This window comes from Cupressus sempervirens, chromosome 10 (genome assembly GCF_028749045.1).
Source record: "Cupressus sempervirens isolate cs-2001-9-10 chromosome 10, ASM2874904v1, whole genome shotgun sequence".
NCBI classification, from domain to species: domain Eukaryota; kingdom Viridiplantae; phylum Streptophyta; class Pinopsida; order Cupressales; family Cupressaceae; genus Cupressus; species Cupressus sempervirens.
In genome coordinates, this window is record NC_143127.1 from 971,017,700 (window position 1) to 971,089,788 (window position 72,089).

Sequence of the window (72,089 nt, forward strand, 5' to 3'; positions counted from 1 at the left end):
TGTTAGGGTTGAAGTATCACTACTTGGTTCCTAAATAATAGATCTCTAACATAAATGCTTGTTAATAAAAAAGTTTGGAGGCATTGTTGGGTGTTAATAATTTATTTACATCTTAGTGTTTCTTTTCTTATAGGAATATATGCATTGGAAAAGGAGAAGTAAACAAAGTAGAAGAAAATGTATTTTAAATACATCTTCATAGTATCTAGTTATGGTGTGAAATGATACAGGATTTGAAACTATATTTCATAGAAGGTGAAATAGAGTAGAAATGTTATTTTCTAAGGAACTAACACTCCTATTATGTGTTCCAACTTCTGATAGGATATCTCCAACTTGTTCTTGCACAATTGCTATCTAGGGCTATACTAGTCCTAGCCTTTTCAAGACCCTAAGCACCTTGTAAGTCTTGGAAGACCTAGCTTAAGACTTCCCTAACTCAACTCTATGAGTGAGTTTCTTTCTTCTTCACCTTGAGGGATAACTATCATTAAGGGAACTTCAAACCTTCACTCTTCCTTGGATCGCTCCAAGGACAACTTCATCAAATTACCTTTACTAGTGTTTTAGGGGGTGTATTGACTGCTAAAACATTCACTTGACTTTCAAATAACTCCATTTTAATAGGGCATCTAGCATTTTCCTATCAAGTTCAAGATTTGCTATTGAATTGGCTTAATAGGCCTAATTAGCCAATTAGCCCTGGTCAATGGGTTTTTCCCAATTCTTTCTCAAAACTCCCAAATAACCACAAAAAAAAACTTGATACTCATATACTCTTTTTTGAGATCTTGAATATTTTTGTGGTCTTAGGGCTGAATTTGTGTTTATCCCTAATTTTTGCTAGGAAATCTACCTAAATGGATTGGACAATACCTAGTCTCACTACTAGGTGTCCATAGGTCTATTAAGCATCCAAAACCATGCTTGGTTCGGTGCTCTCTCTCTCTTTCCCTTGCATATGCACATCAATTTTGCATTGCCATGCACCTAGCCGAGCTCACTAATCTCACCTAGCACATGATGTTGAAAATAGTTAACCTACCTTCTAAAGCTACTCCTTTCACACAAAGAACTTCCAATGTCTTCCCCAACATATTACTATAATCTGTGATGATTTGCATGGTGGAGAACTATGGGAAACCACAAAAGCAAAATTTGTCTACTTCTGCCCCAACAACTAGACTATTTACAAAACAATTTCAAAACATACTCTAATGAACTCAAATCAACTTAAGTATTGAATAGAAAATGCTAAAGACTATATAATCTACACAAATCCAACACTAACTCACCCAAATAAATCTTTAATAACACATTTCCACTTAATGCAAGATGACTATCACTACAAAGAAACATTTTGAGCTCTATTCCACTTCCAAAATTTCACTAAATCACATTCTCCTTCGGCAAAAAAAGATACTAGAATTAAATATTCCCTACCCTTGATTTTAGGACATTATGGAAAATACCCATAATGATTCCTGGAAAAGAATCCAATCTTGCAATATGTTGTCATGCAATTTTCAAAAATTGTAAAATGTCGTCAAGCAACATTATGGCAACTTTTATATCTTTTTGCTAAATCCATGATAAGGGTCTCGAATTGACCTTGATTGATATAGAAACATCATAGGAACTATTTAAGGCATATTTCTACCCTTTCCCAAGCCTTAAAGGCTTTAAGATGTACTTTTCCCACATTAGGCCCAATCTCGCATTAACAACTATTAAAGTAATAAACACCCAAGTTGGATTGATCTTAGTCTAATCTACCTAGGAAAGCACAAGAAAAACCTTATAAGGTCAAAACCAGCACTACTGACTTGACTAAGGTTGGTACAAGCCAAAAAATTTAAGAAGCTTATGGGATTAGCCTAGATTCTCCTACGCCAACTTCCTTCTACACTTGAGTAACTTGAATTGAGATAACTAGATAGAAAACAAGTTATGGAGAGGTCATAAAGATTTGAATCTTCACAAGTGGATGAAGAACAACTAGCTCAACATTTTTATGGTATAAAAGGTATAGACCACCAGTTCATTTGATAATTGGATATCTTCTTTTCTTTGAGTAATAACATTTTCAAAGAGATATCCAGTATGAATGATGCAAAATCCCACAAAATGCAATGGGTTAATGGATCTTCATTCTTCAATGGAATATTTAGGGCTAGAGAAGAGGATTCTTGGGATAGATATAATCAGAAATAGAAAAAAAAAAAGGAAATTGTATTATCTCAAAAAGATTAAATTTTAAAAGTGACATAGAAGTTCAATATGCCAAATGTCAAATCTGTTTCTATTCCATTGGTTGATCACTTTCATTTATCTTCTAAGATTTTTTTGTCAACTCCAACATAACCAAATAATATGGATGGTGTTATGTATTCTTTAGTGGTTGACAGTTTGATGTATGTACAATGGTTAGAACATGTCCAGATATTATTGATGCATTAAGAGTTTTGAGTAGCTTTATGAGTATTCTTTGAAAAACTCACTAGCAAGAAGTTCAATGGATTCTTTGGTATTTGAGAGTTACTATTCTCATGTTTTATGTTTTACAATTAAGGCTACTCATCTTTATGGTTATGTTGATTCTAATATGGTTGCAGATTAATACAAGACTAGATCCACTACATGCTATACACTTACCTTTGTCAGGATAATGATCATCATGGATTCTCGTAAGCAATATGTTGTTTTACTGAGAAAGAAGACATTTTCTCATTTAGGGAGCTAATGAGCTGATATGATTAATTTGATTATTTGGAGAGTTGGCGTATAAGTATTCCAACTTCACTCTATTTTGTGATAGTAGGAGTCTCATTCATTTGGCTAAAAAATTAGCTTTCCACAGTTGCACAAAGTATGTTTAAAAAACATTATCATAAAGAGGGAAAATTATAGTTACATAAGATTGGTACTAATATCAATTTGGTAGATGTGTTAACAAAGGCAATATCCTTAGATCTTCTCTTTAAATTGTCGCAACATAGCCATAAGATTCTAAGTAGCAAATATCTTTGTTCATCTCTTCTCATAGTATAGATTGGACTTCAAGTGGGAGATCAAATTGTTCCATTGAAGCCCAATTATTAAGATTCTTATATGTAGTGTAACAGTTTCTCAAATGGAATCTGCCACTTTATCTTCCATTTTATTGTTGTGTAAAACAAGATAGATTTAGAAGTAAAGTGTGATGTATAGTTTATGGTTGTTGCTAGAAGTTGTATAGAAATCAATTTTGTAAATAATAGAGAATCCCCTATTTAAAGAGTGGATGGATTGAATTCACAACAATAATTAAATACACAATAATGAATATAAGCACATAGAGAAATTATGGGTTCATTTTATTGCTTAATTATACCAAACATTACATTGTGCCTCTTTTATAGATGTCTTCGAGAGTTTATGGAAACATCTAAATTAATAGACATAAGATAAATACCTTTATCTAGAATTATCTAATAGGACAATGTAAATGACTCCTAGAACTTTAGACACATAAAATAATAATTTTTACCTAATTGTTAATTTTTGTACCCTATTTACTAATCTATATGATACTTATAGAGTCATCTAGTTCAATTAATATTATACTTTTATATTTCATTTGATGGGAAAATCACACTTTTCAACACTCCCCCTAATTTTAACCTCAAATGATGTTACATGTGAGTTCCATTGATCCTTTATTATCATCTTCTTTTTCCTATTTCTCATGTCCAAATCCAAGCATGTAGACTTCAAAATATTTTACCTATTTGTCACCTTTTTCTAATTTGTTTCCTCCTTGAATATTCAAAATTTTCCATATTGCTATCAGTCATGCTTACACTTAAGTAAACCTTTGATCATACCTCAAATCTCCTACCAATCCAATATGAGGCTCCATCTATAGTCTATTTTTATACATCTTTCCATTGATTCTATATTTCAACAAAAAAAATTACAATGGCTCTTCAAGAAAAAAATATTGCATGTACATATATCTCAATATCTATCCTTTGTATGCCCTTTCCTATTACATTGTGAACATTGCACAATCTAGAGTTCTCTATACATCATTCACATGATCTTATGTCAACTTACATATCTCTTAGTGAACAGATTGTCCTCCAAAGAAAATAATATAAATGAACTCCAAAGTTTAGATAGGAAGACTAAATGTGCACTAATAGTTGGGTCATTTTGCTATTGAAAAGCGTAAATGCCTTCTAAATTTATTTGGGTATAGCTCCTTATGCATGATTTACAATGAATCCATAGCAATACAAATATGGATTCTTTTAGCTAGAAAGCACAAAAGGTTTACAAACATCTATCCATAAACGTGAAATAGATGCGAAAAAACTAAGTGACTAAAAGAAAATGAACAAAAAATAACACAAAGTTCATTTACCAAAAATTTACATAATAGAAATAATGCAGAGAAAAGATAAACTATTCATCCCAAATACACAAAAATCATAGCACCAAGTCCAAAGGATAATCATGATCATAATTGAATGCAATAGATACACGTTCAGAGAAAATCAATACCACACCAAGTTGAATAATGATTAGAAAACATACATTGAAATTCAAAGTTTTAATTTACTATTGTTATCCCCTCTCTAAACACAAAAAAATGACAAAGATTTTGTTGTTTCTATACAATAATCACCATCTGGAAATAAAAATTCCCTCCCCTTGCATTACAATAGAATAGAAAAGAGTAGAAAAACTCCTCCTAGAAGCCCAAAGTCTGTAGAAAGAAAAGACAGTTTTTCTTGGCAAAAGCTAGAAAAGTTGGAACCCCTTCTATGTCTCTCTAATTAAAATAAATAATATTCTTGCTGGTTTTTCTATTAGGTAACCAATTCTTGAAAATATTACCCATTTAAATTATCTTATATCTCTTCCTTTCCTCTAATGACTTTATCTCTTACCTAATCTCCACACACTTTATAATTCTTTGAAGTGTAAACAACTTGGAAATATAACTCTCAAAAATCTCAAACAATCTAATTAAATTGGGACAGGTGGCACTTTACCAGAGATGAAGTGTAGACAACATTTGTCACTATCATTGATATTTTTGTTAGTGTTGCACTAAGAAACCCATAACTTTTGATCTGTAATGATTATGGAAAAACTGTTTGGAGAAGATTTAGAAAACTAGGATTTCTTAAATATATCCAATGGTTGGATTAAAAGTTATGACCCATGAAATAGGATCTATTTTTCAGGCATCATTTTTTGGGTGTCATCGATGATTTTGATAGTAGTACATTAAAACATGTGTAACTTTCCATCCATCATGAATATTTTCAAACCATTTGGAGAAGGTTTAAATAATTAATTTTCTTCAAACATATCTAAAAATGAGATTTATCCAATAGCTGGATTATGAGTTATGCCTCCTGAAATATGATTGTTTATCTATCATCATTTTGTGACTGACATTGATAGTTTTGATAGTGTCTCACTCAATCACACATAAATTTTGAGCCATAATGAATCTCAACAATCTGTTTGAAGAGGATATGTAGAATTAGGTTTTACAACACATACCCAAAATTCAAATCAATCCAATGGTTGGATTGTGAGATACAGCCCCAGAAGGTTTTACAACACATACCCAAAATTCAAATCAATCCAGTGGTTGGATTGTGAGATACAACCCCCAGAATATGACTATTTTACTATGCTCTACATTTTGTGACTATTCTAGGTAATTGTGATAGACCCACAAACATATATTTATATCTTGCAAACCAGACTAAATTTTGAAGATTGCTCTAGTGAGCATTTAGATAGCTAGGTTGCATCCAACATATTTCAATTTTAGAAAGATCCAACGGTGGATTTGGGATTTATGTCCCCTACACCAAGACCAATTTTATCACTCCAAAAATTTCATGATTGTTAAATATTCTGATTCTTTTCATTTGCACAATCATTCTATTAATATCCTCCATATAATTCTAGTATCTCATTATATAAACCATTCAAAAACTAGTCCTTCATGATTTCCATTGTTGAGGTATGGGTATCACATCATACAATTTGTATATATTGACTATGCTTCCATGTGGATAGAAACCATTTTTTGTTTACATCACTTACTGGCATTTACAATGGAAGAGTTTAAATACTTGAATTGAGAGATCTTTTTCTTGATTGGTGTGTAACTTATGGTTGCTTAATTTTGGCAAGAATATAATCTTCCATTACCCATGCATGTTTCACAATTCTCTGAGATGGTCTTGAAAACATTTATACAAACCAATCTAAATTAAGCCACAAAATGTGTGGAAAATTATGAACCCTTCTTCTGCACCTGATTGCATTAATGGTATGAAGGATAATCTATGACCTTGGCCTTAAAAATGAACCTTCGAATTTGTAAACTAACAAATTGCATTTTTGAACTGGAAATGAATCACTAAACCTAAGCCAATTGATTATACATTTGAACTTCTTAGAATGAACTATTGAACCTATGAGAGTATATCGAACCACTTTGAACCATTTAAACTACTTTGAACCTTAGTTCAAAGAGGTTCCAGATTTCGCACTGAAAATTTTAATCAATAGGTCTATGTTGGGTACCAATAGGGGCTCTAACTGTGGGACTTTTTTGACTAAAAAATAGAGATCTCTAGTGATCTTTGGAAAAAGACAAGTGCCTTATCCATTGGGCAGTAGAGTAACCAAGAAGAGGAAAACTAGGAGCTAGTTGTAGAAAGGGCAAAGGTGAGCAAGGAAAAACCAACCAACCTAAGCTACTAGCAAGCATGAAGCTTGCACATTATTCAAACTAACACTACACACACCAAAAAAATATTTACAATATTTACAAAGGTAGGAAGAGAACCTACCATGAGAACCAAAAGAAAGAAGAACTCATGTGAATCCATTTACTGGCTAGGAAAAGTAAGAGCCCTTTCATAGTAGTAGGTTGTGCTTTACTGGAGCAAACTATTGTCTAATGGCAATTTCTTCAATTTTGAAGCTCAAACTTGCAGTATACAAAATTTTAGCAACCCAACACTCTGTCCCAAAAAACCAAAGCTCGTCATAGCATTCTTCATCTTCAAATGCTTTTTCTATGTCATCTTTCAAATTAAGAAAGATCTCCAATCGAGGAGAACAAAATTAAGGAAATTTTTCATTGGTCTCCCAACTACTGTCTACAATGACTCGTTTATTCTCATAATCATGAGAATCATGCTTCACTATCAAACAGAGAGAATTCATATAACATGGGATCAAATTTATCAAAACCAATTTTTCCAACTTTATCAAAAATTGGGGCATCATCAAATATGTAAATAATTTGATCTTTCTTTTCTCCCAATGAATATTTAGATTTCATAACATTATTTTCAATATAATCACATCCAAAAGAATGAAATGAATTACCAAACAAACTCTTGTAGCCTATTTTCTTTGTACTCATACCTTGACTATCCAAAGAGGGATCTCCTTTCCCAAGAGAAGATAAAAATCTGCATACGATGTCTTCTTCTTCCTTATACATGACAGTACCACCCAACATTTTAACTGATTTGCCAATAGGCCGAGAACTGATTCCAACCTTTTCTCCTTCCATCAAAGTTTCAGCATTTTCTTAGAATATATTTTCATCATTTAATGGTGGATCATAAGACCGAAATAAAGGGTTCTCTTTGATAGTAGTATCTTCACAAAACCCCACTGGTAAGTATAGTGGATTGGGTTTACTCTAGATGACCTTATCTCCCAGCTTTTCATAATTTTCTTCAATCTTCTTTGCTACTAGTGTGTCTAGTTGGAACTAGATTACCTCCACTAGAAGTGCAAGATGATCATCTTCTTGAAAACTACCCAACTCAAAGGTGAGTAGATCTATCTCTGTTTCAACATTCTTACTATTTTGAATGAAAGTCTCATGCTGAAGCTTATCATTTTCATATTCAACTAGTGATTCTTTCTTTTCAAAGACAATAGGAGAATCTTCTTCTTTCTCTTCTTCTATGCATGGTGGAAAAGATTTTAGCTCTTTACTTTCAACCGGATCTAGATCAATAACTAGACCATACTTAGAGGGATCCTCTTGATGATGGAAACTTTCTCCTTCACTAAGAAGGACATCATTTGACACTTCCAATGGGTTATCCACTAGCTAGAAGTTGGTTTTAATTTGACTTTCTTTCTCTTCTTTTCTATCATTGCTACAAGGATTCTCACTTTCGCTTGAGCATTATTGTTCTCCCATATCTAGTTTTCTTGTGAATCAACTATGGCTATTTGGGTTTCTTTCTCACCCAAAACCAAAAAATTGTAAGAGATGAAATGTGAATTTATAACTAGGGGTTCACAATCATCCACCTCTAAATGTGTCTTCAATTGAGACACTTTCTCCTCAAGCTCTTGCAAGTCTTTTAACTTATGAAATCTCATATAGAGGTTTCTTCATAGCAACCAAGACGTGGCATCATCTTCCAAACTTATATTATTCCTGAAAGATTAAGAAATGCTTTCTTTATAGTTGTCCACAAATTCATGTAACACTTTATCATCTATTTGATAAAGTTCCATGAGAGAAGGGTTTGGCCTTGATCTTCTCATGACTTTTATAGTTGGCATGATCTTTGCAATAGAGTTGCCAGTCTCCTATGCATGGAGATAATCATAATCTAAGGAAACAATTAGTAGGCACTAAATCTTTGATTCCATTCCCCAGTAGAGTCGCCAAAAATTTGTTAGTGAATAGATTGTCCTCCAAAGAGAAATATATAAAATAACTCCAAAGCCCAGATAGGAAGACTAAATATGCACTAATAGTTGGGCCATTTTGCTATTGAAAAGCGTAAATGCCCTTTGAATTTATTCGGGTATAGCTCCCCATGCATGATTTACAATGAATTCATAGCAATACAAATATGGATTCTTTTAACCAAAAAACACAAAAGGTTTACAAACATCTATTTGTAAACATAGAACAAATGCAGAGAAACTAAGTGACTAAAAGAAAATGAACAATGTATGACACAAAGTTCATTTACTCAAAATTTACATAACATAAATAACATAGAGAAAAGACAAACTATTCATCCCAAATACACAAAAAGAATAGAATCAAGTCCAAAGGATAATCATGATCACAATTGAATGCAACAGATACACATTCAGAGAAAATCAATACCACTACACATTCAGAGAAAATCAATACCACTCCAAGTTGAATAATGATTAGAAAACATACATTTACATTCAAAGTTTTAATATACTTCTATTATCCCCTCTTTGAACACAACAAAATGACAAAGATTTTTTTGTTTTTGTACAATAATCATTATCTAGAAATAAAAATTCCCTTCCCTTGCATTACAACATAACAGGAAATAATAGAAAAACTCCTTCTCTTGGAAGCCCAAAGGTTGCAAAAAGAAAAAATAGTCTTTCTTGGAAAAAGCTGGAAAAACTGGAACCCCTTCTATGTCTCTCTAATTACAATAAATAATATTATTTCTTTTTTATGTTATGTAATCAATTCTTGAAAATATTACCTATTTAAATGATCTTATATCTTTTCCTTTCCTCCGATGACTTTATCTCTTACTTAATCTCCACATACTTTATAATTTTTTAAACAAACAAATTGGAAATATAACTCTCCAAAGTCCCAAACAATCTAATTAAATTGGGACAGGTGGTACTTTGCTGGAGATGAAGTGATGATAACGTTTGTTACTATTATTGACATTTTTGACAGTGCTACACTCGAAAATCCATAACGTTTGATCTGTAATGAATCTAGAAAAACCATTTGGAGATGATTTAGAAAACTAGGATTTCTAAAGTATTTCTAGAAATAAAGTCAATCCAAGGGTTGGATTAAAATTTATGACCCCAAAAGTAGGATCTATTTTTCTGGCATCATTTTTTGGGTGTCATGGATGATTTTGATAGTACTGCATTAAAACATGTGTAACTTTCTATCCATCAAGAATATTTTCAAACTATTTGCAAAAGGTTTAGATAATTAATTTTCTTCAAACATATATGAAAATGGGATTGACCCAATGGTTGGATTATGAGTTATGCATCTTGCAATATGAATGTTTTTCTATAATCATTTTGTGACTATCATTGACAGTTTTGATAATGTCTCACTCAATCACACATAACTTTCAAAATGTAATGAATCTAGACAAGAGGATTTGTAGAATTAGGTTTTACAACACATATCCAAAATTGAAATTAATCCAATAGTTGGATTGTGAGATACAACCCCTGCAACATGACTATTTTATTGTACTTTGCATTTTGTGACTGTTCTAGTAAATTTTGATAGATCCACACACATTTATTTATATCTTGCAAACCACATTGAATTTTGAAGATCCCTTCGGTGAGAATTTATATAGCTAGGTTACATCAAACATATTTCAATTTTAGAAAGATCCAATGGTGGAGTTGGAATTTATGGCCCCCACATTAAGACCAATTTTATCACTCCAAAAATGTCATGATCGTTAAATATTCTTATTCTTTTCATTGGCACAGTCATTCTATAATCTCCTCTATATAATTCTAGTATCTCATTATCTAAACCATTCAAAAACTAGTCCTTCACGATTTACATTGTTGAGGTATGGGTATCACATCATACAATTTCCATATATTGTCTATCCTTCCATGTGCATAGAAATTGTTTGTTCTTTACACATAACTTTCTGGTATTTACAATGGAAGAGTTTAAATACTTGAACTGAGAGATCCTTTTCTTGATTGGTGTGTAACTTATGGTTGCTTAATTTTGGCAAGAATATAATCTTCCATTACCCATGCATGTTCACAATTCTTTGAGATGCTCTTGAAAATATTTACACAAACCAATCTAAACCGAGCCACAAAAAGCATGGAAAATTATGAACCTTTCTTCTACACCTGATTACATTAATGGTATGAAGGAGAATCTATGACCTTGGCCTTAAACATGAACATTGCATTGTTGAACCTTCAAATTTGTAAACTGACAAACCACATTTCTCAATTGGAAATGAATCACTAAACCTAAGCCGATGGATTATACATCTAAACTTCTTAGAATGAACTATTGAACTTGGAAGAGCACTTCAAACCACTTCAAACTGCTTTGAACTACTTTGAACCTTAGTTCAAAGAGGTTCAAGATTCCACACTGAAAATTTTATTCGCTGGGTCTATATTGGGTACCAACAATGTCATATACCCAAGTCCTTCAACCTTTGGTCTTCTTATTTTGTCAATTCAATTCATTATTCCCTATTCATTTATATCTAATCCTTTTCCATTGAAACACACTATTCTCCTAATTTAGATCCAACATTACCATTAAATTGATTTTATTATTATTATTATCACTACACCTTATAACTTTATTTTCACATTCTTTCTTACAAACCACTTCAGCATAACCACATTGAGAAAATGATAAAATCAAATCCTCTTTACTACAAGAACCATCAGGATTTTCTGATTTCAAACATTCATTTTCTTCTTTTAGTTTTATGATTTCTTTCATTTTCAGACTATTTTCTTCTTCTAATTTCTTGAATTTTTCTTCTAAACCATCAACCAATTTTATTTTTTGTTCCAATTCATCATTCCTTATATTAATATCATCAAACAATTTAAGATTTTCTTTTAGCTCTTTTATTTTCTTTCTAAGTTTGCTAGATTCCTTCACTTGTCAATTATGTAGTTCTTCCATAAATTTTAACGTTCTTTTTTTCTCTTCAATTTTCTTTATATATAGATATAATTTTTTATTACCATTCCATTTCTTAGATTTGTCAATTCTTTCTGTAAAAGATATTTTTACATAATAAATCTATATTTTCTTTCTTCACTTTAATTAATTCTTCTTGTAAATTATACATCTTCTCTTTCTTAACTCTTTTAGATTTCCCCAATTAAATAAATAACTCAAGACACATTATTCCCAATACAAATTTTAGTGACCACTTCTTTTTTGTGCTAACAATTAAGAACTTAAAATAATTTTCATAAACACAAAATGTTGACACACATTCAAAATACCACAATTTCATTGCAATAAAAAGAAACTTTTGAAAAATTCCCTAGTTCATAGACAGCTATAATCTTAATCCAATCTCCTTATCTCAATCATAACCTTAAAAATTTAAGCAATTTTTTGTAGATTCAAACTTACCACTAACCAAAAAATTCTAAGTATCTCCTTAGATGTACACAATCAACTCCTTTGGCTCACTTTAATCTGAACTAGCAACCTTTTTATTCACAATCTTTGTATGATCTGATACAATTTCTAGGTAGAAACAAATTCATCTCTTTAAAATCTACACCATGGTCTTGATGACATTGATCAAACACGTCTCTATATCAGCTATGATGTACACCATCTTTCAGTCCCAAAGATCTTGAGTAGAAACTTCACTGTGCAACAATTTCTTCACATGAGTAAGCCTTCTTTGTGGAGACATTCCTCTTACGCTTTAGCACAAACATTCTCCTTCAAAGACTCCCATGAGATATCAATTTCTCAAGAAAAAGGATGGGATATCTTTAACTGCTCTTATTGGGGAGACAATAACTTCTCCACTTCTGATAGCTACAAAACGTCAAGCTCTAATACCAATCTGATAGGGTGGATTGATTGGATCCATGACAATAGTCAAACACAAAGTATAAAATACATGTACACAAAGAATATTCATTTCATTGCTTGATAATATAAATCATTACATTGTCTCTCTTTTACAAAGGTCTTTGAGAACATCTAAATTAAGAGACATAAGACAAATTCCTTTCTTTACAATTGCCTGATAGGACAACATAAATGACTTCTAGAACTTTACACTCATAAAATATTAACTTTTACAAATTCATTAGTTAATCCAACACAAACTTCTAGAATCCTATAATTCAATTAAAATCATGATTTTACATTTCATTTGAAGAAGAAATTACACTTTCCAACAAATTTTCTAAATAACCATTCTCTGTTTTATCTTGTACATAAATCTTTGTTTTTTCTACATTTTCTTTTAACTCAACAATTAGTCCCCCAGAAGCCATGCAAACTACACATACAAATAAAGACAGCCCTAAAGACGCCCTTGTCAACACTGCTTGAGTGCTTCGTAGTGCTTGACTGAATAATTAAAAACAACGCGCAATGTTGATGTACAGAGGAGCTGATGTACTTCAAAATGGTAGTTGTTGTGTTGCTATCAAAATTTCCTACTGATTGTCTGATGTATACCCTGCCTGCTATTTAATATTTGGTTGGTAGTGGTTTACCTTCTAAAAGAACGTCTTTCGTCGGGCCTGGGGTTATTATCATTACATCTTTTGATAGGCTTTATGTAAGGATTGTCCATAGCAATGACTCTGACAATGTGTGAAATGCTACCCTGAATAGATAGCTGACATTTGAGTAGAGTGTTGGGAACCATTGAAGATAACTTAGCGACTGTAGGTATATATAAATTCAATACTACTGCACGCCAAATTGTTAGCAGTGTCAATTTCTGGCTAAAATCCGAATATCTCATTATCTTGTTATCTGAGAAAAACACTGTACTTGATGTGGATAAAGGATACCGATCTTCTCCATCACTGTTCACGGTAAAAGCATTTCTCATGTTAGGCGTACCAACTTTTAGACTCGCTTAAGTTCGACTATCAAGGGATCATTTTCACAACAGTGTCTTGTTTCATTGAAGTAACAAATTGAAAAAAAATCTTAAAGAATGTATAAATAAGAAGACTAAACATAAATACAGGAACATCGGATGTCAAGATTATTTTGCATTCCATAAAGTTATGGACACGCACAATAAATAAATTACCATACTGAAAATTAGAAACCATTCTACAAGGATATGTACACACATAATAAATAAACTACCACCGTCATTAAAACTGCAAATAATCTCAGTCATTTTTTATAGAAATTATTCAATAAATAGAAGTATTTGTGATATATAATAGATTTGTAGGAGTTACATTTTAATAAGAGATATTTATGATTTTTTATTTTTTATAATGAGTTTAAAAATAAGAATTATATAAATTTAAAAGATAATTATGACATGTTGTCATAAAATTCTTATAATAGATGTAAACAATATTCTTTAGTTAGTATGATGGTTCCTTTTTAAAGATTTGAATGACATTATTCCATATTTTTAGTTTAAGGCTATGTTGTACTTCTTTGATAGTGTACATGCATTTGGTTCACTATTTATGAGAATATTGGAATGGAGTGGAGTTAGATCATTTTGTCATAATATATGACTTTATTTTTGTTATTTCTTTCATTTAATTATTTTTATTATTGTGTAATATCATATCTAATCTATTTTTTACCATTATCTTCTTCATTTCAAATTTACCGTAGAGTATCCTCTTGAAGATATTTCTAACTACACAAAGTGTCTAACATTAAATAATGGGCAAATTTGTATATAAATAGAAAAAAACTTGGATACGAATTATATGGGACCAAATCCTTTCAACATAGAAAATGTTCATATCAATTGAAGTAACTGATTTTTACAAAATTGATTTTGATAAATAATATACCTTTTGAAGAGATCAAGAATTTGAAATGAAAAAATAAACTTTACATCACAATACAATTATTTATTAAATCATCTCACAAGATTGTGTAAGTTATAAACCCTTATTTTATTGGTTAAGCTGAATTGTCTTAAATATGTTCACAAGAAAACAAGTTTCTATATATAATATCACTTTATATGGAATTTTCCAACTAAAAATATTTCAACCTAAAAAGTCTACATCTATACGAATAGAAAAATAATTCTAAACATATTATAAAATTTTCTATTCAAAAATATTGTAAATTTTTCTTTATATTACAAAATTATCCATGTATTTCTTTTTAAAGAAATTATGTCTATTATAAAGCAATATAATAATTTTATAAATAAATAAAATTATTTCAAATATTTCATTTAATTTTTTTTTATCTCTATAATAAAACAAACTTGTATTTTATTGATAAAATTGAATGATTTGAATCTATCCACCTTTTATATAAACAATATAATAATTATATAAATAAATCAAATTGATCCATCAGAAGAAGTCTAGATTCTTATTATATATTAACTATATATATATATATATATATATAACCCGTTCAATTAACTAACCCCAACGACCACAAAATTAATTATCCTGTTTTTTGTCGAGTTGTGCATGTCCATTTCATTTGATTAAGGATTTGGAAGAGGTTGTTTATACATCTTTACTATATTAAAAATATTATATTTGATGTCAAAAATCTTTGCGACGTTAACAATGTCTCCTCTTCCTTGTTTACCAGCACCAGAGACGAAGAAACGAGCAAGAAATAAGGGAAACATGGCATTTCATTTATCTCGAAGACACAAAAAAAACCCAAATCCAAAATGAAGGTTACACAGAATACCCATAACGTAGTGGAGGTCAACGGCTTCATCCTCACTTTATTTCGACTTGAATAATTCAAGCCCTTTTTACCACTCATTCCATGCTTGGTATAATTCAAAACAAAAACCATCAAACATATTTGTAGGAGAAACGCTCCTCTAGCACCGAGGAAGATCACGAGGAGGCGGCTCCAAACTTGCAAGGTAACCAGGACCGTTGTTCACCACAAACACCGTAGTCAATCCCCACGATAAATGATCATCAAAGTGACAGTGGAGAAACCAAACACCTGCACAAACACAAAATTATGAGCTCTTGTGTACATATGTTCTCCAAATTCCACTGCCAAGCCACACAAATTTGTATACAAATAATGAGAATTAGGGTTCAAATTTAGTATTTTGTTCCTGGATTGTCAGCTCTAAATCTAATGGCAGCCCACCCATTGACAGGAACCCCGAAAGTATTTCGCAAAGCGGGGTTGACCAGATTGAAATTGAGCGGATCTGTTTGAGCATTGTAGTTGTCAAAGCCCTCTCCCATCACAAAAAAGTCATACCCATGAAGATGCATCGGATGGTTATCTGCCAGGAATATATTCGTTCCCTGGAACACCACTCAACTGTATCATTATAATTGAACACACACTTTTGCTCCAAAACTGGGCGCCCAGAGACTTCTTGGGATGTTGTTCCCGGTATAGTTGAACGCAACAGGGGGATTGGAAGGGAAATATGTAGTGAAGACGCCATTAATGCCAAAGTAATAATCTTGCCAGATGGCGACGCTGGGCACCACAAAAGAGACATTGTTCATGGTGGTCGATAATCTGGTGTTATTATTGAGAAACATGTGTCTCAACCTTGCAATCTTTTCTTGTAAAATTCCAGAATTAGTTTGTGGGAGTTTTCCACTTGTTTATGCATTGGAAAGTGGTTAGCGAGTTGTTAAATGAGTATTGTCCTTAGTAGAATATAGGTAGGCTATTTTTAGAGCCTTGATGACTCATTTTGTGACTTTTATGGGGGTTTAGACTAAGAGACAAAATTGTGGACGGGATTACTATTTTTAACCTGGTTGTTTTTCCATATTGAAAATGTAAATGTCAAAAATGAGTAACATGTGGCATGGTAGTTTTGCCTATGGTTTTGTAAAACCATAAGTGGTTTCTAGGTTGTAAAATCACTATAAAAGAAGGGCTTGGGGAGGTGTTTGTGTAATTGAGTTTAGTTTGCAAGACTGGTGCTAGAAGGAGTCTCTCCAAGTTCGAGTTGTGGTGATGCGCTCCTGTAAGAACTTGCATTGTAAGTGTGTTGTAATCATCCTGGTTTGATAATATATTGTGCGAATTTTGGAGCGTGGAGTTTTTCTCCCAGAAGGGTTTCCCCACGGTAATCATTGTGTTGTGTGTTCTTTGTTATTTTGATTATGTTATTATGCATTTCTTGAGATCTTTGCAATAGTTACTTTGATTTGCATAATCGTCCTCTCAAAGATTAGCGTAGGAAGCAATTCCGCACACCTTTGCTTCCTTACAAGTGGTATTAGAGCCTGGCCAGTTTTGGTTCTATTTGTTGGGTACAGGGTTTTTTGAACTAATCAAGATTTGGGTGGGAACTTGTGTAGAACATTTCATTTCTATGTTGCAGGATTGAAAAGATGGCAACCATGTCTAGGAGAATTGATGTTGAAAAGTTTTTTGGTACAAACTTTGAGATGTGGAAGCTGAAGATGGAAGATTTGTTGACTGATCGGGATCTATGGGATGCGATTGATGAGAACAAGATGAGGCCCACATATCCGACATTAGTTGCACAATATGATGTGAATGATAGAAAAGTTAAAGGTCTCATCAAATTGTGTCTTGCAGACTCGATTCTGATTAATGTCCATGAAGAACCTACTGCGAAGAAGCTTTGAAAAAAGCTTAGTGAGATCTATCAAGTGAAATCACTTGTGAATAAAGTTTTCTTGAGGAAGAAGTTGTATTCCTTGAGAATGGAAGAAGGTGGACAAATTTTTGAGCATCTGGAAAGGTTTAATATGTTGGTGACTCAGTTGACCTCAATAGAGGTGTTAATGGATGAAGAAGAAAGGTGTCAAATCTTGTTATGTTCATTGCCAGGCTCATGGGATAGTCTTGTGATGGCTATAGGGAGCACTTCAGTTGTCTTGAAGATGGAGGGCATTGTTGGTTCTCTACTTTCTGAGGAGATGAGAAGAAAGGTCTCTCTGAATGCTAAAGAGGCTTTCTAAGTCCAAAAATAAGGGGAGATCGAAATCCCCTAGTAAGTCCAAGGCAATCTGCTGGAATTGCGGCAAACCTGGACACTTCCGAAAGGACTGCAAAGAGGAGAAGAAAAAGAAGAAGAAGAAGCAAGATTCTGATTTTGAGTCCGAGAAGGAAGATGGAGATGCTTTCATTGCAGCCTTGGCCACTCATGCAGGTGAAAATGCATGGTTAATAGATTCAGGTGCATCTTTCCACATGACTCCTAATAGGAACTGGTTTAGTAAGTATGAAAATTTTGATGGTGGTAAGGTGTATTTGGGTGATAATTCAGTACTTGATATTGTTGGTCTTGGAAGTATTCGTGTGATATTTTTTGATGGTAGAATTAGAAGATTTGATGGTGTCTTGCATATCCCTGGACTAGCAAGGAATTTTTTTATCTCTTAGTAAGCTAATAGATGCGGGTGTGCATGTACAGTTTTCTGAAGCAGGTGTAAAAATGGTGAGAGCCGCTATGGTAATAGCAAGAGGAAGTAGATTGGGTACATTGTACCAACTTGATGCATGCACAGTCAAGTGCGATAGTACTTCTAATAAGATTGTGAAAAAGACTACTCAGTTGGAGAAGGAGAGAGTTTCTCTTTCAACAAATGGTCATGGTTTTTGGGTACCTGAGGGTGCTCTGTCTACCAAATCAAAGTTTCCTACAGAGAAGACTATGTTATGGCACCAGAGACTTGGCCACACAGGTGACAAGGGCCTACAGACCTTGAAAAATAAGAACCTTGTTGATGGGTTGAATGACTGCAATCTTGAGTTTGATTTTTGTGAGCATTGTATCTATGGTAAACAAAACCGCATTCAATTTTACTCGAGTTCTCATAAGTCTTCATGTATTTTGGATCTAATTCATTCGGATGTATTTGGTCCAGTTGATGTTCTTTCTATTGGTAGATCAGTTTATTATGTTTCTTTCATTGATGATTTTAGTAGAACATGGGTTTATTTCCTTAGGAGTAAAGCTGAAGTTTTCAGTCGTTTCAAAGAATTTAAAGCAATGGTTGAATTGTAGATTGGAAAGAAAATAAAGTGCTTGAGAACTGATAATGGTGGTGAATTTTGCTCCAATATTTTTGACACATTTTGTAAAGATTGTGCTATTAAAAGAGAGAAGACAACTCTATATTCTCCATAGCAGAATGGAGTTTCTTAAAGAATAAACAAGACCTTGATGGAGAAGGCTAGGAGTATGCTAAGTGGTGCTGGACTAGAACAAAAGTTCTGAGATGAAGCTGTAGCCACTGCTTGCTACCTGATAAACAGTTCTCCTACATCAACTCTTGTTGATAAGATGCCAATGGAAGCATGGTCGGGCCACAAGCCTTCACTTAGACATCTGAGAGTGTTTGGTTGTGAGGCATATGCTAATGTGCCAAAGGAGAAACGAACAAAATTGGACAACAAAGCTGTCAAATGTATCTTCATCGAATATAGTTATGGTGTAAAAGGATACAAGCTTTGGGATCCTGTTGCACAAAAGGTATTTTATTCCAGAAGTGTTATTTTTAGAGAAACTAAGCCTTCTTCTGTTACAGTGTAGCTAGAGCAAATTAAAGAAAAGAAAGAAGTGATTCAACTTCCTGTACACCTGAGAAAGTTGAATCAAGGCCCTTAGAAAGATGAGATGTTGAAAAGAGCTCTATGAGTTTTGAATCATCAGAGGAAGAGGGAGAACCTAATCATGAACCTGAACCAGATCTTGTTCGAAGATCTACTAGACAAAGGAAACCACTTGAAAGGTATGGGTATTCTCTTGATGATTGGAGGTGCATATTTGCATTGAATGCTAACATTGATGAATCAAGATCTGTAGAAGAGGCTCTTGGTATGAATGATTTAGAGTCTTGAAAAATAGCCATGGATGAAGAAATGGTAGCTCTTAAGAGGAATCGAACATGGGACCTTGTACCATTGCCTGAAGGACGGAAGCCTGATGGTTGTAAATGGGTGTTCAAAAAGAAGATGGGTTTAGATGGAAGCATTGAGAAGTATAAAGCACGTTTGGTTGCAAAAGGTTACTCTCAATTTGAGGGAGTAGATTATGGTGATATTTTTTCTCCAGTAGCCAAAGTGACATCCATTAGATTTTTGCTTTCTATTGCATCAACTTATGATCTAGAGATTGAGAAAATGGATGTGAAAACTGCTTTCCTTCATGGAGATTTGGAGGAAGAAATTTACATGTCACAGCCAGAGCACTATGTGGTGAAAGGTAAAAGTCATTTGGTTTGTAAATTGAAGAAATCCTTGTATGGTTTAAAATAGAGTCCTAGGATGTGGTACTAGAAGTTTGATACATATGTGTTGAGTTTGGGATTTGTGCGATCTAAATATGATCATTGTATATATTTCAAATCTGATGGTGATGGTTTTCTGTTTATTGCCTTGTATGTTGATGACATGTTGTTTATTGGCAAAGAAAAAGGTTTGATTGCAGAGTTAAAATCTCAACTCTCAATAAAGTTTGAAATGAAACATCTTGGTGCAGTTAGGCACATTCTGGGAATGGAGATTATAAGAGATAGACAAAATAGAAAGCTTTGGCTAGGTCAAAGTAAGTATGTTGGTACTATTTTGAAAAGATTCAATATGCAAGATTCAAGACCATTGAGTGTTCCGGTTACTATGGGAACAAAGCTTTCTAGCTCACAGTGTCCTACATGCCAATTGGAGATGGAAGAGATGAGTTGAGTACCATATCAGAGTGCTGTTAGAAGTTTGATGTATGCTATGGTTTGTACAAGACCAGACATTGCCCAAGCAGTGGGAGTACTTTCCTATTATATCTCTAATCTAGGAAGAGCACATTGGGATGCAGTAAAAAGAGTTTTCAAATACTTGTGGGGTACCTTAGAGTACTCAATATGTTTTCATGGAACAAGAAGTGAGCATTCCTTAGATATTTGAGGCTATATGGATTCAGACTGGGCTGGTGATGTTGATAGAAGAAGATCCACTAGTGCATATGTGTTTACATTATTTGGTGGTGCAATTAGTTGGATGAGTAAGCGACAGGCTGTGGTCGCTTTGTCCACAACTGAGGCAGAGTATATGGCAGCTACTCATGTCTGCAAAGAAGCCATCTAGCTAAAGAGATTGTGTTCAGATATAGAGTTCAAATAGGGTGCAGTGAAAATTTATAGTGACAGCCAGAGTGCAATCTGCCTAGCGAAGAACCCAACTTTCAATGTGAGGACCAAGCACATTGATGTACAATATCATTTTGTGAGAGATATGATCGAGGACGGCAAGGTGAAGCTGGAAAAGGTAGAGACTTTGGTGAATGTTGCTGATGCATTAACTAAGCCCGTGTGCACAGAAAAATTTAGATGGTGTTCAGAGTCTATGGGCCTTTCGGCCCCTAGCAATTAAGTCCATGATATTTCAGATCCCCTAACTCTTGCAAGGTGTTCAACAAGTGGGAGAATGTTGAGAAACATGTGTCTCAACCTTGCAATCTTTTCTTGGAAAATTCCAAAATTAGTTTGTGGGAGTTTTCCACTTGTTTATGCATTGGAAAGTGGTTAGTGAGTTGTCAAATGAGTATTGTCCTTAGTCTAGAATATAGGTAGGCTATTTTTAGAGCCTTGATGACTCATTTTGTGACTTTTATGGGGGTCTAGACTAAGAGACAAAATTGTGGACGGGATTACAATTTTTAACCTGGTTGTTTTTCCATATTGGAAATGTAAATGTAAAAAATGGGTAACATGTGGCATGGTAGTTTTGCCCATGGTTTTGTAAAACCATAAGTGGTTTCCAGGTTGTAAAATCACTATAAAAGGAGGGCTTGGGGAGATGTTTGTGTAATTGAGTTTAGTTTGCAAGACTGGTGCTAGAAGGAGTCTCTCCAAGTTCGAGTTGTGGTGATGCGCTCTTGTAAGAACTTGCATTGCAAGTGTGTTGTAATCATCTTGGTTTGATTATACATTATGCAAGTTTTGGAGGGTGGGGTTTTTCTCTCGGAAGGGTTTCCCCATGGTAATCAGTGTGTTGTGTGTTCTTTGTTATTTTGATTTTGTTATTATGCATTTCTTGAGATCTTTGCAATAGTTACTTTGATTTGCATAATCATACTCTCAAAGATTAGCATAGGAAGCGATTCCATGCACCTTTGCTTCCTTACAGTTATTAGGGCCATCGCAAGTCATACCGGCTAGGTAGGGAACTAAACCTAACCCTATGGTCATGTAGATTCTCATGTTCATAGTCTATGGAATGTCCACCAGGTGAGCCGATGAAGCCAGGCTTCATAGTGCTCGACTGAATCTGGTGACAATTGTAGTGTCATTGTAGGCTGGAAGTTGGGGGAATATTGGGTTGTCGGATTGTGAAGAGGCTATGTAGTTTACAATGGCGGTTGTGGTGGTGTTATTGAAGTTTCCCAGTGTTTGTGATGTGTATGCTCTGGCGGCCATGTACTATTTTCCCAGTGCTTGATTGGCTATCAGGAGAATGTTTGTAGTTTGGCCTGGATTTATGATCATTACATCCGTCATGTAGGGTTTTGAGTAGGAAGCGTCCATAGAGACCATTGTGAATGTGTATGATGCTATCTTCAAAAATAGGTGGTCATTGAGTGCAGCATTGACGATGCATAACAGATAAGTTTGACCCTATTGCACAAGTAGATTGAATGTTCCTGCATATAATAGAATACTAGTTATTGTCCATTCTTTGACCTAAATTAGGTCACAATTATTCTTAACTTGTGTTTTATGATGAAAAATGTTTTATACCTGGCATCGAACAAGGATAGAGATCACCTGGCTAACCATTGATGGTAAATGCATTAGATAAATTGAGCACACCACCTGTGAGCAATGCTAGACGTTCAAATGCCTCAGCATCAGCGTTCCACCACTTCCCTATCATGTGAAAATTAACTATTGCAGTCACTGATTATTAATCTCCTATCATAAATGATTATTAAATTATTGAAATTAAATTCACAGCTAATATCAAAAAATAACACAACTACAACTTCACTTATAAAATATGGAAAGAAAAGTGCAATACAATGAACACAATATTTTCGAACAAATTGTCCCTGGAAAAACCCCTAAGGGAAAACCAGTTCTACACATGAGGAATTATATTAAACTTTAGCAAATCAAGAAATACAAAATTCCTTGCCTCTCACTAGCAGAACTCCGACAACCTCCTAATTTCTCCTGCTGATATTCCCCCACTGCTATTCCCACCATAACACTCCACCCTTGCTAACATTGCAAACTTACAAACTCATTTGCTAGCACTACAAATGTTTCTTCAAACTTCATGTTTTCCAAATGCCCCCCTGACCTCCTTTTATACTACTACTATTGGTAAACCAACGGCTTAGATCAATTTACAATCAATGGTCGAGATTAAAACAATTTCACAACCCTAACCAAGTCAGTTTCTAGTTGTTTCCAAAAGTGGTCAATTATTTCACAAATATTTGTCTCTAACCTAACCAATTAGTTATAAAAATAAAAGAAAATGGACAAATAGTTGTCCAAAGCTAACTAAACTAACACTCCCTCTTAGCAAGGAAGCTATTCTATATGACACCTAACTTATCTCTGAAGAAGATAAATTTTGCCTTCCCCAATGCCTTAGTCAGAATTTCTACTATCTACTCCTCTGTAGGTATGTACCGTAGCTAAACAACTCCCCATTGTACACAATCTCTGATGAAGTGATATCTAATATCTATATGTTTAGACCTATCATGAAACACTGAATTCTTAGACAACTTAATGCAACTCTAATTATCACAATGTATCATAGTAGTCTCAACCTTCTAACCAAACAAAACTACTAACAACTTTCAAAGCGATATAGCTTCACATGTCGCCATGCTAGCTGCTATGTATTCTACTTCTGCTAAACTTAGAGCCATAGACTTCTACTTCCTACTGAACCAAGAAACAACTCCTGATCCCAAGCTGAAACAAAACCCTAAAGTGCTTCTTTTGTCCATTGTACTTCTTGCCCAATATGCATCAGTATAGCCTATCAACTTGATACCTTCACCTTGAACATATCTGATCCCATACTAAATTGTACCATGCAAGTAACGCAATACATGTTTGGCCGCTATCCAATGCATTCTCTTTGGTTCAACCATAAACTGACTAAGAGAGTTAACTGCAAATGCTATATCTAGCCTAGTGTTGAACAAATACATAAGTGAACCAATCAACTATTTGTATAAAGTAGGATTTACATCCTTCTTCCTGGATGTATCTACCTTCCTTCAATTTGTGATCATCGGTATAGACATGGCTTTCCAATCCTCCATCCCAAATTCTTCAAGATTTTAATGCAATATTTTCCTTGACCAAGGAAAATCTCCCCATCTATCTGCCACACTTCCATGCTTCGAAAGTAGTGCATAAGTCCCAAATCTTTCATCACAAACTCTTCTGCAAGGTTCCTCTTGCAATCCACTATGAACCCTAGTGAACCTATAAGAAACATGTCATCCACATAAAGAACAAGAATGAGAATCTCACCCCCAACCATTAAGTAGTAGAGGTTAGCATGTACTTCACTCTTCACAAAGCCCATTTTTTGCAAGTATGTGTCAATGTGCTCATACCACACTTTGGGAGCCTGCTTGAGTTTGTACAATGCTTTCTTCAATCTACACGTGTGGGTATCTTTGTTGTGTGCAACAAAGCCTTTTGGTTGTTCTATGTATACCTCCTCCTTCAACTCACCATTAAGGAATGCTGTCTTGACATCCGTTTGATGGATCTGCCATCTTGTCTGTGCTGCAAGTGAGATTATAGCTCATATAGAAGTATATCTAGCAACTGGAGCAAATGTCTCCTCATAGTTTATTCCCTCCTTCTGAGAGAATCCCTTTGCTACAAACTTTGCCTTGTATTTCTTGATGCTACCATCTGCACCGTGCTTTATCTTATGGATCTAGCATGATCCAACAACTGCTCCATCTGTTGGTCTAGGAACTACCTCCCACACATCATTCTACATTATTAACGAATACTCCTCAACCATAGCATCTCACCATACTTGATGCTTTGTAGCCTCTTGATAGCTAGAAGGCTCACTATCTACCAACTAACTAACTAATGCCACATAGTCATTGAACTTGGCTGTTTGTCTTCGCTATCTAGTACTCTTCCTAAGAGCTCCCACAAACTCCTTAGTATCCCTTTGTGTATCTGGAACCTCATGGTTCCTGTTGCCAACTGTAGAGGATGAAATGTCAACCTCTGAGTCCTCCAGATACATTTCCTATTGCACCTATTGCTCCATACTTTGTGAATTTTCATTACCTGAGTCTACACTTGTATTAGTAACTGTACTTGAGCTTTGTTTCCCTTGACTTGATCTTGGAGCTTCTGTCGGCTTCTCACTCTAATCATCTGCTGACAAATCTTTGGATCTCCTGAATGCCTTGTCCTCCATAAACTTGACATCATGTTTGACAATAATTCTTTTAGTCCCTAGAATGAACATCCTATATGCCTTTGATGTCTCACTATACCCAACAAAGTACCCCCTCTCTGTAGTCTAATCTAACTTTGTATGTGTATCTCCAGGAATATGACAATATGCCAAACTCTCAAATATCCTGAAGTGACCAGCATTTGGCTTCTTCCCTATGAAAGCCTCCTCTGGTGTCATCTTCCCTAGCACCTTGTGTGGAACTCTATTTTGGATGTAGACTCCTGTATTACATGCCTTTGCCCATAATTAATAGGCCATGTCTTGGTCATGTAGCATAGCTCTTGCTGCCTCCGATATAGAATGGTTCTTCCTCTTAGCAACTCCATTCTATTTTGGATCGTAAGGAATAGTCCATTCTCTCTTGATTCCTTCTCTAGTATAGTACTCTTGGAAGACATTTCCTTTGTACTTGCTTCCTTTGTCTGACTAAAGAACCATTATCTTCTTTTTTTGTCGAATTCTCCACAAGAGCCTTGAACTCTTGGAATCGACTGAAAACCTCATCCTTAGTCTTTAAGAAGTATATCCAAGTCTTTCTAGAGAAATCATCAATAAAAGTAAAATAGTACTCATATCCTCTGAGAGATTTTTTTGACATCAGTCCACAAACATCTGAATGTACTAGATTAAGAACACCCTTAGATCTAGTGTCACTCCTTGGAAAAGACACTTTTGCAAACTTCCCCAACACACATCCCTTACATACATCATCATGCTTTGTGCTCACCTCTAGAACACCTGTCACCATCTCACAAAGCAATCTAAGTGCTCCACGATGAATATGGTCCATCCTCCTATATCATAGCTCTCTAAGATCTTTAGGATTACTGCTACTCATGAGTGCTTTAGGAGTATCAAATTGCAATCTATAAAGGCAACCACTCCTAACTCCAATAGTTATGGGTGATTTCCAACCTTTGTGATTAATCAACACATTTGTCCTTCTAAAGAGTACATTATACCCCCTATCCTAAAGAATAAATACATAAATCAAATTCATACCTAAACTTGGCACATGCAACACATCATGAAGTGGAATTATCTTTTCATTCTCCCTCTAAAACTAAATAGTTCCTTTCCCAACTGGGTTGAGTTTGGACAAGTTTCCCATAGATATCTAGATGTTGGTGTCGTCCTTCTTGTAACTAGAGAAGTAATCTCTTACTCCTGTCATGTGAAATGATGCCCCACTATCTATATACCAAACACACTATGAGGTTGAGCTAACCATACAAGCTATGAGTAAAAACTCATCTTCCATTCTACTGGAGAGTTCTTCCACACTTGCTGAAGTTGCCACTTGCTTCTTACCCTTCTTCCTCTTTGGGCAATCACTGACATAGTGGCCAAACTCATGACATCCAAAGCACTTGACCTTAGAAAGGTCCTTCTTCTTCTTTTCACTTTGTGAATTTGATCCTTTGCTAGATCCCTTCTTTACTTTCCCTTTACCCGCTAGGGCAACGTTCTCTTGTTCCAGCTCATTTTTTGACTCTTGCTAGCCCCATTGACAAGACTTAGTCTAAACTCCTCCTGAGTGAAATAAGTCCATAGTCAATCCCAACTCGATAAAGTATCTCGTCCATTGACAACTTGAACAAAGACACTCCGTTGTTTAGTAAATCCATTTAGGGCTATTATCACTAGCTTGTCATTACTAGGGCTATCTCCAATAGTTTATAACTCATCCTTGACAAGTTTGAGCCTGGTGAGGTAACTTGTGACACTTTTCCCTTGTTCATTTGGGTATTCTTTAGCTTCTCTCTGAGAATCAACTTCCTGTTGGTGGTAGCATTTTGGTATAGATTCAGAATGGTGTCCCACATCTTCTTCATTGTATCTCGCTTTGGATATGTGGAACAATATGATCCTTAACACCATCAAGGATAATCCTCCTCACCTTGGCATCATCCTTCTTATGTGCTGAAAGTTTTGTTGCATCTATTGGTACAGGTACAACATTGGTAGCATGATCCTTGATACCATTCTCTTCCAACAATAAAGAAATTTTGGCCTTCTAGACACCAAAATTAAAGGCACCATCTAATCTATCTTGATCTCTCAAACTAGCTGAAGTCATCTTAAGGGATTAAAGCAATAATAAATCTAAAGAGATCAAAATTTTTTTCCTAGGGCAAAACTCTTCTAGCCTTAACAATGCTTTGATACCATGTGAAAATTAACTATTGCAGTCACTAATTATTAATCTCCTATCATAAATGATTATTAAACTACTGAAAATAAATTTCCAACTAATATTGAAAAATAACACAACTGCAACTTCACTTATAAAATACGGAAAGAAAAGCGCAACACAATGAACACAATATTTTTAGACAAATTGTCCCTACAAAAACCCCTAACGGAAAACCAGTTCTACAAATGAGGAATTATATGAAACTTCAGCAAATCAAGAGATACAAAATTTCTTGCCTCTCACTAGCAGAACTCCAACAACCTCCTAATTTCCCCTGCTCATATTCCCCCACTAATATTCCCACGCTAACACTACGCCCTTGATTACACTGCAAGACTATTTGCTAACACTACAAACTTACAAACTTATTTGCTAGCACTGCAAATGTTTCTCCAAACCTCATGTTCTCTAAATGGCCCCCTACCTCCTTTTATACTACTCGTGTTGGTAAACCAATAGCTAAGATCGATTTACAATCGATAGTCGAGATTAAAACAACTTAACAACCCTAACCAAGTCAGTTTCTAGTTGTTTCCAAAAGTGGTCAATTATTTAAGAAATATTTTTCTTTAACCTAACCAATTAGTTAACAAAATAATTACTTTCTAAATAAGAGCAAATGGATGAACAATTGTCCAAAGCTAACTAAACTAACATATTGTACAAGAAATAGACTAAATTAGGGTTTCAAATGTATGGATATGAAATTTCATATGAATTTCATATTAGGTTTTGAAAATAGGTTATGGATAAAAATAACATTGATGTTTCTAAATTTTATTATGTGAGAATTTGTTACTATGAACTTTTCTAATGACATTCTATAATCTCTCTTTTCCTACCACTCTCTTGCATCAAGAATTATGAAATGTGATATAAAGACTTTGATATTAAAAATTTTGATACAATCTAATTAGAAAACAACTAACTTATGCTTATAGATTGTAAAAATCTAATAGCTTTTAAGGGTGAAGATGTTTACTGAGCACAATAGGAACCTTGGCATAGGGTTTTGGAAAGGGATAAGGACTTCCCAGTTTGGGATAAACGATTATTGCTCTATTAACTATTGCATGGAGCCACCTTACATTGGCATGCCACCATAAGGTTCTTTCCTATCCAATAATCCTGAATTTGTATGTGAAACGCCTGTGTGGTTGAATGGGACACTGAGTGATATACCCTATTCAGTATACCCACACTGTGCGAATCTGCCTCAGTCCCTGCCTGGAAACAATTTGATTGTCAGTAAAGTTATCAATAATGCAGTTCACCTTCACCTTCACCTTCACCTTCACCTTGTGTAATATTAGCTTTGAGGACATTGTACTTTACCAATGGATCATGGCATTATAGTTGGCTTTGTTATAGGTTTTAATGATGAGTGTGTCTCCATTATGTACGTGCAAAGTAGGACCAGGAAACTACTCATTCACTATCACTTTGCTGTGTGTCTAGCATAGCTTGGTAATAGGTGTATCTTCTATCTATAAATTGAATAAAAATAATAATTATAATCACTGTTATATTCGCTATTGAAAAGCATAAATTTCCTCTGAATTTATCTAGGTACAACTCCCCATGCATGATTTACAATGAATTCATAGCAATACAAATATGGATGCTTTTAACTAGAAAGAACAAACAGCTTACAAACATCTATCCATAAACATAGAACAAATGCAAAAAAGTTAAGTGATTGAAAGAAAATGAACAACATATGACACAAAGTTCATTTACTCAAAATTTACATAACATAAATAACATAGAGAAAAGAAAAACTATTCATCCCAAATACACGAAAAGCATAACATCAAGTCTAAACGATAATCATAATCATGATTGAATGTAGTAGATACACATTTAGAGAAAATCAATACCACTCTAAGTTGAATAATGATTAGAAAACATACATTTAAATTAAAAGTTTTAATATACAGCTATTATCCGCTCTCTAAACACAATGAAATGACAAAGATTTTGTTGTTTTTGTACAATAATCATTATCTAGAAATAAAAATTCCCCTCCCCTGCATTACAACAGAACAAAAAATAATAGAAAAACTCCTTCTCCTGGAAATCCAAAATCTGCAAAAAGAAAAGATAGTCTTTCTTGGAAAAAATTGGAAAAACTGGAACCCCTTCTATGTCTCTCTAATTACAACAAATAACATTATTGCTGATTTTTCTATTATGTAATCAATTCTTGAAAATATTACCCATTTAAATGATCTTATATCTCTTCCTTTCCTCCGATGACTTTGTCTCTTACTCAATCTCCACATACTTCATAATTTTTTAAATGAACAACTTGGAAATATAACTCTCCAAAGTCCCAAACAATCTAATTAAATTGGGATAGGTGGCACTTTGCTGGAGATGAAGTGTTGACAACATTTGTTACTATCATTGAAATTTTTGATAGTGTTGGACTTAGAAACCCATAATGTTTGATCTGTAATGAATGTAGGAAAATTGCTTGGAGAGGATTTAGAAAACTAGGATTTCTAAAATATATCTAAAATTAAAGTCAATCCAAGGGTTGGATTAAAAGTTATGGCCCCTGAAATAGGATCTATTTTTATGGCATCATTTTCTGGGTGTCATGGATGATTTTGATAGTACTGCATTAAAACATGTATAGCTTTCTATCCATCAGGAATATTTTCAAACCATCTGGAGAAGGTTTAGATAATTAGTTTTATTCAAACATATATGAAAAGAGGATTGATCCAATGACTGGATTATCAGTTATGCATCTTGCAATATGATTGTTTTTCTATCATCATTTTGTGACTATCATTGACAGTTTTGATAGTGTCTCACTCAATCACACATAACTTTTGAGACATAATGAATCTAGACAATCTGTTTGAAGAGGATCAATAGAATTAGGTTTTACAACACATATCCAAAATTCAAATCAATCCAATAGTTGGATTGTGAGATACAATCCCCGCAACATCAACATCTCTATTTTTATTTTGTTCTGCATTTTGTGATTGTTCTGGGTAATTTTGATAGACCCACACACATTTATTTATATCTTACAAACCATACTGAATTTTGAAGATCTCTTTAGTGAAAATTTATATAACTAGGTTGCATCCAACATATTTCAATTTTAGAAAGATCCAATGTGGGAGTTGGGATTTATGGCCCTCGCACTGAGACCAATTTTATCACTCCAAAAATTTCATGATTGTTAAATATTCTGATTTTGTTCATTTGCATAGTCATTCTATAATTTCCTCCATATAATTCTAGTATCTCATTATCTAAACCATTCAAAAGCTAGTCCTTCATGATTTCCATTGTTGAGGTATGGGTATCACATCATACAATTTGCATATATTGGCTATGCTGCCATGTGCATAGAAACTATTTGTTGTTTACATCACTTTCTCACATTTACAATGGAAGAGTTTAAATACTTGAATTGAGAGATCCTTTGCTTGATTGTTGTGTAACTTATGGTTGCTTAATTTTGGCAAGAATACAATCTTCCATTACCCATGCATGTTTCATAGTTCTCTGAGATGGTTTTGAAAACATTTACACAAACCAATTTGAATTGAGCCACAAAAATTGTGGAAAAAATTTAACCTTTCTTCTACACCTAATTGCATTAATGGTATGAAGGAGAATCTATTACCTTGTCCTTAAACATGAATTTTGTATTATTGAACCTTCAAATTTGTAAACTGACAATATGCATTTCTCAACTGGAAATGAATCACTAAACCTAAGCCAATGGATTATACATCTGAATTTCTTAGAATGAACTATTGAACCTATGAGAGAACTTTGAACCACTTCAAATTGCTTTGAACCTTACTTCAAAGAGGTTCAAGATTCCACACTAAATTTTTTATTCATTGGGTCTATATTGGTTACCAACAATGTCATATACCCAAGTCCTTCAACCTTTGGTCTCTTTATTTTTTTTATTCGATTCATTATTCCCTATTCATTTGTACCTAATCCTTTTCCATTGAAACACACTATTCTCCTAATTTAGATCCAACATTACCATTAAATTGATTTTATTATTATTATTATTATCACTACACCTTATAGCTTTATTTTCACATTCTTTCTTACAAACCACTTTAGCATAACCACACTGATCAAATGATAAAATCAAATCCTCTTTACTACAAGAACCATCATGATTTTTTGATTTCAAACATTCATTTTCTTCTTTTAGGTTTATGATTTCTTTCATCTTTAGACTATTTTCTCCTTCTAATTTCTTGACTTTTTCTTCTAAACCATCAACCAATTTTATTTTTTGTTCCAATTCATCATTCCTTATATTAATATCATCAAACAATTTAGGATTTTCTTTTAGCTCTTTTATTTTCTTTCTAAGTTTGCTAGACTCCTTCACTTGTCAATTATGTAGTTCTTCCATAAATTTTAATGTCCTTTCTTTCTCTTCAATTTTCTTTATATATAGATATAGTTTTTTTATTACCATTCCATTTCTTAGATTTGCCAATTCTTTCTATAAAAGATGTTTTTACATAATAAATCTATATTTTCTTTCTTCACCTTAATTAATTCTTCTTGTAAATTATACATCTTCTCTTTCCTAACTCTTTTAGATTTTCCCATTGAAATAAATAACTCAAGACACATTATTCCCAATACAAATTTTAGTGACCACTTCTTTTTTGTGCTAACAATTAAGAACTAAAAATAATTTTCAGAAACAGAAAATATTGACACACACATTCAAAATCACACAATATCATTGCATTAAAAAGAAACTTTTGAAATTTTCCTTCGTTCATAGATAGCTATAGTCTTAATTCAATCTCCTTATGTCAATCATAACCTTAAAAATTTAAGCAATTTTTTGTAGATTCAAACTTACCACTAACCAAAATATTCTAAGTTTCTCCTTAGATGTACACAATCCACCCCTTTGGCTCAATGAAATCTGAACTAGCAACCTTCTTGTTCACAATCTTTGCATGATCTGATACAACTTTTAGGCAGAAACATTTTCATCTCTTTAAAATCTACACCATGGTCTCGATGACATTGATCAAACACTTCTCTATATCAGCTATGATGTACACCATCTTTCAGTCCCAAAGATCTTGAGTAGAAACTTCACTGTGCAACAATTTCTTCACATGAGTAAGCCTTTTATGCAGAGACATTCCTCTTATGCTTTAGCACAAACATTCTCCTTCAAAGACTTCCATGAGATATCAATTTCTCAAGAAAAGGGATAGCCTAGGATCTTTAACTACTCTTACTGGGGAGACAACAACTTCTCCACTTCTGATAGCTACAAAACCTCAAGCTCTAATACCAATCTGATAGGGTGGATTGATTGGATCCATGACAATAGTCAAACACAAAGTACAAAATACAAGTACACAAAGAATATTCATTTCATTGCTTGATAATATAAATCATTACATTGTCTCTCTTTTACAAAGGTCTTTGAGAATTTAACATCTAAATTAAGAGACATAAGACAAATTCCTTTCTTTAGAATTGTCTAATAGGACAACATAAATGACTTCTAGAACTTTACACTCATAAGATATTAACTTTTACAAATTCATTAGTTAATCCAGTACAAACTTCTAGAATCCTCTAATTCAATTAAAATAATGATTTTACATTTCATTTGAAGAAGAAATTACACTTTTCAACAAGTTTTCTAAATGACCACTATAAAATTCTCTGTTTTATCTGATACATAAATCTTTGTTTTTTCTACATTTTCTTTTAACTCAACAATTAGCCCCCACAAGCCATGAAAACTACATATAAAGATAGCCCTAAAGACGCCCTTGTCAACACTGTTTGAGTGCTTCGTAGTGCTTGACTGAATAATTCAAAGCAAGGCGCGGTGTCGTTGTACAGAGGAACTGATGTACTTTAAAATGGTAGTTGTTGTGTTGCTATCAAAATTTCCTACTGATTGTCTGATGTATACCCTGTCTGTTATTTAATATTTGGTTGGTAGTGGTTTACTTTCTAAAAGAACGTCTTTCGTCTGGCCTACGGTTATTATCATTACATCTTTTGATAGGCTTTATGTAGGGATTGTCCATAGCAATGACTCTAACAAGGTGTGAAATGCTACCCTGAATAGATATGTGACATTTGAGTACAGTGTTGGGAAACAGTGAAGATAACTTACCGACCGTAGGTATATATAAATTCAATACTACTGCACGCAAAATTGTTAGCAATGTCAATTTCTGGCTAAAATCCAAATATCTCATAACTTGTTATCTGAGAAAAACACTGTACTTGATGTGGATAAAGGATACCGATCTTCTCCATCACTGTTCACGATAAAAGCATTTCTCATATTAGGCGTACCAACTTTTAGACTCGCTTAAGTTCGACTATCAAGGGATCATTTTCACAGCATTGTGTTGTTTCATTGAAGTAACAAATTGAAAAAAATCTTAAAGAATACAAAAATGTATAAATAAGAAGACTAAACATAAATACAGTAACATGGGATGTCAAGACTATTTTGCATTCCCTAAAGTTATGGACAGGCACAATAAATAAATTACCATACTGAAAATTAGAAACCATTCCACAAGGATATGTACATACATAATAAATAAACTACCATCGTCATTAAACTGCAAATAATTTCAGTCATTTTTTATAGAAATTATTCAAAAACATAGAAGTATTTGTGATATATGATAGAGTTGTAGGAGTTACATTTTAATAAGAGACAGTTATGAATTTTTAAATTTTTTTTTTGTAATGAGTTGGATATAAAAAAGAGTATTATATAAATTTAAAAGATAATCATGACATGTTGTCATAAAATTCTTATGATAGATATAAACAATATTCTTTAGTTAGGATGATGGTTCCTTTTTAAAGATTTGAATGACATTATTCCATATTATTAGTTTAAGGCTATGTTATACTTCTTTGATAGTGTACATGCATTTGTTTCACTATTTATGAGAATATTGCAACGGAGTGGAGTTAGTGTATTTAGTAGAATGATTATTGTTACAAGTATTACTTCATGTAGGGTTTCTAGGTTTTCCTATAGAGGTTATTTTGCCTAGATTGTGTTCCATAAAAAAACATTATTACTAATTATATCAATTTGGAGTTTATAAGCTAGCTTTTCTAGTGAAGGAATTTTCCTTGAATAAATCATTTTGTCATAATAGATGACTTTATTTTTGTTATTTCTTTCATTTAATTATTTTTATTATTGTGTAATATTTCATATCTAATCTATTTCTTACCATATCCTCATTTACACAAGTATTGTGTAATATCATATCTAATCTATTTTTTACCATTATCTTCTTCATTTCAAATTTACTGTAGAGTATCCTCTTGAAGATACTTCTAACTACACAAAGTGTCTAACATTAAATAATGGAAAAATTTGTATGTAAATAGGAAAAAAAATAGATATGAATTGTATTGGACCAAATCCTTTCAACATAGAAAATGTTCATATCAATTAAAGTAACTCATTTTTAAAAAATTGATCTCCATAAATAATATACCTTTTGAAGAGATCAAGAATTTGAAAAAAAAAAAAAAACTTTACATCACAATACAATTATTCATTAAATCATCCAACAAGATTGTGTAAGTTATAAACCCTTATTTTATTGGTTAAGTTGAATTGTCTTAACTATGTTCACAAGAAAACAAGTTTCTATATATGATATCACTTTATATGGAATTTTCGAACTAAAAATATTTCAACCTAGAAAGTCTACTTCATGGATAGAAAAATAATTCTAAACATATTATAAAATTTTCTATTCAAAAATATTGTAAATTTTTCTTTATATTACAAAATTATCCATATATTTCTTTTTGAAGAAATTATGTTATTATAAAACAATATAATAATTTTATAAATAAATAAAATTATTTCAAATATTTCATTTAAGTTTCTTTATTTCTATAATAAAACAAACTTGTATTTTATTGATAAAATTGAATGATTTGAATCTATCCACCCTGTATATAAACAACATAATAATTATATAAACAAATCAAATTGATCCATTCAAAAGAAATATATATATATATATATATATATATATATATATATATATATATATATATATATATATATATATATATATATATATATATATATATATCTTGTTTTTTGTTGAGTTGTGCACGTCGTTTTCATTTGATTGTGAAGGATTTGGAAGAGGTTGTTTATGCATCTTTACTATTTAAGACACATTATATTTGATGTCAAAAATCTTTGGGACGCTAACAATGTCTCCTCTTCCTCGTTTACCAGCACCAGAGACGAAGAAATGAGCAAGAAATAAGGAAAACATGGCATTTTATTTATCTCGAAGACACAAAAAAAAAACCCAAATCCAAAATGAAGATTACACAGAATACCCATAACGTAGTGGAGCTCAAGGGCTTCATCCTCACTTTATTTCGACTTGAATAATTCAAGCCCTTTTTATCACTCATTCAATGCTTGGTATAATTCAAAACAAAAACCATCAAACATATTTGTAGGAAAAACACTCCTCTAGCACCGAGGAAGATCACGAGGAGGTGGCTCCAAACTTGCAAGGTAACCAGGACCGTTGTTCACCACAAACACCGTAGTCAATCCCCACGATAAATGATCATCAAAGTGACAGTGGAGAAACCAAACACCTGCACAAACACAAAATTTTGAGCTCTTGTGTACATATGTTCTCCAAATTCCACCGCCAAGCCACACAAATTTGTATACAAATAATGAGAATTAGGGTTCAAATTTAGTATTTTGTACCTGGATTGTCAGCTCTAAATCTAATGGCAGCCCACCCATTGACAGGAACCCCGAAAGTATTTCGAAATGGGGGGTCGACCAGATTGAAATTGAGCGGATCTGTTTGAGCATTGTAGTTGCCAAAGCCCTCTCCCACCACATAAAAGTCATACCCATGAAGATGCATCGGATGGTTATCTGCCACGAATATATTCGTTCCCTGGAACACCACCTCAACTGTATCATTATAATTGAATACACTCACTTTTGTACCAAAAGTGGGCGCCCAGAGACTTCTTGGGATATTGTTCCCAGTATAGTTGAACGCAACAGGGGGATTGGAAGGGAAATCTGTAGTGAAGACGCCATTAATGCCAAAGTAATAAGCTTGCAAGATGGCGACGCTGGGCAGCACAAAAGAGACATTGTTCATGGTGGCAGATAATCTGGTGTTATTAGGGCCGGCGCAAGTCATACTGGCTGGGCAGGGAACTAAACCTAACCCTACGGTCGTGTAGATTCTCCTGTTCACAGTCTGTGGAACGTCCACCGGGTGAGCCGGTGAAGCCAGGCTTCGTAGTGCTCGACTGAATCTGGTGACAGTTGCTGTGTCATTGTAGGCTGGAAGTTGTGGGAGGATTGGGGTGCTGGATTGTGAAGAGGCTATGTAGTTTACAATGGCGGTTGTGGTGGTGTTATCGAAGTTTCCCGGTGTTTGTGATGTGTATGCTCTGGCGGCCATGTAGTATTTTCCCGGTGCTCGATTGGCTGTCAGGAGAACGTCTGTAGTCTGGCCCGGGCTTATCATCATTACATCCGTCGTGTAGGGTTTTGAGTAGGATGCGTCCGTAGAGACCACTGTGAATGTGTGTGATGCTATCTTGAAAAACAGGTGGTCATTGAGTGCAGCATTGACGATGCGTAACAGATAAGTTCGGCCCTGTTGCACAAGCAGATTGAATGTTCCTGCATACAATAGAATACTAGTTATTGTCCATTCTTTTACCTAAATTAGGTCACAATGATTCTTAACTTGTGTTTTGTGATGAAAACTGTTTTATACCTGGCGTCGAACAAGGGTACAGATCGCCTGGCTGACCATTGATGGTAAATGCATCAGATAAATTGGGCCTACCACCTGTGAGCAATGCTAGACGTTCGACTGCCTCGGCATCAGCGTTCCACCACTCCCCTATCGTACAAGAAATAGACTAAATTAGGGTTTCAAATGTATGGCTATGAAATTTCATATGAATTTCACATTAGGTTTTGAAAATGGGTTATGGGTAAAAATAACGTTGATGTTTCTGAATTCTATTTTGTGAGAATTTGTTAATATCAACTTTTCTCATGACACTATATAATCTCTCTTTAACTACCACTCTCTTGCATCTTGATAATGAATTACGAAATGTAATCTAAAGACTTTGATATTAAAAATTCTGATACAATCTAATTAAAAAACAACCACCTTAAGCCTATAGATTGTTAAAATCTGATAGGTTTTAAGGGTGAAGATGTTTACCGAGCACAATAGGAACCTCGGCATATGGTTTTGGAAAGGGATAGGGACTTCCTAGTTTGGGATAAATGACTATTGCTCCGTTAACTGTTGCACGGAGCCACCTTACATGGGCATGCCACCACAAGGTTCCTTCCTGTCCAATAATCCTGAATTTGTATGTGAAACGCCCGTGTGGCTGAATGGGACACTGAGTGATATACCCCGTTCCATCTGCCCACGCCGTGCGAATCTGCCTCACTCCATGCCTGAAAACAATTTGATTATCAGTAAAGTTATCAATAATGCAGTTCACCTTCACCTTGTGTACTATTAGCTTTGAGGACATTGTACTTTACCAGTGGATCGTGGCATTATAGTTGGCTCTGTTATAGGTTTTAACGATGAGTGTGTCTCCATTGCGTACGTGCAGAGTAGGACCAGGAAACTGCCCATTCACTGTCACTTTGCTGTGTGTCTGGCATAGCCTGGTAATAGGTGTCTCTTCTATCTGTAAATTGAAACAAAAAGCATAATTATACTCGCTGTTAAAGGCAAAACTCTTTACTACAAGTGTGGCCAGATCGATGCCCTGCACAAAGTTCTGCTTGGTCCGAAAAAACTAATGTATTACTTTTTCTATATATGAACTTATATTTATCACAGTGAAAGATATATCAACTATAATCTCTATGTGACTGAAAAAAATAAGACTGTGTGAAGTGAACGAGACAGATATACTACAAGATCCTCGTTATAAACTAATTGTAAAAGTATATCTAATTTCACTTGATATTGAAAAGATACAACAGAACTTACAATGAATGTATAGTGATGAACGTTTGCCCTTGCTAGATTAGTGAGGACAAGTAATGTAGCGACCAGCAGTAGAAACCCAAATGAATTCCACTTTGACATTCTTAACATATTCACAGAGCCCAATGCCCTTTTGTAGAGACTGAGTATGCAGCAATTTTTCAATACTCCAGTGTATCAAAAATTTTGAGCATTCTACACAAAGTGCCTTATGAAGATGAACACTGTCCCTGCTTCCTTGAGCGACTCAATATATGTATATATACAAAACTATGATAAAAAGTAGTCTACAATGAATCAATAGAAAATCTGAGTGTGATGCATACTTGAAGGTAAAGACAGAGAGGTTGAAACAAATGTCTTTTAAATCTATATTTCTTTTCAATATTTTTATGGAGTTTCCAGACGCGTAAATAAGTGTTTAAATATATACATTTCAAACACTCCAAGTCATACGCCGATGAAATTTCAACTGCCATGAATATCTTAACATTTCTTTGTCCCATGTAATTTCTTGCACATGAATTAGTTTAAGTTGTACCCTTGTGATTTGTTGGACGGTCACCGTCTCGCCTAGCAACACACATATTTTAGTCTATGGTATCAGTGGTAGTAATAATTAATGGTGTCACGTCGTTAAGAAGAAGGTTTAAATCCACCAATAGAAAATGGTTACTTGGAAGTAGGTGAAGTGCTTCCATTTCTGTACAAATCACAGTGTCTAACATTCTGCAGTGGCAGGTATGGAAATGAACCAAACAAAAAACAAATAGACTTATAATATGTTTGATCTACTTTTCTCGTGATTCATTTAGTACATCCTTTAAGTCAAACATGTCTTGAATAACACTCAGAGCTCACTCGAGTAGAGCACGACTGAGCCAACCCATGTTACACCTTGCACAACCCAATAAAATATGTTTGATTTAGTAAAGATTCAACTCTGTTCGAGACAAAATTGTTAGAGAACAGTTGGATTAGGTAACCATAAGATTCAGTTTATATTGTATATTATGCAGACCATGACAGAGTATCTTGAATAATGGTTCTTTTAAGGATGACGCTTCAAGTGGTATTCTAATTGAAAAGCAGCCCAAAAACAATGCTCCAAACATAATTTAAAGGCGTTGGCCTCGTCCTAGACGAGCTTTTATCATTTCATGTTTACAAAAGCTTGGGAATTCTTCTTGTACGTGCCAATAGACTTCAAGGACCGCCGAGTTTTGGTCCAATTTTTAATTTTACACTCATAGTAGAATGGCTGAGTCAAACTGCAGGGTATCTAGGTTACATTTATCTAGGTCAAACTGCACCCTCATAGTAGAATGGCTGAGTCGATTCGACCATTCTTATCACATTTGAGGAAGCCTAAGTCAATCTTTCAATAGAATCTCAACTTCAGTTTAGATCTAAAAAGGGAATTTGAGTGTATCTAAAACCTTTTGTCTGAATGGACATGTATGTGGGTATGGGCAATTTAATTTCCAATGTTTCTATCTTTTGTTATGCTTTAATTGGATGTATTATATATTTGATAAAACTTTGATTTTAACAAATTTATGATTTATGATATATGAGTAATTGTTTTTTTTTCAAATTGTGGAAAGAAGTAAAAAGTATAATAATGAAGGGAAGGAAAGGGAAAAAATGTGTTCTGCTAGGGTATGAATGACTTCCATCTAAATCTTTGTTTGTTTGCCGACTGTCATACCACATTTACTACGGGCTTTATTTTCAGTTAAAATGGGCTTGGCCTTCTCCAACCTAGCAGTTGATGTTGGTGTTGGAGCTGCTACTATTGGAGAAAATGGTGTCGTCAAACAAATGCCAACACAAGTTCATTCCCAAGGTGTTTCACGAGGTAACTCCTCTCCTGATATTGTTTTAAATGTCAAGGAATTTAATAGTGCATGCACTTGGCTAGAACAACAAACCCTGATTGAGTATTTTGTGGGTCGCACTCCTTCTGAAAGCATTGCTAAGGGAATGGGTTCCAAGGTCTGGACACCTCAAGGTGTCCACCTTGAAGGTGTTCAAAGCCTTACCAAAGGCTTTTTTCCTTCTCGCTTTGGCAATCCTTGCCAAGCTGAGGATGTGTTTGTTAGAGGCCCCTAGTCTACTAGGTCCTATCTTCTAGTTTTTCAGTGTTGGTCCCATGATTTTGTTGTCTTTGATGACCGCAAACTTAAGGTTCTCGTATGGGTGGAGTTCCCTGGGTTGTCTATCTCATGTTGGTCTTTCAAGCAAGCCATTACGCAAACTGTTGGTAAGGTCATTTGCCTTGAGCCAAACAATTTTTTCAATGCTTGGCCGCAACGTATTGTTTGTGTTGAGGTCGACCTCTCCAAGCACCTCAAAGAATTGGTGGAAATTCAAATAGATGGTACCACCTTCACTCAGAAGGTGCTTTACCTAAACCTCCTGAATACCTGCTATAGGTGTCAATCCATAGAACACAAGATTAAGAATTGTCCATTGCCGGAATGCAATCATCTGCTAGTCCAAGAAACCGAACTGGCTCTAATTGCTTAAAAAGATGAATGGACTACTATTGTGAAAAAAGGCAAAGGCTCCATTGTAGCTAAGGCATCCTCTTTGCCTTAGGATAATGGTCATTCTAGCTCAAGTTTGGTGCCATTAGAATCTTTAGTCCCTTTGTTCCAACCTCTACCTATTTCAAACCCTAGTACTCAGGGGACAATGGGCATTCATAACCCCCACTCTCACCCTTCATCGGTTCAAGCACTACAAGCTGCTTTGATGATCTCGTCACATTCCCTCTATCATTCTTGTAGCCTAGAATGTCACAATGAGGTATCTGATAATGGGGGAAAAGATACAACAGGTCATCTCTCTCGGAGACCCCTCATTTGATGCCTCCATGTTTTTGCACAACAACTTCTCCTCTCTTAGGGACAAGGAAGACATCCAAGCTATGTTACAATGAACTATCTCTCATGGAATGTGCAGGCGCTAATAGAACTCCCTAGAAAATATTATGTTCATGATACCAGGGATCGGCTTGGTCATCTTGATGTTTTGTGTCTTCAAGAAGTTAAGTCGTTGGGTTTCTTCTCAACTCAGCCTGTCATTTTATTTGGCTAGATAGTGCCTTGTTTCATTCCCAGCATGAGGCTAGCCAAGGTGGTGTTGTCACTCTTCTCTCTCCTCATTTACTTTCTTTAGTTACTTTGCATGGCTCTGACCCCAAGCAGAGGATTGTTTGGATTTTGATTTCTTTTTAGAATCATTGATTTGGCATTGTTAACACTTAAGCCCTTGATGATGTTGTTGAGAAAAAGTTTTGATCAAATTTTTAATTTTACCCTCATAGTGAAATGACTAAGATAAACTATAGGGTATCTAGGTTATATTTATCTAGGTCAAATTATACCCTCATGGTAGAATGACTAAGTTGCTTCCACCATTCTTATCACATTTGTGAAAGCCTATAGTCAATCTTTCAATAGAAACTCAACTTCATTTTAGATCTAAAAATGGAATTTGAGTGTATCTAAAACCTTTTGTCTAAATGGACATGTATGTGGTTATGGTCAATTTAATTTCCAATGTTTCTATCTTTGTTATGCTTTAATTGAATCTATTTTATATTTGATAAAACTTTGATTGTAACAAAGTTATGATTTTGATATATGACTAATTGATTTTTTTTTTTTTTTTTTTAAATTGTCAAAAGAAGTTAAAAGTATAATAATGAATAGAATTAAAGGGAAAAAATGTGCTTTGCTAGGTTTTGTACGACTTCTGTCTAAATCCTTTTTTTTTCACCACCTATCATACAACATTTATTGTGGGAATTATTTTTAGTTAAAATTGCCTCAACCTTCTCTAGCCAAACAATTGATACTAGTGCTAGAGCTGCTATTGTTTGAGAGAATGGCACCACCAAAAAAATGCTTGCACAAGTTCATTCCCAAGGCATTTCATGAGGTAACTCCTCTCCTAATATTGCTTTGAATGTTAAGGAATTTGATAGTGCATGCACTTGGCTAGAAAAACATACCTTGATTGGGTATTTTGTGGGTCACACTCCTTCTGAAAGCATGCTGAGGGAATGGGTTTCCAAGGTCTAGATACCTCAAGGTGTTCAAAGCCTTACCAAAGGATATTTTTTCTTTTTCTCTTTGGAAATCCTAGCCAAGTTGAGCATGTGTTTGTTAGAGACCCCTGGTTTGTCAGGTCATCTCTTCTAGTTTTTTAGTGCTAGTCCCACAATTTTGCTATCTTTGATGACCACAAACTTAAGGTTCTTGTATGGCTAGAGTTCCCTGGGCTTCCTATCCCATGTTAGCCTTTCTTGTAAGCCATTGCACAAGCTTTTGGCAAGGTCATTCGCTTTGAGCCAGACAAGTTTTTCAATGCTTGGTCCAAGTGTAGGGTTTTTGTTGAGGTTGACCTCTCTAGGGACATCAAAGAATCAGTGGAAATTCATATAGGTGCTACCACCTTCACTTAGAAGGTTCTTTACCTAAACCTCCCAAATACCTTCTATAGGTGTCAATTAGTGGAACACAAATTAAGGATTGTCCATTGCTGGAATGTAATTGCCCACCAGTCCAAGAAGCCAAACCGACTATCACCGCTAAGTAAGATAAATGGACTACTATTGTGACAAAAGATAAATACTCCACATCAACTAAGATGACTCTTTGCCTTAGGATAATGGTCATCCTAGCTCAATTTTAGTGCCATTAAAATCTTTGGTCCCTTTTGTCCTGCCTCCACCTGTTTCAAACCCTGATACTTAGCCTGGACATTGGGCGTTCATAACCCCAAATCTTGCCCTTTATGGGTTCAAGCACCACAAGCGGGTTCGATGATTTCGTCACATTCCCTTCGTCATTCTCACAACTCAAAAATATGTGACGACATATCTAATAATGGGGAGAAGATACATCGGCTCGTCTCTCTTGGAGACCCCTCATTTGATGCCTCAATTTTTTTGCACTACAACTTCTCCTCTCTTGGGGAAGAGGAAGACATGCAACCTATATTAAAATTAGTTTTCTCTCATGGAATGTGTGGGGGCTAACAAACCTCCCTAGAAAATATTATGTTAGTGATACCAGACATTGACTTAGTCATCTTGATGTTTTGTGTCTTAAAGAAGTTAAAGTTGTTGGATTTCTTCTTAGCTTAGCATGTAGTGTTATTTGGCTAGACATTGCCTTGTTTTCTTCCTAGCATAAGGTTGGATGAAGTGGTGTTGTTACTCTTCTGTCTCCTCATTTACTTTCTTCAATTATTTCGCATGGCTTTGACCCCATGTAGAGGATTCTTTGGATTTTGATGTGTTTTCATAATCATTCCCTTGGCATTGTTAACATTTATGCCCCCAATGATGTTGTTGAGCATTCATACCTATGGCATTGGTTAGCAGATCACTTGCCACCTACTACTTGGGATTTTTGTGGCGATTCTAATATGGTTGAGTTGTCTACTGATTAGGAAGAGCTTTTTCCATTTTGACAGGAAGATGGAAAAAGAGAAGCCTAGTTCTACATGTGAAATAAGCTGGGCCTTTTTGATCCCAATGTTAACTACTATAAGTTTGCTGGGGTTTGGCATACTTGGTCCAACTTTCAAGCTGTGTTTGATAAGGTGTTAAAGAGACTGGATAGGGCTATGCTTTTGGCTTAGTCCTTTTCGTCTTTTTCACATGAGCATGCATTACCTGTCACCCCATTGCTAGATGTGGCTTCATCAGATCATTACCCCATCCTCTTTTCTATCACCTGGCACACATCTTAGCCTCATCCTTGCAAAACATAGTTTTTTCTCAATACTTTCTTGTTGTCCCATCTGCCCACTCTTTTCCATATTCTTCAAGTTTGGAACCTTGATTATAAGCCTCACACCCATGTTGGGTGGATTGAATGGTGGAATGATGCCATCCTTCATACTACGCAATTTATTCACATTTATGAGAGATAGTTGGCCATGTACCACAAAAGATCTTATGAAACTACTACAGAAGATCTTCATACAACCTAGGAAGCTCTTGCCATGAATCTGTTTGATATGGATTTATAGGTTCGGCTTGTCAATATTTGATACTAGAAGGAAGTTGCAAACATCTATGCCACTAGGGGAGCTCAGATTAGAGCCAGTGTCCATTGAGTGGAGGTTGGAGATCAGGCTCTATGGAATATTCCACTAATGTGCAGGCTCGCCATTCTGTGGTAGCCATCAAGTGCATTAGGGAAGACTAGCAAGTTCTTTTTGACCAACCTAGCATCCTTTAGTCTTTTGTGTTTCATTATGAGAAGGTCTTCACTACACAGGGTCCCTCTATTGCACGTGACCAAACATTACAAGCCTTCCTTGTCGCTAATCCAAATAGGTTTTCTCCAAAGAAATATGCCTTTTGTGAGTAGAAGCTAGCACTTGCTGATCTCAAGGAAGCTGTCATCTCCATGGATGATGATAAAGCCCTTGGATGTGATGGTTTCCCTTTTGAATTTTACAAAGCTCTATGGGAGGACATTGGCCCTAATCTGCATCAGGTTTACCAAGAAGCATACAATAATCATTCCCTAGGAAACATTATTAATAAGGGTAATATCAAATTCATACCTAAAGCCTGTGATCTTGAAGACATATGCAATTGGAGGTCCATCACTTTATTGAATGTCTCCTAATGGTTGAAACTCTCAACCAACATTGGCATTTGTAGTCCTCTCATAGGGCTTGGAGTCTTAGATTTTCCATGGTTTGGAAAACTATCATGGAGCCCAAAATCGTTCACTTTTCCTAGTGTCTCCTTTTCTAGGGGCTACCATTGGGCCGTCAGCTTTGATAGTTGGTGTCCCAGACCCTAGATGTCTTTTTTTTTGCTAGGTGGAAAGCTTCTTGCATATTTTTGGTTTTATAGGTGAGCCTAGAATTTTTTTCTCTAGATTCATGATTTTTTAAGTCTTTCCACCTAGAGGTCTGTACCTAAAATATGTTTGTGCTAGGAGATTCAACTAGACTTCCTTTTAAGTATTCCCAGATATGGCATGCTTTAAGAATGGAGATTTTATTTACTATTTGGAAAGACCACAATGCTATTTTATTCTCTCACAACTTTCTTGATATACATGTTGCTACTTACACTTGTATTTGTAATAATGTCATAATGCATATTCAAGTACAAATAGATAAGGTGGCATTGGAGGTTGCTCATTTGTAGGAGCTATTGGCTTGTTGGGGTAATTCCCCTTGTACAGTCGCCTAGGTACCACCAAATACTTTCATCGATGATCATAATCCTCATCATAGTCACAAAAGAGGCTAGAGTAGTTCCACATATTGTTTGCATACTCCTAGGTCATAGCCTTTTCACTGCTCTCCCAGAGGTAGTTTTGGTGGTCATCGCTACTCAGCCTCACCTCCGTAAAGGATGGGTTTGGGCTGGTCCCCAGTGGCTTCTCCTACTACCCTTGATGCTGGTTAGCCTTTTGATAATAGAGACCCTAAATGGGCTTTCCCTTGGCTAGATTTAGCTATCTCTCCACCCAGGCCCGAGGGAGAGAAAGAAATAGATGATGATGCTATCACCCCTACTGATGGTTGGGCTTTCCCTAAGCCATCTACTAACCTCACAAACTTTTGGGGTTCTGATGATAAAGACCTTCCTTTGGTTGGCACAGCTCTTGTAGCCAGAGGGCTTTATTTTTATAGTGTTCTTTTTTTTATGAATAGTTGTCTTATTCAACTATGTGCTAAGTGAACTTGTGGGGTGATCTTGTATCTCCCAGCACCTTTTTTTGTGGATATGTATCTTTAGTATTTAATTAATAGAAAAGTTCCATTCATAAAAAAAAATATAATAATATAAATTATATAAAAATATTATTAAAAATTTTTACAATAAAATTCTATCCTATAAGATAGCTATATTTTTATGTTTTTCTATAGGACATTCTATAGTCTTAAATTGCTACAAATGTATAAAATAGATGATGCTACAACAATATCCCTATTCTCATGATACTTTAAACTATCCTATGAAATCAATTGAACTTGGTAACTTAACATTCAAAATTTCCAACCCTTGCTAAATATGAGGAGAGTATTTTATGAATCTCAGGACAAGATATAGAAGAGGAACCAACTTTTCAATGCATGTCCCAATATAGAAGTCAAGTATTGTTAGTTTTGTAGCTTCAATAGCTATTTCTCCACTTGCAATAATTAGCAAATATTTTCTTATCTTGAGACTTTGGTTCAAGTGAAGAAAAACATTTATTAATTAATTGTTTTCCTTAGGGACAAATAGAAACCAATTTATTATGGTTTGTTGGAGTCTAATTAATCTTAGTGTTTGATTGAGATTAAATCATTTTTGTTAGTTTTAAGTGAGAATTGTATAAAAAAAGGTAAGTGGGCATTTGGAGGACACACTTTTGAGAACAATTTGTAGTGTTAAAATTTACTCTTGTAGCAAGGAGACAAAGGGTGTGGTGATGACATTATAGACAACTCTAATGATATTTCAATAGGAGAAATTGGAAGAAGAATTTTTGGAGGAGAGTATTGTCATAGTTGTTCTAGTAAGGGTTCTTGGCTAAACAATGGTATTAGAAACCCAATGAAATGGACTGCTTAATTCAGGATTGGACACCCCAAATGATTCCTAATGCACTATTTAGTCTCATTTAATTATTAGCCAGGGACATAAACTTGGAATGTCATCTATAAAGTATACGCTTCAAACCTCCTCTTCTAAGCCCATTTGAGGAATTCAAATGCTTATGCTTCAGGAAAACTAAACTAAAATTGGTAAGAAAATGTATTATAATCAAAGCAAGAAATTATAGTTAGGAACTACTCCAACTGACTATGCTATAGGAATAGGCTTCTAATTCTGGTATTAGTGGTTGTAGGAACAATAGAGGTCTAAAACATATAAATGAATAGGAAACAAATTCTACACTACAAAGCAATTCACTCATAAAGCGGGCCCTCCTTGAATGAGTGAATGGAAAGTACAATCAAGATGGAAGTTGCAAACTTGAATTGAATATTCTATTCATCCATAAAAATTATTACACTTGATTGAAATAGTGTGCAAGAGTTCTATATGAAAAAATAATTTTTTTTGACTAAATCTAAAAGAGTCACAATAGTTAATTATTTAAAAGGAAACTACTTATTAACTTCTTAAACCTATGATCACTTCATAATGAGGACTGGTTGCGACTCATAAAGTATAATAGAAACATTATTGACAATGAACAATCCTAGAATATAGCATTCACTAAATCTGCATGTTGCATGCAACAAAAAACATTGACTCTCTTGCGAAGATTCTGCAATCATGGTTGGCTTGGATAATTTTTGCACTAGTAAGCTGGTCCTTGAATATCCATGTTCATCTCTTGCAAGATAATTAATGCACACACATCCAACCATATACATATATATCCACATCATCAATATTAGGAAAAAGGTGTTAGTTTTAATTATCACTCTTGCAAACCTATGACTATAGAAGGTAACTATCCAAAACATAGCTTAGGAGAGAAAAAAATCCATTAGCATGTATAACTATTATATTCACCATTCTTTTCCATGAAATTAAGAAGATATTGTGTCTTTACAGATATCCACATTCCATCTTATGTTCACACACACACACACACACACACACACACACACACACACACACACAATGATATAGATAGAAAACATAAGTTCATATGCTTAAAACCATAAATTTATGTCTGTGTGCAATGAAATGTCTTATAAAGAGGATAAAGTGGTTATAAAGATTCCTAATTTAGGAGCCAATCATTCCCCCCAACTAAACAATTGTTGGTCCCCAAAAATCATAAAGTTCTGAACCTTGGCACAGACCCTCAAATCACTAGTTTTTCTCTGCCTTGGCTCATCGTGAATATAATCAAAGTATCTATGAGTCTCTTTGAGTCTTTTCCAATGTTGGACTTTAGAGGCCATGCCATAATCTATTGCACTATCATTCATTGCCAACAATGGTTGAAGAAAGAGTGGAGACTAAAACCTTAATGGAACCCAATGGTTAAGGAGCCAATCATTCCCCCCAACTAAACAATTTTTGGTCCCCAACAATCATAAAGTTCTGAACCTTGGCACAGACCCTCAAATCACTTGTTTTTCTCTGCCTTGGCTCATCATGAATATAATCAAAGTATCTACGAGTCTCTTTGAGTCTTTTCCAATGTTGGACTTTAGAGGCCATGCCATAATCTATTGCACTATCATTCATTGCCAACAATGGTTGAAGAAAGAGTGGAGACTAAAACCTTAATGGAACCTAATGGTTAAGGAGTGTCCTGCCTAACATAGTATACCATGGAACTCTCCTTGTGGCAAAGGTTAGATTCTAAGGTGAGTGAGATTCCATTCTCTTCAGATCTTGTGACATCCTTATCCACCTCTGTGTGGAGGCATTAATTGCTACAGCAACATCCCAAGAGGAATGCTAGTCCCAATCTGCAAAGGCTTGTTCTTTCACTGGATAGATCTTATTAGCTCCACTAGTGTTTGCTATGAAAGAGATCTAGTCAAAATATGTTCTTCTAGAGAGTTGTACCTTAGGCCTCATCATTAAAGGAATTGACATTTCTTTGTCCTAGAATGGTGCAACCTAGTGTTCATGACTTATCTCATTCTGCATCCATGACATAACTGCTCTGAGCTATACATCTCCTACATAGAGGAGTAAATTCCACTCTGTGTCATTAGGAACTACCAGGTTATGCAAGTACAATTCACACAATATATTCTTCAAAGTCATTGGGGTAGATTGAAAGGCATAGTAAAATTAATGAGGAGTTGATATGGATGGATTGAGGCCTTCTACAATCCTTGTTAATTTGAAATTAACAAGTTGCTCTTGAAGGAATATTGCATACACTAGTGAGGGTGATCTGCATTCCATCAGCTGTGGAATTAACCTAGTAATCTAATTAATTCTTTGTTTCAATACCACAATCTCATCTGATTTCTGCTCCAATTGAGAATTATACTCATTAATGACTCATTTCAATTTTTCTTTTTCTAAATTCCATTGTGTCTTTTCTTGTAACAACTATTCGTACAAACTTATTCCTGCTACAAGAGGTGTAGACAAATCTAGTGGGGGTAAAGTTTTCTGATTGAGTATGTCCACCCATCTAGACAGAAAGTGAGGAATTTTAACTATTTCTTTAGGTGCACACAACAATTTTCCTAATCAAATTGGTTTCTTCAATAACATCAACTTCCACCTTAGCCAATGTTTCTAACTTTTCCTAACTACCTTGATGGGGCACTTCTTCAGTGATTCTATCCCCAAAGTTAGGCATTTCCTCTGAGTTCATACTAATATCTAGCTAGGTGGAATTATCTATATATTCCTCTATGTCTTCAAAGTCCTCAAAGTCTTGATCACTATATACTATTATGTAGTTAACCCCAGGACTAACCTCTATTTCTAGACTCTGCTCTCTCATTATTATGTCACTAGTTGTAGGTTGATTATTCAAATCCTCAAAGGAGGAATTGGTCAAAGGTTCATTTTCTATAGATTTAGAAGAATAAATATTAATAATAGGAATAGATGGTTCATCATCTTTCTCAAAAATTATTTTACGTCTCCTCATAGCGGGTGTGGATGAGCTTGAAGGACTCTTTCATTTCTTTTTCTTCTTAATGACCACCTCCTCTGCTACTACTTTAGGAGGTTTTTCAACATGCTCTTTCCTAGGGTTCTTAGAATTCTCTTTAGGAGTATTCTTGGAATTTTCTTCAAGAGGGTTTTTAGAATGTTCTTTCCTTGGGTTCTCAGAATTGTCTTCGGGAGGAAATTTAGGATTCTCTTCTATAGGGGATGTAGGGTTTCTTCCACATTATCAATATTGTCACTAGGGTAAGGTTCTAACATTTTCTCTTTTGGTTCCGTTATTTTTCCCTTACCCCTCCTAGATGTAGACCTTGTCCTTGTGGACAATGAAGATTCTAGAATATTAGGAGCTTCTGTACTTTTCTTTTTTTTTCTCCAAGAAGTAGAAGCTCTAGAATTGAACATTCTTTTTCTAGGTTACCTAGAAATGGAAGGAGAGGCTTCTTGATCATTCTCAACTTTTTGAACAATTTTATGAACCCAGAAGATGTTTGTTCTCTCCTACCAACACCATGACCTCTAGGGCTAACTATTCTAGCTTTAACCTCATTCATCTGCAAAAATTCTTTGCATATCCCAACCTATTTTCCATTCAATTCCCTTTCCACCTTTAATTTTACTAAGAAATGGTGTGAAATAGACTGGTTGCATCCTAACTAGAGTAAAAAAGAATGCTTTTCACAATGTTAATAAGAAGCTGGGAAGATTTACTGGCCGATTATCATGGTGAAGATGACTAAGAATTTTGAAGTGCAAATCATGTAAGTATTTGTAGCATCCCTCATAGGTGAAGTACTAAATAAAAAATGCGACTAGCTACATGAACTCTAAGGGCAAAGATAATCACCCAGTTCCTGGACTCTTGTTGATATCCAATTGAGGATCAACACGCAAAGTGAACTATGCTCTTGCTGATCGCAAATTGAAATATTTCACCCATAGTTCACCTTCCCGAGGCAAATCTATCATCTCAACAACTTCATCTTTTGTGAACTCAAATTTCAAACCTTTAACTTCTACAACCCCATCTTTCAAGGTGGACATAAATTACAAAGAAACTTACTTGTTAAACCCCTTAAGGCTTAAACAATAATCCAGCCACCCTCTCTTTCTAAACATTTCATAGGTGGGCACATCATTTAACACAACTGTGTGGCCCACTGGTTCATGCCTTTGGAAGTCACCTCCCATTGCTTCTCTCAGACAAATTTCTAACTTGCAGAACATAATTCTTGCAAAATTCAGTGATGGTAATTCGTAGACCTAGATGCATTACAAAACAAAATGTTGCAGAAGAAGATGACATATAAACTACAACTTGATTCATAAAATTAAAGATATGTTTGCATGAAATCTAATGATATGATTTTTGCAAACATCTCAGAAAAGCTCACGCATACCAAGGCTACCACCCTGAACATGTCATAGCACATCATTAAAAATCAAGATCATCTTTTAATATCTTTAATTCATTTTGACTACGATGATGCAGTCACAAAAGGAAAGATCATCATCTCATGTCACAGACATATTTCAAGACATGAACTTAAATTTTACATGCCAATTTTAAATTTTGTAAATAGAATAGTTTTCCCCCACTAAGTAATGACATGGGTCCCACCAAGCCAAGTTAAGCAATAGTGAAAAATTAAAATGTCACAAAATCCTCAAAATTAATGAATAGAAATAATATATGTATGAGTATATGTGGCACTAACCTAGAGGCACTACAGCATATGTGAAGTGATGAAATGGCATGGATGGGTGGAAAAGAGAGAAGGTGAGATGAAAAATTATTACAGAGAAAGTATTCGATGAAATGTGAAAAATTTATTATGGCGGTCTTGAATGGAATCAGGAATCAATAGAATTGTGGGTGGAAGACCTAGATTCTTTGGCTACTAGAATTGTTGCTTCAATGATGCTCTAGAACTTTGAGGAACTCATCATGGCTTATAGGTTTGTGGTAAAGTTTTAGACAATGCCCATTGATGAGTAACTTGAATTGAACAAGATCTATTATTGAAAGTTGTATAGCTCCATTGTCAAATACTGATATAATCTCATAAGGCCCAAGCCATCTAGTACGAAATTTCCCTAGTGTATGTTGGTATCATAAATCATATAATAGTGCCCAATCTTTGACAAAAAATTTCTTATCATAGATGAACTTATCATGCCACATTTTCTATTGTTGTTGTATCAAATCTATATTGTGTAGAGAAAACTTCCTATATTCATCCAATCCATTTAATTGCAATAACTAGTATTGCTATGCTTTGGTGATATCTATATCCAGATATAAAGTAGTGCAAAGTGTTTTATGGTGGAACTCAATTGGCATAGAGGAAGATTTTCCATATACCAAATCAAAAGGAGTAAACCTTGTGGTGGTTTTCCATGTGGTATGATAAGCCCATATGGCTTCAGGAAGGCAAGTAACCCAATCCTTTTTATGCACAACTACTACTTTAGTTAGAACATATTCTATCTCCTGGTTTGTGATTTAAGCCTAGCCATTGGACTAAGGGTGATAGGCTAAAGGCTTTCCATGATGTAACATGTACTCCTTCATCAAGTCAGTGATGAGGTTAGATGTGAACTGTGCCTCTTGATCTTTGACAATCTCCCTTGGTACTCCAAATCTGGTGAATGTGCATTCATAAAGAAGCTCAACAACTTTGCGATCTTTGGCATGTCTCATAGCTTTAGCTTCAACCCTTTTTGTTGCATAATCTCTACAAACTAATATGTAAGACTTTCTATGAGAAGAGGGCTTAACAGGTCCAATGAAGTCAATACCCCACTTGTCAAAGGGTGTGACAACTATTTGCAGCTATAGAGGAATTTCATTAGTCTTTGTGGGACATCCTATATGTTGACACCTATCATAGTGTTGAGTATGCTTTGTTGTTTCCTCATGTAAAGTAGGCTAGTAGTACCTAGTTGTCAAGATTTTATAGGTTTTTCTCTTTGCAGCCAAGTGTCTTCCACATGGCTCATAATGGCATGCCTAAAGGATGTCATAAGTTTCATCTTCTTGAATACATCTCTATGTGACCTAGTCTAGTCCTATATAAAGCATAAAACCTGAGATCCAAGAGAAGTTAAAACTCTTCTCAACTAATAGACAATGTTTTTTAGTAGAAAAGTTAGGTGGCTTTCTCCCTATAGCAAGGTAGTTTGCCAAGTCTACATACCATGGGTTAAAAGAATCAATAGAAAACAAGTTCTCATCAAGAAAACTATCATCAATTGCTATAGGATCATTTGGCACTTGTAGTCGTGATAAGAAATCAACCACTACATTAGCCTTGCCTGGTTTGTCTATGATCTTTACATCAAACTCCTACATGAGGAGTAACCAGCATGCTATTCTACCACTAATGGCAAGTTTATTCATTAAGTATTTGATAGTTGAATGATTAGAATAAACAAATACTTCATAGCTTGTAATGTAGTGAATAAATTTGTTTAGTGCATAAATAACTGCTAACAACTCTTTTCTAGTAACAGTATAATTCAATTCTACTCCTTGCAAATTTTTACTAATATAGTAAATTGCATGTATAATAATACCTTCCTTTTATCCTAAAACTACTTTAATAGCATAATTAGATGCATATGTGTGGATGTGGAATGGAAGCTTCCAATCAGGTCCTCTAAGAATAAGTATTGTTATCAAAACATCCTTCAAGTTTTGGAATGATGCTTCACATTCTTCTATCCATGCAAATTCAACTTCTTTCTTCAAAAAATTATACAATGGTGCTGCAAGCTGGCTAAAATCTTTTATAAACCTTCTATAATAACTAGCATGTCTGAGGAAACTTTTGACATCCTTCTGCTTAGCTAGTGTGGGAAGTGTGTTTATAACTACAATTTTTGTAGGATCAACCTAAATTCCAAAATATTAAAGATAATGTCCTAGGACTACTCCTTCCATCATCATGTAGCACTTTCACTGTTAAGAGAGAGATTAAAATCTTGACATCTCTTAAGAACCTTTTCCAAGTTAGCTTGTGCTTCTTGAAATTTTGCTCCATGAGTTGTAAAGTCATCCATATAGATTTCAACACAATCAATAGCAATGTCAGAGAAAATACCCAACATTTCTCTCTAAAAAGTAGCAAGGGCATTACATAATCCAAATGGCAATACTAAATAGGAAAAGATTCCCCAAGGATAGGTAAACATTGTTTTGTCTTAATCTTCTAGTGATATTTGTATTTGATTATACCCACTGAAGCCATCTAAAAATGAGAAGTACTTTTTATACACCAGATTATTAAGTACTTGGTCAATGAAAGGTAGTGTAAAGTGATCCTTCTTAGTGTCTTTTTAAAGTTCTCTATAGTCAACACATACTCTCCACTTTCCTCCTTTCTTTGGAATAATCATAAGAGCAGAAACCCACTGACTATTAAAGATAGGATAAATAAAACCTGAACTAAGAAGCTTTTGCAACTTGGTCTTGACTATGTCTCTCAAAGAAGTATTTATTCTTCTTTGAGCTTGTCTTAATGGCTTGTATTTTGGGCTTATATATATTCTGTGAGTACATAGTTTAGGATCTAGGCCTGTCATGTTAGTGTAATCCCATGCAAAGGTTTGCTGGCTATCTTGTAAAAGCATGAGAAGATTGGACATCTGAGACTCGGTGAGGTTTTTATTAACATTCAATTCCTTTACTAAAGCAATTTCAAATCTCTCTATTTTTTCTAACATGGACACTTCTATTATGGATGGAGACTTTGTCTCACGGGGTAGCAAAGTGTAAAGCTAATTAGGTGTTATAAGAAACTAAGATGTGGTTTGCTTGGGTAGTATTGTTTGAAGGGAACAATTTGGATCATCACAAGATGACTCTTCAAGACCATACTAGTTGGTATTAATTGCTCCAAGAATGTCATCTTCTTCTTGGGATAGCATGAATGGATTTCTCTCAATGACCATGAGTTTTTGCATAGAGCTTACTTCTAGAGTACCATCTCCTAAGTTGTGCTAGAAAACTTCATCAAGTTCACTTTGGGGTTTTGCTGAATAATACAGAGTTGACTTCTTGGTATTTATTCCATTTGATATGGTCATCTTTCCTTATAAATGACATGCAATGCAAGCATCAATTGTGGCTAACCAAGGCCTTCCTAGGATTAATGGGTAACCTCCAAGAGTGATTTCGGTGAAAAGACTATTGAATTTGAAGGGTACTCTAAAGAATCCAAAGTAACAACAATATCCTGAATCATACCATTAGGCTCGATTATGGAATTATCAGCTAACTGCAATATTGTCAGTGTGTCCCACAAACCAATGATACTAAGATCCAATAGAACTTCTCTAGTCATAACATTAATTGATGCTCCCAAGTCAATTAAAAAATTTTGAATTTAGGTACCATTGATGAAGATGGTTACAAATGGACTTCTTGGGTCTATATGCTTAGGCATAAAAACTTTACTTAGCATGAGATTAGAGAGCTGGCCTAAGACATGGATAGTATCAGGGTCTTTCTTTTTCCTTCAAGGCTATTTGATATAGGCTTCTTTAATTGCTTTGGTATAGACTAGAATTTCTTTATGTGCATCCAACAAGGGAATCTACACTGTCATTTGTTTGAGCTGATCAATCAAATCAATGGCTATGGGATTTTCTTTTGGGGGAACAACCTGATAAAGAGGATTCTTAGGCATAGTGTAGTTTGAACAATAATTATTATTGGCTCCTTGGGTGTAGGTAGTGTAGTTCTTGATATAAGATGGATGCCATTTATATGCAAGGAATAGGCCTAATACTTATTATTAGGATTTGGAGTTGGATGAGCTAGAAATTGAGTTGGCTTTTGCAGAGTGCTATTTGCTACAGGAGGCGGTGGCATAATAGCTTACTATTGAGGTGGAGGGATTAGTGTTGGTTGCTGATTAGGTTGATTAGGTCCCCACTAAGGTTGTGGTTTCTAGTTACCATGAGGTGGCCATTGGTTATTTTGTTGTGCCTTCTGATAGGAGTTATATTTTCATTGGTATGGGTTAAATAGTGGTTGTTGTAAAGAGGCTTGGTTATTGTATGACTTTTGATTAGACCAATTGTAATTCTAATTCTAACCCCGAGGAGCAGAATTTTGGGGTTTTTGGTTTGGCCAATAGCTACTATTATTTTTATAACCAAAATTATTCAATGGGTCCAAAGGCATACCTTGTCTTTGAGCCCATGGACACCTTTGAGCAATGTAGAAAACTTCTCCATTCCCCTCGTCTATAGTTTTAAACTTGGTGGGCATTGAGTTAATAGCCATAGATGCAACTGAATTACATTTACAATTTATTTTCCTCTCTCTACAATGAGAACAAAACTTAGCAAGCACAACATCTAACTCTTTCTTCTTCCTCCTACTTGCATACTATCAAGCTGAGTGTTGACATCATTAATGATGTCCTGCTTGAAATTAGATAGTAGATTAGACAACTCCATTTTAGATACTTTAGAACCACAATTGGACTTATGTGGTAGGTTTCTAAATCCCCTACCCTTCTTCAAAGTGGCCCTTGAGTAATTTTCACATACATTCTTTATGTCAACCCATGCTTTCTATGTGATATCACCTCCTACCACTAGGTTTAGAGCCTCAACACTTCCATCATTCACACCTCTTAAGAAAAGGTGCTTCTAAGATTCCTCATTTGGCTGGTGTTGAGTATTATGCTACAAGTTAAACATAAATCTTGATACATAATCCTCTAGTGTTCCATCCTCCTTCTAAGACATTTTAAAAATGTCATCACCTTTCAAATCTTGACCTCTGCAATACTCTTTTTACTTTGTAAGAAACATTGTATCCATGGCATCCCAAACTGCTACAACATTAGCACCCAACCCCATGAACCATCTCAAAGCAACTTCTTTTAGAGTTGATGGGAACAACTTTAGATTGTGGGAATCAGTGGTATAGTCATAACTCCGGCAAAGAATATCAAATTCAAAGAGAAAGTTCTTAAGGTCTTTTGTTAGGAGGCCATAAAATTTGGGAAGTGCAGTAGTAGGTATATTTTTCATATTTTGGTTGCCTTGCTATTGAGGTATAGGAAAAGGAAAGGGAGCTTGACCAACCATACTAGGAGGAGGACCTTGTGGTGGTGGCTGATATACAACAATAGCAAGAGAATTATCTTGATATTTAGGTTTAGCTAATAGGTCATTCAAATGTAGTGATTCTTGAGATGATGAAGAGGATATGTGTTCTTGAGCATCAAAAAATTGATTTTCAAGGGGTTCTCCTTCTTCATTCTCACTTTGTGGTTCTTCAATTTGAGAATTAAATAAAACAAATGGTTCTCCTTGATAGTTATAGGGAAGAAATCTCTTGAGGTGATCTCTTCTTCTATGCATAAAAGTTCTTATTGAAGTATAAAATTAAAACTAAGAGTGCAACTACAAGGATTTGTTTGAATTAACACCATCCCCAACAATGATGTCAAAAATGCTTGGCCAAACAATGGTATCAGAAACTCAAAGCAATGGACTGCTTAATTCAAGATTGGACACCCCAAATGATTCCTAATGCACTATTTAGTCTCATTTAATTATTGACAAGGGACATAAACTTGGAATGGCATCTGCAAAGTATATGCTTCAAACCTCCTCTTCTCAGCCTATTTAAGGAATTCAAGTGATTTTGCTTCAAGAAAACTCAACTAAAACTAGTAAGAAAATGTATTTTAATAAAAGTATGAAATTACTATTAGGAACTACTCCAATTGACTATACTATAGGAATAGGCTACTAATTCTGGTATCAGTGGCTACAGGAATGGCAGAGTTCTAAAACATATAAATGAACAAGAAAAGAAATCTACACTACAAAGAAATTCTCTCATTAAGTGGGCCCTCCTTGAATGAGTGAATGGAGAGTACAATCAAGATGAAAGTTGCAAACTTGAACTTAACATTCTATTCATCCATAAAAAATGATTACACTTGATTGAAATAGTATGCAAGAGTTCTATATTAAAAACCATTTTTTCTGGACTGACTCTAAAAGAGTCACAATAGTTGATTATTTAAAAGGAAACTACTTACTAACTTCCTAAACCTATAATCACTTCATAATGAGGATTAGTTACAACTCATAAAGTTTCATAATAGAAACATTATTGACCATGAACAATCCCAAAATATAGCACACACTAAATCTATGCATTGCATGCAACAAAAAGCATTGACTTGCTTGTGAAGATTATGCAATCATAGTTGGCTTTGATGACTCTCATGCTAGTATGTTAGTCCTTGCATATCCACATTCAACTCTTGCAAGATAATTAATGTGCATACATCCAACCATATACATATTGTAAGAATTTTCCTTAGGGAAAAATCACCCAAGATCAAGGAACTCAAGCACAAGCACAAGAGTAGACCAAAAGAGTATGATTAGAATATTGATATGTATTCAATTCATTGTGAGAGTACACTAGGAGATCTTATATATAAAGGCCTTTGGAATGCTTCTAGAATTAATAGGAATCAACAACATTATAAGTCACACAACTAGGCACATGTGCACTAGGTGTGAATTATTCTCCATTAAGCATAGGAGTAAGTGTGATGATGAGAGGATAAGCCTACAAATGTAGCACACAAAATTATATTGTGGGCACCATGTGCTAAAATAGGAGTGCAAAAAAATGTTTTGTCTACATGACAAAGTTAATTATGCAAACTCTAGCATTTTAGACACCATGTGTTGAATTAGAGTTGCTTACTCTAGTGTTGTCAACATGACAAATCATAAGAGTATGCAAACTCTTAAGTGTCTCACTTAAGAAATAATAAAATAATGCATTGACCTAAGTAAAATTACGTAAAGTTTAATGAGTAAATACTTATTTACACCAACACCCCCCTTACGTGCAACTTAGGAGAATGCACTTAAGCTTATGAAAGCTAAGATGAAATTCAAGATGGGTCCCAACTAATAGGCCATTTTAGGTACCCATGAACAAAAATTGTTGGAATATTCAAATAGGAAGAATGCTTCTGAGAGGGGGGGTGGGGTGTTGAATCAGAAGTACTATATTTTGACCATTAAAACTTTTTAACTGAAAGTAGATTGCATGCATATAAATATATCAAACAATTATGAGAAACACATAAGCATCACCACATAACACTTAAGATTTTGGTAACCCAGAAACCCTCCAGAAATAAGAAGGTAAAACTAGGGTGGGGATGATACCCAAAAAATCACTGTAGTAATAATGTTTGACCATTTTGATGATCTGCCCTGTTAAAGGCCCGCCTTGTTAAAGGCTTTACACTGTATCAATAGTGACCTAGTTAAAGGATTTACAAACACTTTACATGAAGTGTCACCCTGTTAAAGGATTTAATCACCTATTTAAAGGATCTAAAAAATAGCTATTAAGCTAACCTATCACCATAGGGTTTTCATTCTAATACAATTGCTAGAGAGTATTAGGTACAATAAACTTGATAGCTTACAATCCTTCGATTACTAAATACAGACACTTGATTTTCTTTCTCTGATCTTGATCCTCTGAGATCTGATACTCTTTACTCTAAAATAGTTTTCCTTTCACACCCTTGTACATCCACTTCTTTTTCTAATGAGATTTCATCTTCCTTATAAAGACATTTGAAGACTTAGGGTTAGTTATGGATCTATGATCCATATTGAATCTTTACTTCCCGTTCATTCCTTGCACTTTTCTTATTGGTTGCATGCCTTCTCCATTTTTCTTATTGGCTGCATGTAGATTGCATAGCAAATACAAATTATTCGATCTTATCATTTAATCCTTCGAGATTCGTCATATGTCGGCCATGAAAACAGTTTATATATGAATCAATGAAGTTACAAACTCATATGTACATTCTATGTTACTCGGCACTTGCTGATTCCAGATGCTCGACACTAATAAAAAATTGGCTTACTCAGCTCCTATTGTATTTTTGTATTGCTCGACATCATCTGTGACTCGACACTTAAATATCACTTGGCACTTGTATCATGCTTGGCACCTAAAGTCATTCATCACTTGACCTTCACTCGACACCTAATCTTCACTCGGCACCTGAAGGCTTCTCGGCACCTAAAGATCACTTGGCACCTAAAGTCTTTCCTGACTCGGCTCATGTTGTGGCTCGACACACATGGTGTACTTGGCTCCAATATAGAAAGTGGTTAAGTGTATTGGCACTCAAGTGTCAAAAACCATTATTAGGTTAACAAAAATGAAATGTAATCTCTCATAAAGTGGAGAAAGAGGGAAAACATCATGGGAAAAACCCTCACCCAAAAAGAGAGATGAAAAATCTAGTTGCATGGATGGATGGAGTAATCAAGACCCCCCCCATTATGACATACATCAAGTATATACAAAAGAGAAGTATGAGAAGGACAAAACCCCATAAGAGGAAAAAGTCCCCCCCATAAAAGAGAAGAAGAAGAGAGACAAGGAAGTCCCACATCCCCCCACCCACCTACCCCCCCACCACATGTAGAGTGTCGATCAATGATGGCTACTCCAATATAGAAGCTAATCCATGAATGTTGAATAATGTTCCTCCCCTTTGGAAGAAACAATGGCAGAGGTATATGTGAGATGCTCCTATTGATCTTAGATTGGTTTTGAAAATTGAGTGTCAACACACTTAAGAAATTTTCTAAGTTGATGCCAAGTATAATATAGATGCTGAGTTACAATATGTATCGAGCTAGAATTTCAACAAGTGCTAATTCATTTAGATGCTAGGCAAATAGATAGCACTGAGTCATTTAGATGTTGAGTGACTAATAGATGCCAAGCTAGTATATGTGCCAAGTAAACTATAGGTGCCGAGTAAGACAAAATTTCTATATGTGCCAAGCATTAGTAATCAGCAAGTGTTGAGTAGCATAGAATCAACATAAGAGTTTGTGTCCTCACAAACTACAATGCAAACCATTTTTGAGCTAACATATGATAAATCTTGAAGGATTAACAGATAAGATCAAATCTATTTGATTCCCTATGCAATCAACATGCAACCAATTAGAAAAATGGAAAGATTTGAGTAGGAAAGATGGAAGAATCACAATCATAGATTCATACCTAACCCTTAGTCATGAAACCTTTTTAAGGAGGTCAAATCCCATGATTTAGTAATGTATGAGAGAGTATGCAAGAAGAGAATTGAAGAGAGGAATGATAGAGTGAAGAATAGAAGGGTGAAGAGTACATTCAAGGTGATTTAGAAAAATAGAGGAATTGCTGGATCAATGAACATCGGAATAGAGTATCAACACTTTGTATAGAATCATATAAGATCAAAGAGGATCAGATCAATTTGGATAGAAAAAGGATCTGAAATCAAAACTTAAAGATTGTAAGTTATTAGGTCAACACATTCTACTATACTTTCTAGCCATTATATTAGGAGAATGAAAATCCTATGAAGATAGGTTGGTTTAATAGCCATTTTGTAAATCCTTTAACATTGTGACATTCCAAGTGAATGCTTTGTAAATCCTTTAGACAGGTGCACTTTTAACAAAGTGTTGGAGCCTTTAATAGGGTAGGCCTCTCATAGGGTAGACCATTGCTGATGATTGAACTTTGTAACCTTCACAAGTTACATATTGCTGTAGTGATAAGTTGTGGGTGTCATCCCCACCCTAGTTTTACCTTCTCATTTTGGAGGCTTTCTGGGTGATCAAATATTGTGTTGTCTATTTTCATGCATGTCTTTACCTTCATGTTAATTAGAAATGTTACATGCATGTATTGATTTTAGTCTAAAGTTTTATAACTTAAAGTGTGGTACTTCTGATTCATATTCTTTCCTATTATAAATTCCAATAGCTCCCCCTATGTGTAGAAAGAATCTTGAAGATCAATGATGCCTCTGAAACTTGCTCAACTATCCCTATGTCAATATTGACTAGTTCCCCTTCCAATTCTGCTAAAAAGAACATAGTTAGATCTAGCAAGGATGGATGTAGAACCTATCCCAAAGAACCAACTATGTCCTCAAATGATAAAGAGACCTCCTACAACTGCTATACATAAGAATCCATAATCATATCAACCTGTGAAGATCAATCATGTAGAGAATGGACATGAGGGTTAGAGTGAGTGCTTGCAACAATTGAAGAAGGATCTTCTTCATCAAAGAGAAGATGTATATCAACAATGATGTCTCCCAAATCTACTATGTATGACTCCATAAACAATCTTGAAATATCTATCAAGAAGTCATCCACCGATGCTAGAGCTAGAAGGCAAGGTGTACCCTACTATGCTAGACCTATCACTATGGCTATATATGCATGTGGAATATGTTGATGATGTGACCTCTCCCTGTAGCTATCAATAGGATTCCATATATCTAAGTCTGTTGAATCACTATCGCTGGTGTCATTATTAGTTTCCACAATGTCTGAAGTGTGGAGAGGAGTATAGGATAAGCTAGATGAACTTTCCTCAAAGTGAACATTCCTCTCCATGAAAATATCATGTGTCTCAGGATCCATAAGTTTCTATGCCTTATCATTGTCTTCATATCCAATGAAAGTACAAGGCTTAGATAGTGGTGCCTTGCATCCCCTGGAAGATATGTTTGCTCATGCTGGACAACCAAAGACTTTGAAGTGTTTCACAACTAGTTTTTCACTACACCATGCTTCAAAAGGAGTCTTTCCATCTAAGACACTATGAGGAGACCTATTAAGTATGTGATTTACATTGCTTATAGATTTGACTTCAAGTATAGGATCTAGAGACTTGGCTTGTATCACGCAACTTGCCATAAACTTAAGAGATCATAACCTTAGTGTTGCAACATTTGTCTTGTGCAGACTGAATGCTGGTGGATTCTGAAGATCAATACCCTTAAGTTTGTAAAAGTCTTTAAGTCTTGTGTTCACATATGTACTTTCATTGTCCATCCTAAGAACTTTGATGGATTTCTATGATTGTTGTTCAACATGACTCTTGAAGGCTAGAAACTTGTCCAACACTTCATTCTTGTGATGAAGAAAGTAGACCCATGTGTAATGTGAAATTTCATCAATTAAAGTGAGTATGTAGTGACCTTGGCTAACTGATGTCACTACAAAAGGACCTAATAGTACTATGTGAACCAATCGGAGAACAACTAGTGCTTTTGGAGACTTCCCTTATCAAACTTCTTGTCTAGATGTATATCCACTGAACATGTTGAACATTCACCTTGGGAAAATTTGATTGTAGGTATACCTTTAACCATATTGTTTGATCAAGGTTGATGAAGATAGCAGAAGGCAAGATGTCCATACCACTCATGCCATAATTTGGTTTGTGAATGAGATTGAGTTAGCAAGGCATGTGAACAAGACATAAGCTCAAAGTGGGAGAAAGAATACAACCTTCTATCATGATTAACTTTCCCCATTGCAATAAATGAATCATCTTTGAGAGTGCACACCATTCCTAAATCTAGAAGGAACTCAACTTTTTTACCATCTCTATAGTGAGTGATTTGGTAAATTGAGAGGAGATTAGATCTTAGGTTAGGAACGTAGAGAACATCTTTGAATTCCCCATTTTCCATCTCCGCATGTCCTTTCCCTTCAACTTCCATTTTTGTATTATCTCCTATAAAGATGTGTAGTACCTTAGACTACTTCAATGAAGAAAAGTCTCCTTTTGAAGAGCCCACAAGATATGAGGCACCTGAGTCAAGAATCCATTCCGCTAAAGAACTTGAGTTTTCCATAAGTTCTTGCCCTTTGCCCTTTGAATCTAAAGATGAAGATCCCTTATAAGCGTTAGGTAGTGGAACACTGTGTTTCTTTATGATGTTCATTAACTCATCAATCTTTTTGTGATAACACTCATGTTCATCATGACCCAACTTCTTGCAATAAGCACACTTTTTCATCTCCTTATTAGTGTCCCTCTTCTTGGTTGAACTTGAGGAAGACTTGCCTTGTTGATTTGATGGTGGTATTGCCTTTTCTATATCCTATTTTGTGTTTTTTTTCCAATTCATATTCTTGCCCTTTCCTTTATTTGAAGTTTGAGCAGCTAAATTTTGAGAATCCTCATTATTGGCCACCAATGCCTTAGATTTAGATGAATAGAGATTTTTTCAACTTCTTTTCTTCATCATCCAATGGTTGAGCATAATGATCAAAAGTGAATTTCTGATAGGCAACCCCTAATATAGTCTTTGTGGTTGTTAAGAAGAAACAAATGTGGAGTACTTAGATGGAAACTTATTATGAATATAGATGAACCTATCATATTTAATAGGACTACCACTATCATTAAGCTTCATTCTTAATTCATTCACCTTAATGATGAAATCCTATATAGAATCAAATGTCTTAGGATCTAGGGAGACAAGCTCATCTTCAATTTTGTAAACATCCTCCTCAAACACTTTACCATACAGGCTTTTGAGGGCATCCCAAGCATCCTTGGATGTCTTGTAGTTCTCAATCTGATAGAGGATTTTGTCTTCAACCCCCAATAGAATATCAGCTAGGGCTTTCCTATCTACTGATTCCCAAGCATTAATGTCACTTTTAGATACTTGATCACTTGTTGGTTTAGGAAGGGTACCATCTACATATTGAGAAACTTCATTATGCATTAATTGACACCACATTTTAATAGACCATGTAGCATAGTTACATGGTGTTAATATTGGAAACTTAAAATTTCCCACGATGCAAGAAATGAAAGAAAACAATAGGTAAAGAGGAACACAACACCAAGAAACACCCCCCTTTTCACTCAATCCAAAACCTCCACTCCACAATGAAAGATTTTGGCACTTTATACTTAGTGTGTTTACAATAGCCACTTGCCAATTTTGGCCTTAGTGGACTTCTAATTTTGCCTCTTACAACCTCCTTTTGGAGTTAAAAACTAGAACATTACAATATATTTTAGATATACAACAATTTTGAAGTTATATCAAAGCACTACAATGTAGAAAAATGACCTAATTCTGAAAGTGATATTTTTGTCCACACAAGCATATAATCTAATTGCAGATCTAGAAAGTAGACAAAAAATAATGCACTTTAAAAAAAATAGAACCTGATTCTGAGTTTAGATGAGCGCATACAAAGCAACTAAATTTTCAAAATGTAGGATTGGATAGGTATAGTCACCAAAAGATGCAATTTTTAACAAATCCTTGCACCAAAATTAGAAAAGAACTACACCACTGAAAAGTTTAGGAAATTCTAGCCAAAATAAAAAAAATGCACCTGATTTGGAGCCTGAATGACTAAGATATGGCCTCCCAAAGTTGGATTGTCAAATTAAAAATGAATCCAGGGAGGGCTCTAATTAACAAAAGATGAGGTTAAATTTTATAGTCAAACAATCATTGCAAAAGTTCTATTTGGCCAATAGATGATGATCATATGGCTATCAATTTTAAATGCATGAAGTGATGATGTTAGTAGAATTTGGGTCCCCTGGTGATGTGACAAGTGATGTCAAGATGACATCAGTATGGTACAAACATGTACAACTTGTATGAATCCTCATTGGAAAGCTGATGTGGCTAGTCCATGGGCTGAGTCACTAGTTGATGTGTTCTTCCTACGTGGTAGTCTGCAGCTGTAGACATGGCACTTGTCTACATGGAAAGTTGATGTCAAAGTAGAGTCACGGTGAGCTAGAGCCATGTAGGAATGTATTGGGCAGAGTCATGTTCTATTACATGGATATATAGTCATTGTGAATGTGGCCACTTGTATGCCAAAAAATGATAGGGTGCCAGTAGGTGTAAATAGCACGATGATGCAAAGTGAGAATACTGATCGATTGAAACATGGTGGTTAAATTTTATTGGCTATCGAGATGTTTGATCTATCACTAATGATTGAGGTTTTTTGGGCTGCTAGTGAGACTTACCAATGCTGGGTGCCGATGCTCTTTATGGGGCCAGAAGAGAGTTTGCAGTGAGCCAAAAACAAAGAAGCTACTAGTTATGTGGAGTTGCTAGGGGTTAGGTGGCTTCGCTGGATTTGTATCAATTGGTGCTAGCTAGAATTTGGATACCATCTACTAGAATTTGGGCTTAAATGTAGGCTTTGAAGGAATATGCTATGATCCAATAATGGATTATTCCTCATAGGGCCAGAGTTTCACTGCCTGGTACCTACAAAAAAACATTTCTTTGCAGGTCGAACTTGCCTAAATTTTTTTTGAAAAATTGCAGACAAAAAATTGTAGAGTAAATAAATCTGATCTGAAATAAAATAAATTGCAGATCTAATAGATGATCATAATAGATTTGCAAATTGGGCCTTCGAGTGTCAGTTTGCAAATTTCTTTCCCCACAAAATTGACTTGGGCCCAATATAGGCCAATTTATAGTCAATTTTCACTAAATCGACATTTTGGATGCAATGGTGAGTTTTGTTTTGGCTTTAGATGCTCCCAGATTCTTCGGATTTGGGTCAAGGTGCTAAAGCAAGAATGGTCTTAAATGACTATACAATGAGAAATTCCTAAAGCTCTGATACCATGTAAGAATTTTCCTTAGGGAAAAATCACCCAAGATCAAGGAACTCAAACACAAGCACAATAGTAGACCAAAAGAGTATGATCAGAATATCGATATGTATTCAATTCATTGTGAAAGTACACTAGGAGTGCCTAAATATAAAGGCCTTTGGAATGCTTCTAGAATGCCTAGGAATCAACAACATGATAAATCATACAACTAGGCACATGTCCACTAGGTGTGGATTATCCTCCATTAAGCATAGGAGTAAGTGTCATGATGAGAGCATAAGCCTACAAAGGTGTAGCATGCAAAATTATGTTATAGACACCATATGCTAAAATAGGAGTGTGAATAAATATGTTGTCTACATGATAACTTAGTTAATTATGCAAACCCCAATGTTGTAGACACCACATGCTAAATTAGAGTTGCTTACTCCAGTGTTGTCAACATGACAACTCATAAGAGTATGCAAACTCCTAAGTGTCTCACCTAAGAAATAATAAAATAATGCATAGTAATAAAATAATGCATTGACCTAAGTAAACTTAAGTAAAGTGTAATAATTAAATGATTATTTACACCACACATATATAACCACATAATCAATATTAGGAAAAGGTGTTAGTTTTAGTTATCACTCTTGCAAACCTATAGCTACAGGAGGCAACTACCCAAAACATATATTAGGAGAGAAAATATCCATTAACATGTATAACTATTATATTCACCATTCTTGTCCATGAAATTAAGCAAATATTATGTCTTTAGAGATATCCACATTCCATCTTATGTTCACACACACACACACACACACACACACACAAAATCATATATATAGAAACCATAAGTTCATATGCTTAAAACCATAAATTTATGTCTATGTGCAATCAAATGTCTTAGAAAGAGGATAAAAAGTGGTGAGAAAGATGGCTAATTTAGGAACCCATCAAAGGGGAAATTTTTTAATCTATCTCTTAATTTTCTAATTTTTTATATAAATTCCTCATCTACAATACTAGTTTTCCCACTAGGTATTTCCATGGAAAATTTGACCAAAAAAAATTTCTTTATTGTGTTGCATATTTTATTTCTATGATTATATTCATGAAGTTCTAGTGTTGGTATTTTTAATTATTTTTTTATGAATCAATTTTGATAGTAGAATTATCTATATAAGATAGAAGATTAATAATCAGTAGCTAAAATAGAATTTTCACATGGAATAGTAGCTAAACTAAGGTAGAAAAGGTTTAGAAACTCTTATAGGAAAAAGAAAGAGGAATGAGGGTTTATAGAGTCGACTTTAAATATTTTATCATTATCCTTTCCTTTTTTCCTTTGAGATAACCTCAATGGGTATAAGAGATCAAGACAAATTTGACACAACCTCCAATTTTAGTGTCTAAAGGACCAAAAAAAAATTGCTAAAAGAGATTAGATACCAAGGAATATGTGGTTAATGTTGTACCTATACCTACAAAACCAATAGAGTTCTTGGTATATAAGAAGGAATATTCCAAAGAGAAGAAATTAATCCTTAATCATATTAAAGATCATAGAGCTCGCCATATTAAATTGTTAGATACAATAAACAAGATGTGGGATGCTATTCTAAACTTGTACCAAAATTATAAAACTAACCAAGAGTTGAGTATCAAAAAAAGGTTAAGGAATACTAAAATGAACCAGGAGAAGTTGTTACAATTTATCTCACCGGGCTTAACATGTCAAGGATGAGTTAGCCAGCAACTATGAAGAAAAGCTAACTGATCTTCAGATAATAATTTTTTCTTTTTCATGGGTCATCCCCAATTTTGGTTTCTTATTAATTTAAAAAATTATGAAGATAAGAAAAATCATGATGAGCTAGTAAAAATATTCCTAAACTTGTTTACTACAAAGTGAGATGTCTTTATCTAAGTTATTAATGGATGAGACACCTTATCAATTATGATTGCCTATAGAGTGAATTCACTCAAGAGGATCTTAAAATATGCCTTTTAAATATAGCCAATAGTAATAGTGAGAAAAGTAAGGTGGAATACAAAAGTTTTTCCTTAAAAGGAAATAACTAAAGTAGAAAAAGTTCTAAAAAGGATAAAATATACAAATGAGAAGAAGAAGAAGGGCTTTTCTAAGATCATGGGTTATTGGTGTAAAGTTTTTGTCTATTATGTTAGGGATTTTTCACAAAGAAAGAAAAATCACAAGAAATGAAAGAAGAAGATGACAACTCCAACAAGTGAACATGAGCTCTCTCGTAGCATGGAGGATAATTTTTCACTCATATCTTGTAGGATTATCTCAACCTCATTGTGTGTGTTTTCTAGTACTAGGATCCTTTGAGACGAGGTGGGGTGAGGGGAATGGGTACTGGGAAGGAGGGTGTGAATCAATGTAATAAAACTTAGATGATTTCACTAATACTTTTCACAAGATGTAACATTCAAAGAAAATAACAATATAGTAGTAAATTAATTCAAACTTCTACACATGATACAATTTAGCAAAAGTTTTGTTTTCATGGAAACCCTTGGTCATATGGAAAAACCAAGGTGTGAATTAGGACTAACACATTATACCTACTATGACAATAAATTGCCCTATTAAGAGAATTACATCCACTCAATTATTGCTCAACTTGGTAAAGGATATTTAGACCTATCATGAGCATACAAAGGTCTAATACAATCTACCCAATTAAATTATTTGGGACTCTATTTCAGAGTCACCTAATTAGATAACTTTGATCTTCAGACCTTTTGATCCTACCCATCATGTTAAGAGTGACATGTGAAGTATTTTAATTTTCAAACTCCTAAAACAAACAAGCAATGGATGATCTAAAAGTTTCAATCAATGCATGATAGATCCAATAAACTCTTCACCAATACTCTTCTCTAGATTTTTTTTCTAAAAAATTATCTACTTATATTATAAAACAATACACCAATAACTACTACATATTGATCATTCAATTACTTTTATATTATTCTTAAGGTGGTCAAGAAACCCTAAATGTGTTATCCTTAGTTGGCTTCAAAATTAATTCAAATTCTTCGAGCAAGAACTAAATCCTTTAGTTTTGTTCTTTGATGCTAGCCAAACCATAACTAAAAACTTTGACTTTTCAACAAACAATAAAATCTTTACCGACTTATAAAATCTAGACAAGCATACTCTACTAGTCAATTTTTCTTCACACTATGATTTGTAGACTGCATCAAATCTTCACTTCATTGATATCTATTGTAAAAATTATTTCAAAAAACACTTTTAGGTCTCTAATAGACATATCATGTGAAATACTTATTTTGAAATCGTTTACAAATCTTGTTCTTGTTCAAGCAACATCTTACAATCTTATTCAAGATCCTTACATGCAACTATACTAGAAACAACAATAGGAAGACCAAGATTCACAACTTAGAATCCACATTTTACAATGAGACAAATACAACTAATAGAAGACCAAGAGTCACAAGTTAGAACTCCATAATGATGTCTCTCTTAAGATTTGAACTAGGGTCTCCACAATTAGAACTCATTGCTTCAACTAAGATAATGTTGGAAATGTAGTATACACTAGGTGACTGAGAAGGGGGGGATTGAATTAGGAACTAGTAAAACTTATACTTTATCTCATCAATTAAGCATTCACCATGTACTATGATCTAATTGCATGCATGAAAGACTAAAATCAATAAAACATTCATAACACTTTGACACAATCCTTGGTAACCTAGAAACCTTCCAAATAGAAAGTAAAACTGCAGTGGGAATGATATTCACAATCTTTATTCATGTAGTATAAATATAGCCTATTAAAGCTTACAATTGATCACTTCTTATTACCTATCCTATTAGGACCAATAAGGACTGTTAGGTTCACCTCGTGAAAGGATTTACTACAAACAATGAAGTATGCTTTCTGTTAGGAGATGTGGAATGAGGCTATGAAGTCCACCTTGTTAAGGGATTTGATTAATGCACCTATTAGGATGAATCAATGACTGATTTTTGATCTACAAATTAGTTTTCTAAATGAGATTCCTTTGAATAAAAATGATCACTTGACTGTGATAGCTAAGTTTCTATTTTCCTTATACTTCTTGTAGCTTTCTTCAATTCACACTCATATGCTTCTTACTTGTTCACAAACATGTTTTGGATATGATATAATACATTACATATATACTAAATCCACTTAATTATCTTCTGGAGTTGGCTATAATACCAAATTTATCATAATTCACTGAGTTAGCCTGCTAATGTAACTTGGGTTTTGAAGACAACTCGGTGATGTTTTGACACTCAAGAAACACTGTGAACACTTGGTATACTCTGACACTTAGTTGGCATTGAAGATCGGTCCATATGGATCACTTTGAGTAGTAGGAACTTGGTCAACATTGTATGAATTGAAAAACCCTAAGAAACTTGGTAGATGCTAAATTACTTGGTTGACACTACATGGTTCGGTCAACATTGAACTCACTTTCTTTATATTGTGAGCTTGATAGACACTGATATACTTGGTTAGCACTAGAGAGCTCAATTAACACTATAAACTATCTTAGATGCTTGTTAGATACTATGAAGCTCATCATGAACTATAGTTTGATTGATTAGCTTGGTAGTAATTGAAGCACTTGGCTAAAATTGCTAGAAGTATGGTAAGCTTGGTAGTGATTGTAGAGCTCGGTAGCAATGAAACAAACTAACTAAGTGTTAAGTCAGCAATAGACAAATGATTTAACCATAAGGTCAACAATCTCTCCCTTTGACATTAGTGACAAAAAAAATTGTCATACCAAAAATCTAAATGCTCAAAATACAAGTCAAAACTCCCTTTGTCCACAATCTTGGTCTTCAACTTGGTTTTGCCTGATGTTTGTTGCTATAGCTCAGTAACCTCTTACTCTTTTTTATTGATATTTCAAAATTACTTTTATAAACATATTTTCTACTATCTGTATATGTGTTTCCTTTCGTATTACAACTCCCCTAGACATATATCTCTCCCGCATACCTATATTTTGAGTATGATAATATTCTCCCACTTTATCAATAATATTTATATTCCCCTTTTTGACATAAATTCCAAAGGTGCAAACAATTTACAAATTAATACTAAAATGTGACAAAAAATCACTATATATCTTCAAAATGATTGTCATTGTCTTCTCCCAATTTTCTTGTCATACCTTTGATGCATGCAAGGCTATTTGCACTTCTGCTAAAAGTTCCATCATATGATCAGCTATGGAGAAATTATTATCATGGACTAATGTCTTTGCATGTCAATATGTTTTTTCATTGCATCCATGTTTTTGAAGTATTAGATAATAGCCAAAAGGGCAGGGGGCTGATCTTAGAGTACAAAAAGGCTAAAAAAATCAGCTGGAGATTACTTCCTAGT

At 34.5% G+C, this 72,089-nt stretch overlaps 2 protein-coding genes across 3 annotated transcripts; both read right to left on the reverse strand.

Moving 5' to 3' along the window:
* Positions 1-15,392: 15,392 nt before the first annotated feature.
* LOC149537219 (uncharacterized) lies at positions 15,393-16,322 on the reverse strand. Of its 2 annotated transcripts, none has more exons than XR_016357224.1 (2): positions 15,893-16,322; positions 15,393-15,739 (listed from the first exon to the last, which is right to left on the reverse strand). XR_016357224.1 is itself a non-coding variant. In XM_089805262.1 (2 exons), exons 1-2 carry the CDS (start codon positions 16,257-16,259, stop codon positions 15,609-15,611), a joined length of 381 nt encoding a protein of 126 aa, XP_089661388.1. In that variant the 5' UTR covers positions 16,260-16,322; the 3' UTR covers positions 15,393-15,608. The 2 variants fall into 2 exon arrangements, 1 of the variants encoding a protein (XP_089661388.1); XM_089805262.1 differs by having other exon boundaries at positions 16,010-16,322.
* A 19,412-nt stretch (positions 16,323-35,734) lies between these two features.
* LOC149537220 (laccase-12-like) lies at positions 35,735-38,795 on the reverse strand. Its single transcript, XM_089807400.1, has 6 exons — positions 38,501-38,795; positions 38,041-38,192; positions 37,706-37,950; positions 37,244-37,372; positions 36,202-37,146; positions 35,735-36,083 (listed from the first exon to the last, which is right to left on the reverse strand). Exons 1-6 carry the CDS (start codon positions 38,606-38,608, stop codon positions 35,953-35,955), a joined length of 1,710 nt encoding a protein of 569 aa, XP_089663526.1. The 5' UTR covers positions 38,609-38,795; the 3' UTR covers positions 35,735-35,952.
* Between the last annotated feature and the right edge of the window lie 33,294 nt (positions 38,796-72,089).

Excerpts from the sequence above, each read along its gene's own strand:
- LOC149537220 (XM_089807400.1), bottom strand. The coding sequence starts at position 38,608 with ATGTTAAGAATGTCAAAGTGGAATTCATTTGGGTTTCTACTGCTGGTC. Across the intron at positions 37,951-38,040 it reads TATAATGCCACGATCCACTG|GCATGGAGTGAGGCAGATTC; the intron begins GTAAAGTACAAT and ends AATTGTTTTCAG. Across the intron at positions 36,084-36,201 it reads ATTTAGAGCTGACAATCCAG|GTGTTTGGTTTCTCCACTGT; the intron begins GTACAAAATACT and ends GTGTTTGTGCAG.
- LOC149537219 (XM_089805262.1), bottom strand. The coding sequence starts at position 16,259 with ATGTCTCTTTTGTGGTGCCCAGCGTCGCCATCTGGCAAGATTATTACT. Across the intron at positions 15,740-16,009 it reads CATCCGATGCATCTTCATGG|GTGTTTGGTTTCTCCACTGT; the intron begins GTATGACTTTTT and ends GTGTTTGTGCAG.